Source organism: Lytechinus variegatus, chromosome 1 (assembly GCF_018143015.1).
Source record: "Lytechinus variegatus isolate NC3 chromosome 1, Lvar_3.0, whole genome shotgun sequence".
Classification (NCBI taxonomy): domain Eukaryota; kingdom Metazoa; phylum Echinodermata; class Echinoidea; order Temnopleuroida; family Toxopneustidae; genus Lytechinus; species Lytechinus variegatus.
In genome coordinates this window covers 76,235,037-76,307,125 of record NC_054740.1, presented here as the reverse complement: position 1 = coordinate 76,307,125, position 72,089 = coordinate 76,235,037, and the positions used below count along the sequence as shown (strand labels likewise).

General features: G+C 36.7%; 1 protein-coding gene across 1 annotated transcript; it reads right to left on the bottom strand.

The window, feature by feature from the left end:
* Positions 1-45,296: 45,296 nt before the first annotated feature.
* Positions 45,297-71,740, bottom strand: LOC121423415 (mucin-22-like). The gene is made up of 6 exons (XM_041618749.1): positions 71,430-71,740; positions 63,405-63,593; positions 59,909-60,228; positions 58,143-59,127; positions 57,212-57,478; positions 45,297-47,665 (listed from the first exon to the last, which is right to left on the bottom strand). Exons 2-6 carry the CDS (start codon positions 63,478-63,480, stop codon positions 47,415-47,417), a joined length of 1,899 nt encoding a protein of 632 aa, XP_041474683.1. The 5' UTR covers positions 63,481-63,593; positions 71,430-71,740; the 3' UTR covers positions 45,297-47,414.
* Positions 71,741-72,089: the final 349 nt, after the last annotated feature.

Here is a 72,089-nt window from a genome sequence, read left to right as displayed (position 1 = left end):
GTAATGCAATTCAGGCCAGGTCACTATTTACACTATATTTAGAGTTTGCAAAAATAACTTCGTAAATAATAGAAACATACGTAAATTGAACGTAAGCAGTTGTATTCAAAACTGAAACAGAACTTAGTAAAACACTGTTGTACTTGATTTGATATTAGCTTCATTTAATCAAGATTTTCAGAAGCCCGGTTTCGTTATCTTTTGATCCGATCGTAATTTGAACTCGAAAAGAAAATCCTTGGACAGATTCAAAGGGGAGATGCATACAGGTACATCTCGGATGATTTGAATTAAAGACTACACGATACGAATAAGCCAATTTTATAACTCATGAGGAAAATAACTGTTCTTGTTCCCATTAAAATCTTGTCTATTCTCATGCGAAATAGAACAATTATGCGTGTTTCAAGAACAATCGCCCTTTTTAGATATCAATGAAGTTTCATCAATGTTCTGTTTGTTTCTTGAAACATTATTATATCAGATCGTTATTTTCTTATTTACACTCGCTTTCATTCTTGAGTATTAATTTGTACTCGTCGTTCTTAAATTTTATTTGACACTGGCTAAAGGGAGGTCACTTTCAAATAGGAGAAATGCATACCTATTTAATTTTTACAATACTTCTCCTTACTAGACATTTCTTGCAATCTTGTTACCGTCAAATTAATATTGCTTTTGTCGTAGTACTAGTATATGAAACGAATATCTGAATATCATTTATTAAACAATATATACATTTTAAGGCTAGGGAGTTCATCTGTCTTTGCTAAATGTGATCATTTATTGCTGCAAAATGCAGCATGCATGGCGATTTCGTGATATTGTATGGTATACCTACCCCCCCCCCCCCCCCCGTTCATGACTGAGAGACATATATTTTATTTTCACAATATCACAGAATAGACCTCTGTTTGGAAATTATTTCTCATTTGCATTTGCATGATTCATTAGGTCTATAGGATAATTGAAAAATAAATTATTGTCAATCAACATTTTTTTATTGTTGTTCGGGTAAACTCCTCTCTTAAGAATAATTGACTGGATTTGACTGCTTTGTGAGTGCTTATGAACCTCTTCTCCTTATCATCTATGGCATTTATTGACTCTTTTCATTATTATCTCAAAATATCCCTTCATTAAGAATCCATACCTTGTCAGTCTTGATTTCAAAATTTAATGTCTCAGTAAAAGATATCTGTTTCTTCGAATTTTAGAAAGGAACGGAGCCGCCGAAAATCGATTCTCGTGATTATTGAAGACGACATGAGCGGATAAAACAGTAACAGGTATTCGTTTTCTCACTGCAAATACTTTCTCTCTAACAATAGTCGTAAAGTTGATGATGACATATCAAAATCATGGCCATCGCGATGATGATAATACAATTCTTATGAATTATGATGAATTTTCATTTTCTGCATTCCTAGATTTTAACTAAGCTTGATATCAAGGCCAACTTTATTCCATTTTCGTCATTTTCATCTCTGAATATAATCATGTCTGTAGGCCAAATAAGCAGTGGTCAGAGCTATACGTATAGATAATGAATAAATACTGTAACCTTAGACGAACACAATTTTCAGCACGTGTGTTGGGCAGAAAAAAAAATGTATTGGGATTTCTACCGTCATTGAAGACCATAAGTCATGTAAGTCTATATTGGTAACATCTTCTTTTTTTAATAAACGTATTCTTGTATATAGCTAGCCCGGGGAATTTGTCCACATGATCTAACAGCCTCAAAAATTTGCATGAAACATTGGGATTCAACGAATGCTCATTCACAATAAAGGTGGCTTAACCAGTGAAAATAAATATAAAAATAAATACCCTACAAAGTAAAGTATCTAAAATGAGTAATTGGACAATCTAAAACCCCAAATAAGCTCACTAAAACACTCAAATATTCATCGCTTATTCCTAAACACAGCAAAAACTGTGGTGTTAACCGGTGTACATAGAGGACCACACCAGTTATTTTACACCGGTGTTAAATTGGTGGTGTTAGTTTTACACCTATAGGTGTTATTAAAACACCTATGGTTGTTACATTTACACTCTGTGTTATCTTACACCTAAGGGTGTGGTCCTCTATTAACAACAATTGGTGTCAGTTTTAACACCGCAATTTTTACAGTGAATGATTCATAATGAACAAACGTTACTGCAACCCGAAATGGCAGCATGAATGGGAAACGGACACCCTATTAGTGGCGTATTTTGGCGAATGATGCTGAAAAGTTTCCCGTTTCCAAAAAGACGTCGAAGACACCTTGGTGCGTGAAACGAGACTTTAAAAAAAATATATTATCGGATCGATACAAGTCTAAGAAAAGGATGAGCGCAAACATCTACATCAGAGTAAGATATTTTATTACGTCATGTGCACCATTTTGATAGAAATGTTTGCGCTTGCGCGTGCGTTTCCGTTATGTGGGCGGGCGGTTTTCGAATACTCGACTCGTGCAGATAGAGCATACATAGAAATATCCACTGGGAGTCAATGTTACAAACGTAATAATGGGGTTCACCCTTTATTCAGGCAGTGTTCCTGTATTTGTTTGGTGACTAGAATTATGGGTGGGCTCCTATTGCTAACTAAGCAAACAATAAATTTTCGTTTTGGAACTGACAAGGAAGTAGGGCAATTAAATTCCGAACCCATTACGCAAATTTGGCGTTTGCTCTCTAAGGACTCGAGACCACTTATAGGACAGAAAGACGACAACCCGTAACGAGTGGTGTTCACTTTCACTAGATTTAAAATCTTGAACGAATATCCATAATATTCACATCTCTCTCATTATCCACTTCTTCCCGATCCTCTCTTTCACTCTTTCTCCCTCAATCTTTGTCTCTATTTCTCTCTCACCCTCTCTCTTGCATACGATATTTGAACGTAATGCTGTTTCTGGTAACAGTCTAAGAAAAATGTATCTCTGAAGTCAAATGCAAACGCAACAGCGACTCTTTATTTTAAATTTTCAAGTATTTTAGTTTATCTTATAGAAAAATGTTATATATTATGAAAATTTGATCTCCAAATTTCTTGCCGCAATCTGGTCGTTAAACAATTCTTGCTATCTTTTCTCATATCTTGTCGTGTGAAGCATTGGTAAACACTAGAAACGCTCACAAATAATTCCGAAATATGTAAAATCTTTGCCGTCCTTGACAGGGCACACGTGATTTATTCATCCGCACGCAATGCATTCTAGACAGGCGTAAGTGAAGATCACATGACTTTATTGATTAAAATCATTCATCAAAAGTAGACAAAATTTTTGTATATCAAATTCATTGATAAAATCATTTTGTGTTCATACTCTTTTATGATTAGGGCTTTTAGAAAAAAAACTAGACTGCATGTTTGTATTTTATTTTGATTATTATTATTGGCAATGTAGTTTGGAATTTTCTTGCCGTGAACTAACCGAAATCTCTTGGTCTCATTTCAGACCATTTAAGTATTATTTGGGCTGGACAAGTACTCGAGTATATTTTCTTGTTGTACTATTCATTGTGATTAATGTCAGTGATTTGAAAATTAATCTATCGAGGGATTGATTTTGGATTTTTTGAGCTGGTGCGACCGATTGGCGAAGCTTCCGAACATACCCGTACTTTTGGAGAACCTTTGCAGCGCAGAGCGCAACTGCAGTCTGACTTCGCCATTTGTCTGTTGTTGTTATCTGTTTTTACGATCCTGGACAAGCCCCCAAAACTGTCTCCTGAACATCTCTCTTTAAACATTAAAGATGATACTAATAGCTCAACTCTGCGTAGCGGATTTACCAAGGACGTGAACTAACGTCCAAGGGCTAAGTTATTATAAACTGTATACGCCGATTCTAGTTGCTAGCTGCATGGTTTCAGAAATATTCTTGCGACCGCGTTGCTGCTTTTCGTGCACGATATATCTTCCCTGATGGGTGCTAGTATTGTTGCATGAACCCGGTTTATTTAGCAGGAGCTTTACTACCCAATCTATAGCCTGTCCCGCTCCGCTCAAATACGGTTCGCTTTGTATACGACCTATAAGACCTAGATACGAAGCATAATGCAGGGTAACATGCAAAGGTGTAAAACTGACAGTTTTCTCGCTCCTTTCTGACACCTTACTTTACCACTACTGGTTACCTCCCTCTCCATGTCGGCCCGTGATATGCTACTCTGTACAAGGACGAATCAGTTGCGCCACCATGCAAGACTATGGTGGTGATATAGCATGTCTACTGGGAAGGAAAATGCACCAGAGACGACACAATCAATCATGAATGAAATCATATTAGGATCACACTATGCATAACAGAGTGGAAACAAGAGACATTTCAAGCTCTTCTAGCCCTCTTGTAGGAAACATGCTTAATACTGCACTGTTTAAAAGTTGAAGTTTACTACTGCATACACACAATTGTAATCACACCAAATATTCGAATTTTCACAAAATTGACGCAACACACGTCTTGTATAGAATGTTACCTGGATGTCTCCTTGAGCTCTAAAATCATTGAGATAGCAAGACACGAAATAAGTAAAAGGCAACATGAAAAACACTTCGGGAATTTGAATAAAAGAATAAAGTAAATGTCATGAATAGATGAAATTGGTGAAGCAATCTACTGCCACCTGAAGACTACATTAAAACGGTCATTATGTAAACAAATAATGCACATGATTAAATTTCCAATTGTTCTACTGACTTAAAGACTTTGATGCTTACTTTTATTCACGATACAACTCATATCGCGTATTTAGAAAATATTATTATTATGCTGTGGCACAAATGAAATGACGGTTTCATTAAATGGCTTAGCCTACATTTCTTTTTAAAATATTTGTGGAGGACTATTGATAAGATCATTAATAAAAAGTTGTTGAATTAATATAATACATTCCTGACCTGAGTTATTACCATGAGATGATAGCGGACATCGAAAGCAACCTAAAAGAATCATATTCACATTCTGTTTCAATTCGCAACCCATGAGATGGGAGACCAGATGTTCCAGATGGAATGTTCAGAAACACTTCGCTCTTTCCAAGCACTACTTTTCATCTTGAAGGCGATTATTTTCATCGAGATCTTGAATATTTATAGCATAAAGTCTATCACTGTTTATATTATCTTCAAATAGTATTAGAACATCCATTCGGATGCCGTCACAAGGACGTCGGCAGAACTTGTTTTGCTTGCCAACATTCTACTTGTGGTCTTCTTTTAGGGGAATGAGAATCCTACATATGCCTGCCTAGCTACGTATATTTTGGCTACATCGCGGAATAAATAATGGAATAGTTTTGAGAAAGTTTATACTAGACTATAGAGTAGAGTTAGGAACACGACTCCCGCGTTCCCCATCATGCGAGCATGCAGTCTTCAATTCCTAAAATAGTATGCAATATCTAGCTGATAAACGCGATATGATGATATAAATATTCAGCTTAAAAAATGAAATATCGCAAATGGTCCAAAATCATATGACTTTGCATGTACCGTAGGGATATAAAAGATGTCCTCGTTGAAAGTCAAAGTGCATATGCTGCTCAGTTGGATACAACCCTGTTGACATACTGTTTCCAAAATGATCGCTGAAAAATTACGATTCCTATCAGTATCGTAGCCATGAGTGTGGGTGTTTGGGAGTGCGTGAGGGGGTGTATGTGTGGGTGTATGTTTTCTGCTTAATTGGGTTTGTGAATCAAATATGCGACTTGAAACATCCCTTAAGCATGGATATGTCACCTTCCGAAAGACTTGGTCCAAGGATCGAAGGACCTCTTAATAACTTAAAATGGAGGACCACGCCGAAGCGCCCAAAACGCCAATCTTGCACGCTGTTATTAAACATGACAATTCCCCTACTGTTTGAAAGAACTCTGAATTTGCCAGGACAAAGACTTTACCTCACACTCATGAATGAGTGCAAGTGATAACTGACTAGAAACCATCTCCATCCAAATAAAAAGACATGTGCGTAACAAAATGAAATATACACAACAAAAAAGTAAGTCCCCCCTTGAACAAAAATCAATAATTTCCGAACCAATGCGAGTTTTTGATATATTTTACATGAGCGTGTATAGGTAATTTTATAAGCTACCATCTGAGTAAATGTTATGGACGTATTTTACGTCATGCTTCAGTGAGCACCGTCGGAAGGCAAAAAAGTCACTTTTCAAAAGTCACAAGCCAAATATCATGACTTTGATTCCATTTTATAAGAACTGATTTCACATTCTCATTATGAAAAATAGTCAGTCAGAAGGCTTGTAAAAGGTACTTTCTAAAAGACGATACAACTTTTGGGGCTAAATTTCACGGTTGAATAAACACAAGTCTAAATTTGCTCTAATTTGATTTTTTACACATTTTTATCAATAAAAATGATCAAGTATGATGAAGATGATAATAATAATAATAATAATAATAATAATAAAAAGCTGTATAGTACAGATAATTCAAATTTTATAACTAACAATGTTGCATCTTAAAGATGCAAAACCTCCTCAGCTCTAACAACCCTTAGGAAGTGTCTGCAGTCATTTCTACTGATCCCAGCGATCTCCGACCTTAACGGAGGAAGGATACAAAATAGAGTTTGAGATCTTCCTGACAGGTATTTGAGTCAATTATAAATAAAACTTTTATAACAACATGCATAATCATTCAAAAGGGATAATCGGATTTCCCCTATTACCATTTTGAATCATTGCAAGAAACAAAGAACCCCACATCAAAATAAAATTCGTAAACAGGAAGAAACGGATATGACAATGGAATAAAATTAGGTATTTCTGTTCAATTTTTTCCAACATCTTTAAAAAGAGATTATGGATCATCCAATGTAAGATAGCAATAAAAGTGTTTGCGCCGTGAATTCTCAGATGGTGCTTGGTATCATGAAGACGCTGAAAATGAGGGACAACAAGTAGATCAAGGGCTGAAAACCAATAAGGAAGCATATTATATTGTCTCCATTTCGTTCAGAATTGTGTCACATCACATCATTCTGATGCTCAGGAACAATGAAAAGAGTGATAACATGCCAGAAGTAACCATTTTGTTATCGAACAGATAAGTACGAAATATACACGTAATATGATGAGATCGCCCAAGGCAAGAAAGTTAAAGTTACAGTCTGGACTTTCGAAACAATACAACGTTTTTCCAAAGGTGATTGCTTTATGCCTTTATTTTAATCCGCCCCCACCCCTTTTTTCTCTCTCTCCTTCTCCATATCTGTCTATCTCTCTCCCTCTCTTGAATTAAATGTTGTTTGAATAATGTGCATCATAAAAAAATGACCTTTTGGGGGACACCACTCTTATAATTGTTTTGTATTCAGGCTTAATGACTAAATTTAGGAGTTGACAAGTGACCAAGAGACTTGAGATCTTACAAAGTTCCTTTATGAGAAAATGTGCTTATTGGAGCAATCTAATAATGTATTCGTTTTGCTATGCTATGAATCAGTGTCGAGAATGGGAAATCTTCAATTGATAAAATGCACGAGAACATCTTGATCCCAATGATGCTATAGTCGAAGGAATACTCACCTGATCTCTTGAAGAGGGGGGTTGGTATGCAACTTGTAAGAACCCCTGTTAAATTGATTCTTCGACAGGAAACGGGGTGACGTGATGAAACGGAGCTCAAGAAAAGGATCATGAATGTATTTGATTTATTCTCGCGCTCCTCCGAGGCCATCGAAGATATCAACCTGTCATTGAGCGAGGGTAAATGCACTTAAGAGTCACTGAGCTGTTTCGTCGAGGGACAGTGAAAGTGGGTATCATTTGCATTGCATGACTCTTGTCCCTTTACATCTCTTTGGGGGTTAAAATGGCGCAAAGGACTTACTAAAATATTATGCGATTTTTCTGTGTTTGCATATATGTATGAATATAGCATCAAAATTGTAGAATGGCCGATTCTCACGAAGGTTGCTATTTCAATCATCTCGTCAATACTGTGAATACTTTTTTTTATATATCTTTGTCAACGAGGTTCTGAGACAAAAATGTCAAATTTTGCTTTCGTCTTGTTTTATGTTGTGCGTTGACCAAAGCATGGAAGGTGGCATTAGCTCTTTCTATTTGACAATTCATTTTTCGACAAATACACCTTCACCTCGTTGAAAAACTCTAATAACGTATTCTTCGGAGATGTTTTCTTTATATGGCATGGATAGTGAACGTCATTTAGCAAAAACGTGTACGGCATAACCTTTCAGGGTTGTTTTGATACTAGATAAGTAATGAAACGTATCAAGAGTAAAATCCCCGGTAAATATATTTTTGTTTATGAAGGTGCATGTATACTTTGTCACATAGGCTGTTTGTTTCTTTGATATCCATTTGTCACCTTTCTCTGGCCTACATAGCAGAGCGAGACTATATGCGCCACTTTTCATTGAAATATCAACCAAGGTTAAGTTTTTGAAATGGCATCATAAATTAGAAATATATAAACCTACTTCATGAAACTTGGAAATAAGGGTCATCAAGTATTAATAAAGATCCTGCCTGAGTTTCAGGTCACATACATGTAACTAAGTTCAAAGGTCATTTAGGTTCAATGAACTTAGAGCATGTTGGGGGACTCAATATCGAAATCTTAACCAAGCTTAAGTTTTTGAAATGTCAACATAGCTTAGAAATTATATAGACCTATTTCATAAAACGTAGACATAAGGGTAATAGTGTATCACTAAAGATCCTGCTCGAGTTTGAAGTCATATGATTAAGGGCAAATATCACTTACGGCCAACGAACTTTGGCCATGTTGGGGCTATTTGAAGAACAGTCATCATAACTTTAAAAGTTTATAGATATAGTTCATGAAACTTGGACATAAGAGTACCCATTTACCCCTGACTATCATGTGCGTGTTTCAGGTCACATGACTAAGGTCAAAGGTCACTTAGGGTCAACGAACTTTGGCCATATTGGGGGTGTTTGAGGAATTGTCATCATAACGTTGAAATTTTGTCGATCTAATTCATGAAACTTGGACATAAGAACATCCCTGAATACCCTATGCGCGTTCCAGGAACATGGCCAAGATCAAATGACATTTAAAAGTCAATGAACTCTGGCCGTATTGGGAGTATGTCATAACTTTTATGGAGTTTATGCATCTAGCTCATGAGACATCATCATAAGGGTAATCAAGTATGAATGATTGTTTTGCACATGTCTTAGGTCACATGATCACGGTCAAATGTATTTTGGGTGTCACGTGGGAAGAGACTTTTTTTAATTATTTATCTACTGCTGCTTGACACCAAATAAGGAATACGTAAAAACTGAGGATGACAGTTATGAAAGATTTAATCAAACCTTTTCAATATTTCTTTTGATTTCTTTGACAATGATTGTACAAGAAAATATACATAGATGTGGATTATGGATAACAAAATATAAACTTAAACGGTAATCGTTGATGTGAGCCCCCATCATCCTATCTGGTCTGACACGCCCCACTTGGCCCTGGTGGTCGGTCCAGTTCCTGGCCTCCGCAGGTTGCGATGTCTCCTTCACTCGGTCTCGGCCTCCGCAGAATGTGTTACCCCTCGATGAGTAGCTCCAGATAAGAGAGATGTGGCTTCAACGAATTAGTGGACGAGATCGAGCCCCCAATGATGACATGAACTTTGACCAGTCATGTCGGTGGAGAACCGGCGGCAGCTTGGGTCGTTATCTCGTCACCGACGTAGTCCCTCAGTTTTAACTTAGACTGCCTACACGAACATCTATAGTCTATTCTGGCTTAGGTGGTTCTCCCTGAATTACCGAAATTAACCTCCTAATATACCCTACCGTTACTAGGTCTGACTGTAAAATTTCTATAAAGTAATTCAAAGGATTTCAATAACAGATGAGTGCATAAAGCAACACATTCTTATTAATAAAAGACACTTCCTGTGTATCTATACATCTACACTCATCAATGCTAGATCACTTTTGGTTATTTACGACACCTGTATGAAAATGCTTCGCCTAATAAGAAATATTTCTAACACCTGTATAAAATATGACATAAACCTGGTACACTAGAGGGGGGGTATCAAGCGTTTCCAATGCTTGCTCTTAAAACATTCAAAACATATGTACATATACAATTGTCTATAGGCCCACCATAACCTGGATCAAGTAAATATTTTAAACACATGTTTGAACTCTACAAATGTATAATTAGATTTCTTTCCTGACATTGGGTCAATGAACATAACATTTTATTATCACGTTAGTGTTTTCTGCTGTGAGTAATTATTCATTAGCTGTTTTCAGCACTGATGCTATATAGAATTTCGTAATACAGGCGAGACTGTCAGAGGTGCTCCTTGTTTAAGAATAGTCATGGATGTCAATTTCCAAGGTTTCCTTTACGTGACATGCATATGATAGACTACTTATTTTTTGTCTTACTTGTACAGAGTTTTCTTTCATTAGCTTTAAAATGAAATGAATTAAAATAAACCTACCCAATAATCATCTAGCTCACATGTCACTTTGTGTAGTGCACATTGTTCTTAATGTATTAAAAAATATTTAAATACACATCTATATAAAGACATAAAGACAATTTATGTTTCTACCTTCTTCACATCAATCAATAAAAGATTAAATCTATATAACTTTTTTTTATTTGACCGAATGATTAATTTTTTTTTCAAATGGTATCGGAGTGCTAGCCGAGTCTCAATGAAAACAGGCTCACCAGACTCGGAAATAGCAGAACCTGCATCTAATATGAATATCTATGTACAAGAAGACTAGAAGACCTTAGACTATCAATGCCCATGTGCAATGCAGTAAGGTAATAGAATGGCCGGCTTCTGTTGAGAGTATTCATGCGCATGTTCTGGAGATGAGGTAGTAATCCATCAACTTACAATGAACATACAAAGTATTTAAATATTGATTCAACACGCCTTGCAGCATGATCTCCTTTGAAATAAGAATATTTTACTTACAGGAACCTCGTCTTTAATTATGTTTTACCTCACTCTCCTTTACCTTATGTCGTAGAATACTGAGAACGTCCGGAAGTCACGTATGTCGCCTTACTAAGGCCGGAGATTGAAAACATCCATCTTGTCAGCGGTAATCTATGTTAGATCCTATATAAACATGTTCACACGTTGGGAAATTAATTTGACAAAATAATGAAATAGATTAAAAGTGAGCGAATACAATACATATCACGTTGCAATGGTCAATCTCATTGGGAACCGTAATAGGGTATTGATAGTCTAAGGGTTCCCAGGTTCGTCCTGTTTGTAGTCTCAGAAAGCCATTTTCGTTCTCTACAAACTTTTCTTCCCGGCGGCAGAATAGGGTTTAGGGTCAAAGTCTACACACCCGTCTACACATCATGAATGTTCACATAAATCTTATAGATATAAAGTAATTGGCATTGATCGACTGAGTCAACGGTCGGGGTGGCGCCATTGGATAATCCATGCGCTTACTAAAGAAAAGTTGCGGGTTCGAATCCAAATATGGGCGAGAACTTTATATGAACAATATTTCCTTTTTTATATATAAAAAAAATAGGCGAGGCTTTGAACAAACTACATGTCAAAAATTCAAAAGATTTACCTGTGTTACGGATAGACAATAATGCAGAAAGTTCGAATATATATTTTTTAAGTTATTTTAAAATGGTCTTCAAGACAGTTAATGGAGGGAGTTTTTTAGTCTTTGGGTTTCCACCTTTTTTAATCACGAAGAGGATTGTGGTATGTCTCATACTGCATCAAATTACCGATGCCAGAGGAATGCGTTATGTTATTTTTAAGGACTCTTGACTTTTTCATAGAATAGCGCTGGAAAAAATGTCCTTCGATACCTTACCTATACTACATAATGCTGGCGGGTTATGTCAACAGCGGTTGAAATCCAAACCAGCCATAGACAATATCTCTGGGCTATTCTTTATAAGGGTAAGATAACAATTATTAACACATATTCTTCAAGCAGATTTGATATTCAAAGACAGCTATATATTAAGCGTAATTCATATAAACACGCTATTCATGCATCCCTTTTATTTGCCAATTCCAACATAAAAACGCCAAATGTGACATCTTTGAAGATATATGATGGAGAGACCGATGTCATCGTCAGGAAGTGGAGTACACAAGGGAAATTGTAAAGTTAGTCAGGATCCGTTTTGGATAGTTCTGATAAGATGAAGGAATCGTTATGGTATCCCCTGGGAAGCGTTTCATGAAAGGACTTGTCGGACGTTTTATCCGACAAGTCCCATTTTATCCGACAGTTACCATAGGAACAGTGCCTCTCAGCCAATCAAATTCATGGAAAGATGTCAGATCTTACAGCTTGTCGGATGAAAATATTGATGAAACGCTCCCCAGGACTATTCAACAACTTCTAACTATAATTTAAAGAGATACACACACAAATCAACCCAACCAGGACTCAATATTCAGCATGAACAAAGTTTGTGACTTCAAATACTTTTCGTCTTAATTATGGTGCCTGATAACAATAGAATATTTTTTGCCATGTCCTCTTATCTTCCACGAAGACAATGGACTGTGCTAGAAAGATATGTTTTATTTTTTTTTATTGAGCGTCAACTTCGTTGCGTTTCGTGCAGAGAAAGGATGTCTTCTAACCCTCACCCTTTTCTCCTGCTTTACAGATTGACATCTTTACTTCATGCGTCTAGAATCCCGCTACTTGATCAGATACTGTCATTTTGAATTGATATTCCTTTGTCTGTGTTATTGTTTTCGGTAATTGTGAGTATGTGTTGGTGTAATCTTGAATATGAATAAATAAAACATTTAATTTCGCATCGGGATAAATATATCTACAGTTGTATGTATACTGAAAAGTAAAAGGGGGAAGTTTTTAAATAATGCAGGAGATAACACGTAATAGATTCAGAAGTTTATCAGATGCACTACACAGCACTTGATAAATCAGTAAAACGTGACCACTCATTTAAAGCACATAACGAGATTCACTTTTATTTATTCTCTTAATAAACGTTTTTCGATAATTATAACTATATTCAGGCCAATTGAACATCGGAACGCTCCATGAGATTGACTGTACATGCTAGACTCTCATCCCATTCTATGATTTGGTTTCACCCAAAGAGAAGAATCTATAAAATGTAAGGACCATACCTATGTATCATCAGCTTCTCATTGCGTAAATTTTACCATCAAATTTTCTTTGAATTTGGGATGCATTTTTCATACTTCTTGAGATCTTTTATTTCATCTAACAATGAATTAAGAATTTTGAAAATAAACGTCTCTTACTGCGGCGTATTCTCTAAGATTACTCTTCCTTGCCGCATAATGGAGAAAAGGCCGGCGAATATAGAGGTAAATGTAAAATACCAAGCCTATAATAACTACTGACGAATTATTGTTTCCTTCCAATCACGCATTTGGTACAAGACTATATTCATACTTTATTTATGACGACAAATTACTCCCCAGACGGACGATGATCGCATCGTATATGTCAGCTGATGTAAGTGGTGAAATGTTTCAGTCTGTTTTCCAGGGAAGTGGGGAAGGATTGGAAGCGTTGATAATGAAACCGATGCAGTTGCTGTTTTTTTACTTTTCAGAATTAAGCTGCCTTATATGTCTTGCTGGATTCAAAGAACGAAAGGATTCTTTCTGAGTTTTCCAAGGCACACCCTATCCTGCCCATGGCAAGGTGCCTTATTTCACTGCAAACGTGTGGAACTGGTTTAATGAAACACAGTTCTGAGTGGGAATGTCGACAAGTCTGATAAGTCAAAGATTAGGTTTCGTAGAAGGGAACACCTGACATGAATTTACCACATTTTTGTTGGCCTGTTTTCTTTGCATGCACAATCATCATAATGTAACTATGCATCACGCTTGCGATGGAATGTTAACCTATTCTGCATGTAACTATTATTCCAGAATGAAAATTAATACAAATGTTTCTAAGCGCTGCACATTACTACCCCGGCTTTAGCACGGCTACCCTGATCGGGCGCATCGAGTATCAAGGAATTCCTTCCTACCGGGTACCCATTTACTACACCTGGGTTTATTGAATTAAAATAAAAACACGAAATACTTGATATCGTAGTTTCATATTACAAGTGGTTCATTTTCTTCATTTCAGCTATCATTGGGTTAAAAAAAGTATTTGAACTAAAGTGCACTTTCCCCTCACGTGTTACCAAATTTTACTCTTCTCATGAACTTAGAGAGTGAAAGGTGTCATTCCGTACACGGCGCTCACACACATCACCTTCATCTTTACACACGGAAATACACACAAGCACACGCATGCACACCCCCTCACACACCAACACACACGCACACATACACAGTACTTAACACCAATTCCCATGTAATGATGTACAGAAGAAAAAAGAAATTAAGGTAGGAAAAAAGATGAAAAATGGGCAACAAATTAAACATGTAGAATAAATCGTAATATATGAGCGTGAATTGAAACAGACATTGAAAAGATCTCACTTCCTTAGTTGACAAACATTGGAGTTGTGTTCAGGGCCTTGGTTTTTGCCCACCTGATGGGTGTTTCATAAAGCTGTTCGTAGGTTAAGAACGACTGGTGATCCTTTCTTGTGGTAAATGTTATATTCATTGGCGATGGTGAAGCGCATAAGAAAGGATCACAAGTCGTTCTTAACTTACGAACAGCTTTATGAAACGGCCCCCTGTTAATGTTATAACGACTTCTCAGGAAGTCAGGTTCCGACTGACTATTATCTGCCTGCATACTTAAAAATATTAAGAAATGGTGTTTGCATGCTTACATTTGTATGAAATAGGCAGCAAAATAACTTTTTCCGGAAACAGTGCATAACTTAAAATGAAATTAAAAGAAAAAAAGATTCAAAGGATATCTCCTTGCGAGGGCAATTATCAAAAAGCCCATGCAATACGTATCTCTATCTCCGTTTACCTGTAAGAAATGCTATCATAATACTTGTTTGGTAGCAAATGCATGCATCCATCTGGTTTTGGGCCTTTAAAAGGGCATGTACGGACTGGGTTACTGATTTCTTTGAATGCCCTAGGACCAATACCCTGTGAAATTGTGTGCTCTTAACCGAAAGGTGTGAATTCATTTAGACCTGTATCTATAAGGTCATATTACATCCTATGTTGATTGGGACGGGATATGCTGTCATGACAGTTGATAAAACACGACAACCACGAGAGGTGCAGTTTGTGACTAGACAGACGTCTGAACTGATATTCCTGGTTGCCTTTTAACGCTTCATATGAAATCGTATGACCAGTTGTCTTCTTACACACCTACTCCTCTCTACTCCCCGAACAAAAAGTGTGAAGACCATCACCACACAGGTTTACACAACACGCTTTGACAGAGAGGCGGAAAGCAGTTCGGTGAACACAAGGCAAGAACATGAATCATGACAAAGCAATAGTGCGCCACTCGTCAGGTTAAGGTGGATATTAAGCCGCACTATAATTTCACTTCGCGTCATCAAAATCTAATCAAGGATCATATCCTCAGAATTACCGTAATGCCCTCCAGCTTATCCGTTGATGAAGTTTGATTTAGCTAACCTTTTCAGCTACACGATCCCCCAAAGATCATGATACCAACCATCGTCGAGAACAATAGGGCTCGTTTCTATCACGAGACTCCATCAACAAAGGTGTTTGTTTAATTCATATTTTACGTGTTGCCTCATATTAAGACGTCATATTAGATCCATACATTCCCTGAGATGAGGTCGGAAAGATATTACGACCTTGGCCAATGTAATGCAAGGATATTTTTTCACCCTCGCTGAAGATACCATCGCTTTGGTGTGCCATTGTACACGAATCGCGATTTGCAATACAGGAATACACTGTGCATTCACTCTGAAAAGGCATTGCACGCATCTTAACTTATTTATTTCATATTGTTTTGTTACAATTTATTTTTGCAATAGAAAGGGGGAAAGACTGCACAATTTCTTGAGCATTTACTAGGCAATTTTCACTTTAAGAATCAATTTTTTCATTCATCTGATTATCAGACAGGCGAAAAGTAAACAATAGACCTAAGAGCCTATCTTCATTCTTTATTATATTTTGACCGGTCCAGTGAAATTTCAAAGAAAAAATCAAAAAATGATACAGTATAAAGGAGCCAAACAAAATTTACTTTGTAAGTGATTCACAGTTTGACCACCATTTGTCATTTATTTGATTATTTCATTTATTCCCTAATAAGATTAATCAATTTATTCCTACACAATATCCACTAATCCTCATACAAGAAGAATCAACCGTCGTATATATAATGATTATTGATTACTTTATTACGTGCTCTTAGTTGACAAAATATAAGCCATCAGTATTGACACAAGAAATCAAATACAAGCACACACACGCAGGGAGAAAGAAAAAAAGAAAGAAAGAAAGAGAAAAAGAAAGAAAGAAAGAAAGAAAGAAAGGAAAAAAGACAAAAAAGAAAGACAAAAAAGAAAGACAAAAAAGAAAGAAAGAAAAAAAGAAAGAAAGAAGGAAAGAAAGAAAGAAAGAAAGAAAGAAAGAAAGAAAAAGAAGGAAAGGAAGAAATAGGAAAGGAAGAAAGTAGGAAAATAAAGGGAGAGAGGGGTGGAGTAGACATTATTAAGGAAAATCAATGAAAATGAGCTGTTTTGAAAGTAGTTGAACTTATTACTCTATTCATATCTACCTTAGATGTACTTTGATTTCGTCTTTATAAGAGACACACATACACCCTCTCTAGCACACACAAACACACCCCAATTAATCATGAACTAGTGCAGTTTATGACCCGCACCATGTCGAACTATATTTGTTTAACTTTTTACGTCAATCTTTCGCTATATATTAGTTTGAAATGTTGTCGAGAATCTCTTGATTCTAATCGATATCTACTGCATCACCACAGTTTGGTTAACCTTTTCCTGATCATGTCAGACAGATGGAAAGGGATAAAATCAAACTCCCAACGACGAAAATAGTCTTATGAAAATGTAGTTTCAACTAATTGCTTTAAAAGTCTCCTTAAAGATAAAAAGCCTACTCGAGACAATATACATCTATGAGATGATTTCTGTGAATTCGTTATTTTACACACAACCCATACCTTCAATTCAATTATCTAAATATTCTCCATTAGCCTTTTAAACTCCATCTATTCCTGGTATCGTACTTTTTGTCTATAGCCTACAATAATCAATCAAAAGTTTAATTACACGTACCTTTACACATACGTATTACATATTTCCTTTACCAAATATTAAACCTTTAAGGAGCTGTGAGAAAAAACTCAAAGATTTTCAATAAAAAGAACTTTGTGACCCGTTTAATATCAGTACTTCTAAAATATGAATAAACCAGTACAAAAGCTAATCATTACCATTTCCTATTTGGCAAGGTCACCATTGGCCTAAACTGGATCTAAAGAGCCTGTAACCACATCCTCTATTTCATATCGTACTTTTTTCCTAGGGAGACAAGCTCTTATTCTACGATAATTGCAAGATTTCATGGGCTAACCAATATTCCAGAATCTTATCTTATTCGTAGCCCGGATTAATCGGAAGTGTGAATTTGAGAGTTTGCGTAAACGTCTTATATTTATTTTTTATTTATTTATTTATTTATCTATTCATTCATTCGTCTGCCTATCTATTTACTCTGATGTTAGTCTTGTTTTTTCTCTAAAGATGGAGTATCCCCTCTGTCCTAATTTTTAAATGAGACACAAGCGTCTCTGGTATGAAACTGATTTAATATGCATTTTAATTTGGTCTACGCTGTGGATCAGAACATATATGAAATACACGGTGGTATATTGTTGCGCTTCTGCAAGCGCTTTAGGATTAAAATACTGCTATAACGTCCTTGATACAAGGGTGTTTAACCTAACATAGTTGTTCCCCATGAACGAAGGAAATCATGTGCCTACTTATTCTAAAAACCTACAAAGCAATAATTCACCTTCCCAGTAAATAAAAAGCAAAATGGCACTCAACATCAAATTGGATTTACTTGATAGAAAATTATTATTTATTTAAATTATGTATAAATTTCTTATTTCAAAATTTCAAGATTTTTAGTGTTACGGTATTCCCTCATTTTGCATTGACTGATATCGTTTAAGTAATTAATTCTTTGGCGTGCCTCTAAAATCATATTGGATATAAATCGAGATGAGAATATGCAAAAAATATACATAAGACACGATAGGCTTACATGTTAAGAGACTACTAAGGTCATAAAGGACAACTAATAAAATCTAATCAATTTGAACATTCCGTAATTATGAAGGAATTGTCCTCACGTTTTCCAGATTCGTGATGGGTACACGTGTAATTACGTTTCAAGAGCTCTTATATATCTCTTTCATTAATAATGAATATCAATTTCACAGTATGATGAGACTCGTATAAAGTGAAAGGTATATTTATATATGCGTGCGGGCACGTGTGTGAGGATTGTGTTATGTGTGAGGTATGTGGGGGTGCTTTTAAAGTAATCATATTTCGGTATTCGTTCTGGGAAGAATTTAACGAAATTAACTGGTGTTCATTGTCGTTCATTTGTTATTTAGTTTATACTAGTCCAAATGGTTCCATGCCATTTGCTCCGGCGACAATTGCTTCTATGGAAGCCAAACATAAACCCTAAACCTTTTCTTTACATTATGTTAACTCAAAAACTCTGTTACAATCTTAAATCAAACCATCTGAGATATGAAGACCAGAGCAAATGTCGCAGGAGCATGTGTCGTGTCACCTTGGTAATATCACTAAGACGAACAAAAACAAGTTACCATCCAAATCTGTTTGTCAAGATTTATTCTTTTCTCATCACCTCTCTTCACACTGAGGAGACAATTGAAATACGACGATATGGTGAAAGGGGAGAGAGAGAGAGAGGGGGAAGGATAGGAGGAAAGGGGGGACACGGAGACAGAGCGAAAGGTGGAAATATGATAAAGATTGAGGAAGCATTGCCTTGCACCAAGAAGAAACATGAAACTTGAACATTCTACATTAAGAACCGTTTGGAGCAAGACAGATTGTTGTGGTCCCAGTGGCACTGACAGATGCAATTGGTGTCGAATCGGTGAAAATTTTCCCACTAAAGGCATTCCGTCGCCCTTGAGTTGGTGTCGTGTTTGATACTAATCCAACGAATGATTGGCGGCAGCGATCATTTAGAAATCGGGCGCCTTCGAAAATATTCCTATACGTGAAAGGTGAATATCATATTGCTATCCAAATAAATTATTCCAGCTGCTTTAGATTTGTACAGGTGAGTACCGGGGTTTACATTCTACTCATTTAAGTTCTTGTTCACCTTTACTTTGTTTCCTCCCCCTCATCACCTTGACTATCTACAGCTCAACTTTTCCCAACCTTATCTGACATTTACATTTTCGAAAAATATCTTATTTCATTTCCCACTTCTACTCCCATAGAATTACTCTGACTTTGATATAAATCCAACTTTCTCTCCAATCGTGTTGTAATAAAGACGATAAGTGATTAAAAGTGCTCAGTTAATGTTACTTAGCTTCCATTTACGCCGTCAATTTATTTCGTCAACATTGTATCCTCATTACACATTGTTATCATCAGTTAAAGTATTATTGTATTATTGTTAGCCCCCCCCCCCCTCAGGTACTTAATAATTCATACCAAGGTGATTATAGAAAATGAACCTTCCTTTACATTTCGTAAGCAAATTGTTCAAGGATATAAAAGAGGAGTTTATAACAAAAGTTTGACTTTACGTTCAGAGCAAAAGAATATTTGTTAAATAGAAGGGGACCTAAATCAGCTCCTTGGGACAAAAATTTGATGAATCAATGTGTTGAGGAATAATCTAGAGCGTATTTTGATTAATATTAGATTAGGCAGTCGGGGCTTTACTTTGATTTCCTAGTTTAAAGGATAATCTTTTTAGAAGAGTATGGTCATGTTCGATTAATTGGAGTGCCGAAGAAAATTCAACTCATATATCAGTCAAATTCCAGTCCAGTATGCATCGATGTATGGTCAATGTGATTGAAATCGGCTGGACATCTGCCAAACATCGATTGGTGATCACAGATGCATCATGGTCCCTTATTATCCGCATCATTTACTGTATAGAGTGACAGTACACAGCACAAGATGATAACAAGAGAGATATTACATCGGCCGACAATCGTAAGATGTCCGTAGGATACTCTATCAATAATCGTTCGATGTCTGGATCATCGTCCGGCTATTGCACAAACACCTTATAATAGTATCAGATGTGCGGTCGATTTCCGGCCGTGAATCGCTGCCTCCCCGGCTCAACAAGTTTTCGTTTGTATAGACGAACTCTGCACGATGGCATTTGTGCCAGTGATGTGTTGAGGATTATTTGGCCGATGGGGATTGTTTTTTTTTCGCTCAACCCACTGGCTACCCTTCGATTTCCACCATCTCCTGCCACCGACTGGGAATATGATAAATACCTTCGGCATAACGGTCAACGTATCATCAGAAACACGCTTTCTGGGAAGTTCTCGCGGCCCATTACAAAAATTGTCATCAATGGAATTTATACTGTATGATGTGAGGAATTAAAAAGCTGCTCTGATTTGACGTCACAAAAAAAATATTCATTACTATTTCTCAAATTGTTCTGTATTTCTTTGTCAAACCACCATTATTAGGCCTACACATTATTTTTCTTCTCTTATTTGTATAACCACCTCCACCTCAAGACTTCCATTCAACTTGTTTTTTGGCCCAGAATAACAAAAAATTCATTCTGCTCTCAAAGAATATGAAGTATGTTAAGGCTTGTAGTACGTTTCAAGGCTTTCACTATTGTTTTCCAAAGTTTGAGTAAGCCTGTGTCGACAGCTTTCGAACGGACTTAATTACGAAAACAGGGAAAACATACATGGAATTTATTCATTGCAAGTATTAATTTATCCCACATGGGTGGAGTAAGGAAAAAAATAGAGTATGGAGCTGGGAAATGGAAGTTTGACTGAAGTACCTTGAAGAAACTCAATCGGAAAACTAATTCAGATGACCATTATCATCTCTGGTGATATGTCATATATCTCGTGCCCTCCAGCTATTTAATAAATACACTCTGAAACGTTCCTGTCTTTTGTCTAAATCACACTTGTTTGTCAAGTGTCTTTTTCAGTAAGCCTCGGATAACAATGTACTTGGGGACTCCTTTAGCCACTGTCAGCACGCGATAACCGCATCCAATTAAAAAACAGAAAATGGGGTAGTTGAATATGGTAAAACGATCTTTTCATCGATCTGATGAGATTTTCTTCCAATATGAGAAAGATGAAGAGCAGACAATCCCTCATGAAGGGAACATACGTCACAGAACATACACTAGTCTTTCATTACAAGTAATGAAATATCCTGACCAATTATTTGATATGATATATTGATGTGCAAAGGTATATCCGCAGCTCGCCTTCCTGAAATTCTAAATCGACAGTGACAAGCATAATGAAGAATAATGCATCATTTGAAATGCACTGTTCAGCCCACATGAACAATTTTTAACATGTGATATAAATTCCGTATGATGAACACGTACCAGATATTAAAATCAACTTTAAACTAAAGAAGTTTACCCACATTGCCTGGAACTAGGATAAACTAGGTGACAAAATTTTCATAAAGTCATCTTGATAATGAATGAATTACGATAGAAGAGTATACAACATGAATGTATCGAAGTATCAAAATGTAACGTTTCAGTATAAATGAATAATACAATTCTCTCTCTCTAATAATGTTTCTTCCATTAATCTGTAAATCAATCCCCCTTTCTCTAAACAAATATGTGTGTCTCCTCGCTTATTTAGGTGATCAGATGATAATGATAGTTATTAGATTACTATCAATGTAATATCGTTATGATAATGATAATCGAGAAAAAAATCGAACAAATGTTTTAAAGGTAAAAAGGTGGTGCACATGGGATAAAAACAAGCTGAACTATCTTTTCATGAATGTTCATTACTGAAGTGTTTGTTTTTCTTGTTAAAAACCTTAACATATACAGGGATCCAACAAAAAGTAAATTACTTCGGTACTACCACGATGTTATATAATTCATGATTGATTGATTGACGTAGAAAACGTAACTCTTTAAATTCAATTAGATTAAGCCATCATAGTTTTACCTTTTTGGCTATTCATCCTTAATCAATTTGTTATCTGCAACTTTTGATATAGGGTGAAGAGATATTAATATCGCATAGACACCTAGACCCCGGAATTTGATAGATTGCCATGGAAAATTAAATCTATCGCTGGAGTTACTGCAATCTCGTCTCTAACAACAATGGAATGATAATATTCTTTTACCGATGTCACCCGTAATATCCTTCCCGTATTTCGTATTTGGTTTGTCCCATCTATATGAATTATCAGCGGTCTTAAAAATTTTGGTATTTTAACCATATGATATGACAAATATGCTTTTTTTTAGTTTGGATAAATTGAAAATTCCGGATGCAAAGGAAAACGACCGCAGAGTCCATTAGATGATAAATGGTCAGTATTACCGCTTTGGTATTATAGCAGAATAGCCAATAAACTTACTTAAAAACATTTGTTATTAAACGTCCTACAGCTTTCAATCATCTTATAAATACAAATTTTACAACACATGCGTAATTCTGTTGAGAGGTAAAAACACAGAATTCTAACATAATCTGATCATTATCAAATTGTTGATGGCTTACCTTCAGTCAGTTGATAACTTCAGGCTGAAAACTTCGAAGTAGAATCTGGCAAGATATCAACGTAACATTCGATTCATGTTAACTAAGAAATAGGCCAGGAACCTGACCCAACTGAAACAAGCAGCGAAGATAAGCACACTCGGTTCATTTGATAGCATTAACTGTAGTGTTGGGGGTTTTGTATATTCCGATATCCTAATCGCATCGCAGAAGAGTAAACCCGCTAACGATTGCAAAACCACGCTATCGCAATCGCGATCGATTTTTTTTTTTTCGTTTTGTGAAGGTTATCTATATACTTTTTAAAATAGAATGAATTTACTAGGTCGTAGGATTGGAGATGTTTGTCAACAAAATCAGTATGTCTTGGAATTAGGGGCTTGAACTAAATTTTAATTGCGAATACCAAACGACTAAACAAGACAATTGCAAATTGTTTGATAAACATCGTGTTCGGAAATTAGATGCATTTAGAAGGCCAATACACCATCTGTGGATTTAGGGTGCTGGATTGATATTTTACAAAAATAAAGATTTAAATAAAATTATGTATATGATATCATGTATCGGTAATTCTCATCTTATTTTCTTTTGCATTTTGTATGTTTATGAATAGCGCTTTGAAACTTTGGTCGAAAACGCTTAATAGATTATTATGTTATCATTTAAAATAACGATTAAAATATAAAGCTGGGAACGAAAAATTAAGATCGTACAAGAATTCATGGCATATTGATTTATTATTGTTTCCTGGCCTATTCTAAACTTTAAACCTGCAGGAATAGGGAAGGTCATAATAATGTCAGCCAAGAATTTCTTCGGAAATACAGGAAATAACCAGTAAAAGGCACTTTCAGTCCGACAATCGAACTATAAAACATCGCTTGGATATTTAGAAATAGAATAATGATGTATCACAATATGCACAAATATTTCCTCCAAATATTTCCAAATCATACTGAACTGAAATACAAAACGTATTAAATGGTTGCCACACTCTAAATTACAGGGATTTAAAATAAGTCCAGATGGACTGTAGTTAGGGACCAATCGACTTCTGGATTTAGTTTTAATCCTAAAGACTTAAATCTAAATCTCAAATGATTTAAAGTTAAATCTTTCGAGATTTAAAAATGAATCTCAAGGATTCAGACTAAATCCGAAATTCGATTGGTCCCTAACTACAGTCCATGTGTAGGCTACTTATTTTAAATCCCTGTAATTTATAGTGCATAATTAAACTCAGCAAGCGTTGAGTCATGATTTAGTAGTGTGAACGAGCCTTCATCGATGAGCTAAATCAACCCGAGCCTTGTCAAGGGCAACTCCAATTGGATTATCCAGCTATAATCATTACTACCGCGCCTACGCCACGCCAAAAATTGACATTAATTTCGCGACGCAATTTGGGCTGGCAAGACGGTATTTTTTCCTCGGTTGCCGTTATATACAGTGATCTCATATTAGTTTGTAGAATAACGTAGAAGATAATGAAAGGTTAGTTTTTAACCTGCTGATCGATAGATTATACCAACAACATAGAATGGCCCATGAATCAGCCAATGTCAAAGATAATGTCTAAAAAATTGAAACACATGAAAATGATTAAAAACCATTTATGTATAATGAGGGCTTTACATATAGTACAGCATGAAAAATCTTCTGATATTATTAGCATTGTGCAGCTTTCATATTTGTAAGTATTGCACTTTTCTGGTGGAGTGACTGGCTATATTTCTATAAGAACATAGATAGACGATATGTTTAGGGAAAATGTTAAGTTTTGTGAATAGATAAACACTGTAGCGCTTGAAAATACCACTGAGTCTTTGTGGTTTACGAAACAAATGAATCGTTAAGGAACGAGATAGGACGTACTCTAAAGACAAATTGAGCGCGTAAACTTAATTTTCCTTTTTTGAGCATTGTAACATTTTGACACAAAGAAAATGAAAAAAAATGTACAGCAATATCCGATGTTTTTTAAACACGATTGTAGCGGTTATTTGAAAGTAAGAGGGTTGAAAGTTAAAACTTTCTTTAATTTTGCGATCAACAAATCGTAAGGGTCAGAAAAGGTGAAACGATGTTATTGAGTATGATAAACAATTGCAGTACTTGACTGTGCAGTTGAAAGTAATTCACCTAAATAGATCCATAAAAGAAACATATTGCTTTAAAGGGGTGGTCCAGGCTGAAAATATTTATGTCTGAATACACAAAGTAGAATTCACTGAGAAAAACGCTGAAAATTTCATCAAAATAGGATAACAAATAATAAAATTATTGAAGTTTAAAGTTTAGCAATATTTTGTGAAAACAGTCGTAATGAATATTCATTAGGCGAGCTGATGATGTCACATCTCCACTTTCCGTTTTCTTATGTTATTACATAATTTTTTTTCATTATTTCATACTTGTGTGAATAATATGTCTCCCTTATAATGAAATAAGTTGCAGCGATAAATATCTAATGCACTAAATCAGTTGTCAATCCAATTTTTCTAATACTTGGAGGAAAAAAATTGGATAAACCTAATTTCATATAATAAAATACAAAAGAACAAGTGGAGATGTGACATCATCATGACGACTGTTTTTACAAAATATTACTTAAGTTTAAAATTCATTAACTTTGCTATTTGTTGTCCGATTTTGAAGAAATTTTCGGCATTTTGCTCTGTGAATTCTACTCTATTTATTAAGCTATAAATGCTTTCAGCCTGGACCACCCCTTTAAGAAAAGTACACATTGTTCCTTTAACGTGCGCTCATCATTTATATCTGAAAGGATCCACATTATTTTGACCATAAATCAAATATCAAAACACTATGGCGTGTTTATTTTGTTGCATTTTTTTGTCAAATCGTTACGTAATTTCATTTATGCGGAATTTATTATAATTAGAAACTTTTACTCATTTGAAAGACTCATATCGCCTGCCATCAGGCTACATTATTTACTAATTGGACGACAAAATATTTACAAGATAAATTGCTAAAGATATAAATCAATGTCTCATATAATATTTCAAATCATGAACACACAAATGCCACGATCATTCAAAACTTGATTAGAAGTAATGAGATGAGTTGTTATTTCAATCAATTTTAAAACATTGGAACGAATCAATGAAGTAAATAAATGAAAAATATTCTAACTTGCCATATATTTTGTCTCATTTACCCAATGAATTATACATTGCACAATCCATGACTTACAGTAAGTAAAGAGGTGATATTATTGACTTTATGGTTAATGTTTTAAGATCATTTCATCATGTACATTTTATTAATATATCAAAACATTTTTATACCGAAAGTTTGGCCACATTTGATTCAAAATAGAACGTCTCAAAACAAAGAATGTTAATTTACCAAAAATCAGTGATACGTGTACATTTTGATTTAGAATACTATTCGTGCGTCCGACAAAGTGTTGAAAAATAAGGTTTTAATCGACGAATGTCTCTGCCAAGGACCCATACTCGAAGAATATCATGAATGAAAGTATATTGGCCTTCTTCGTGAAAGAGACAAGCACTGATTTCACATCTTCTTTAGATATCTACCAATATCCTTCGAAAGTGATACAACTTCTTCCCCCTCATTCATCTTTTCTCATTCATCCATTCACCTTTGCAGACACCTATTTTTTTCAATTGAAAAGGCATCGCGAACTTAACACGGTAAACAGTCAATAATAGCATAGACAGCAAAAATTAACCTCTTTTTTAAATGAAGACTTATCTGCTTCTCGTCTGTTGGCGTTAGATTGATCATATTCCAAATACAACCTCTTTATCTAATACTATTGTTTAGTATAAATCGTGTACGAATACTATACTATTATACTATATATTTGACTGCCACCCCCCCCCCCCTTCTCCTTTACGATGCAAGAACATGAGATGGCTCATATTTATCAGCATTCTTTCATTTAGTGTAGTCCTATTTGGTACTGAGAGTAAAAAAAAGACATCAAATCACTCTCGAGAAGGAGAAAAGGACAGGTTTACCAATGGCAAACATATCGCACAAGCTGTATCCAATTTCGTGAGGACAACCACGGGAAGCATTGATCATATTTGAATAATAATTGATTTTTGGAGACATTACATATCGAAGCTTATTTTCTTTCAACACCAAAAGCGAGAACTACAATGTTTGAAGAATGGTGTAAATGGATTTAAATCGATATGGAATGGCGTAAAGGACCACCTTCTTGAAGACAAAAGGTCTGTGACGTATCCTTCAGACCAAGGGGCAATTAATGTTAAAAATGTCTAGGAAAAGATTACTACTTGTCGGATTCGTAGAAACGGCCACTCGTGGTTTACTCTTCGCAGCCACCAAACCCAAATCTTCTCAGTCGACAAGCTTATTGTCGTTACTGGAAATCTGGCATTGCTTTCTATTCTTTGGACTTTGATCATCTCAGAACTTTGTAGAGTAGATTGTGCGTTGACATCTAGTTTTCAAAATATATTCAAATTTCCGTATTTCATTAGTCAAGCATTTGTGTTGTTATTTTGATGCTGAAATACCCCGAGGATTGTGCATCGTATATTTTAATAATGCATTGAAAAATAAGCAGAATTACGAAATTGAACATTAATTATTCAGAAAACTAATCAATTGCTACAATAGTCTTTTATCCTTGAAAATAATGGAAGGTATAATTGATAGGATATGAAAGATATGAGTCTGCGTTATTCTTTTCTCAGTACGGCAGGCCAAGTTAAGTTGGCAGAAACATTTTTAAACATTTATCATCATATAAGGAGACCTAACCAAAGTGTATATTTTGCGTTTTCGGAATTGTCTTTGGCTATTGCACATTGCACAGTATTAGTATTAAATAAAAAAAACATTTCTAGTATAAGGAAAGGTAAATATTGTGCCACGATTCACGTATCATTTCATAAAATTGCGGCTGTTTAACAAAAAAAAAGCATTTATTATATTCAATTTTCCTAAGTCTGTTTAATCGATTAAACAAACTTTATTCTTTGCAATCATTTACTGTTTAATGAAGTCTAGTTTAGAAAGTGTAAATTTTATTTTATACATACATGTATATTGTCGTTTCATCTTTTTTTTCCTTTTCATGGACCAATTAATATTCCATATAGATTTCTTATTTCCTTTATTTTTATTCAAAATTGTGTTTGTTTCTGTTTTTGTTTTGATAGATTTTTGTGGCGTTTCTGTAACTTTTAATTGTTACTTGTCTCCGTTTTCTTATATGAACTCACCGTGAATTTAGTCAATGGCATTTGTCCAACATCACTCGTGAGATCAACTTAAAAACTTGTTTTTGTTTCTTCAATATTCTTGTATTGAATAGGGTATTTGATATTTTGTAACATGTATGTTTTTTACGGTGTCCTGAAGGTGCCAAAAATTCGGATATCACATGCATTGATGTCAAATGCCAATTTATCACTCTGAGTGTAGTGAAATGGGTTTTTCATAATGCAAATTTTAATGAAAAGCCGACTAGCAACTGAAACAGGTCAACGACAAAACAAAAAAATAGAAACAGGTGGATTTCAAACTTGTTGTCACCAATCGATGATATAAAAAGTGTTACGTGTAGTTTCATTTTCATGCTTTCCGAATAAATAAGTTCGTTGGACAAGGGTGGCAGCTTTGCCAGTCACATCAATCGCAATTACAGGTCGGATTATTCATTTATTGCTCGTTTTGGAGCGCTCGAATTTGACGGAGATTAAGGAACTATTTCATTTCCGCATTGTAAATAAGGTTAAATTAGCACACAAATTACTAGCAGGTCACGAGTGGGCAATATATAGGATGTCATCGACGTTTCTGTACAATCCTTCATTTACATTGGAGAATATGATTGATAACTGACTTGAAACTTTAACTATAATGTCGTTAACTTGTTTGCCGTATTCGGTTAAGTTCCCATAAATAACGATAGAAATGACTAATGATTCCACTGAGTGCTGGGCCCTGTTGTACAAAAGAGTTACGATTGAACCGATTAATCGCAACTATGGACGGCCAGCAACGTCAAAATCTATTATGCATGTTTGTTCAAAATATAGCTGTGATGTATATTCATGCATTCATTGTTTTCTTGAAAATTCACTGCGCTTCTCTGCATAAATAGGACATTGTGCAAATTTTTCGTAGAAAAAATTATGACACTGATGGATTTCCATAGAGTTACGACTGATCGGATCAATCGTAACTCTTTGTACAACAGGGCCCAGGTGATATAGTGACTGAATTGTTTGGCAAGTACAAGAGGGATACCAGGGGGATTAACATTACATCTAAAGCTACGTTAATAAGACAGTTGCATCTTTAAAGTGACATGATGCAATTCCATAAAGTATTGTTTGTGGCAGCGTTGTATAGGGTAGGTAGAGATCGCTATTTAACTCCAAAAATTCAATTTATTATTTTGTCACAACAAAACCTTAATCGAGCCACATGGTTCATCATAGGCCTTAATTGTCATCACTAAGAGTGAAAGTCCCAAAAATTTTCAATTTAATTTTATTTTATTATTTTCAATTACTGTTCGGAGCGGAAAAACGCCACTTTTACTAAAGTAATTGAAGTTTTTCTCAGTTTGGCGCAAATAAAAAAATCCAAAGAACAACAGCCATAAACATGATTATCCCCTCCAAGTCAAAATATCTCATCGTTTTTATTTTCATGACAGGTTTCCAAAATTCAACTTCAAACCCCTTCATTCGCATCGTTATTAAAGCACCCAATACAATCTGATTCCATGTTAAACTCATATTGCCCTTTTGCATTTAATTTTCTAAGTAGATCATAAAATTCGGTAGCTATATTCTTCTGACAGACTACATGTACATGTATAACGATATTTACAAATTAGTTCTCAAAAGCTAGTACAGCCCTCATTACATGCTGAATTTCTGCTGATCTCAGCAAAATTACTTCTGATCCATTGGATCAAGGCTATCATATTTCTCTCTAAGTATTGGTTGCCATATAGAATTATTCCACGTTGAAGTTGGTACAGATTCCCCCATCAAATTATAATTTTCAATATTGTAAGCTAGATCCGTTAATCTGGTAATTTCCATATAAAGATGGTTGTCATATAATCGATTTCAGACTAGTCTAAATGTTCGAGTGCTAGTTTCTATCAAAAACAGTGAAAATATACGAGATACTGTACATGGTAATGGCGGTGTTGGTGCACTTTAACTGCATCTCTTGCTGCCGATCGGATGCAAAGGGAATTTATTTATTTACTCATTTATTTATTTATTTATTTATTCATTCATTCATTTCTGTTTTTTAGACAGGGCGGTCCCTTCAGTACATAAAAACTCCTTTTTGAGAGAGAGAGCCATATAAAAATACATATAACAATCAAAATACAATGGTGAACAATTACAGATTTAATCAAAAAGAAAAAACTACATACAATATAAAAGAAATTGAATTCAAAGAATACATATCAAATTAACAATATAGTGATCAATATGTAACAATAAAATGGCAAACTACATGAACATTAGAATAAAATGAAATAGGCGATAGTGATTATGAATCTGGCATGAAAAAAGTATGAAAACTGAGAAACAAACAATAAAAATAATACTACAATTTATTAGTACAGATAAAATAACAATTAGATGGAAACGTCGACACAATTTTTTAATTGCATAGCCCCCCCCCCCCTTCCATCGTGGAAATGTTGGCTGTTTCTGTATTTTAAAAACTACTTGTTCAAAAGGGTCTTAAAATGCGTTGCGAAGTTGTTTGCACTGTCTTGCACTTTTACAAATCAATGTGCCTTGATAAGAAAATGATAATTTCATATATTCAGTACGTGGAGTTGGGATAAAAAGAGGGGTATTTGCAGCATTTATATACGTAATAACAAATTGGCTTGTTCGATATTAGCTTCTTTACATAATTTGGGGTAGGGTTGTAAATTATTTTGAAGATAACAATAAAGTGAATAACCTTGATCAGTTGGAGAACTGTTTGTCAATTAAGCTTCTGCAGTAACTATGTAGTAGATGTATGTCGGTCGGCATTTAAAATCAGTCTGGCATGTAGACTCTGGGCACGTTGTAGTATCGTTATGTTCGTTTTTATTATGTTACCCCAGATAATGGAACATTAATCAAGATGAGGGACAAACATGACTAAATACAGGTCAATTAGCGTCTTTGGGTTAAGTAGGGCTTAATCCTCCGAATACAAGCAGTGACCCGATCAAATTTGCTTAACACAATGTTAACATGTTTTGTCATTTTCATAACTAGGTCGAGAGTAACTCCAAGATACTTGATGCTATTAACATTTTCCAGTTTTAGATTCTTACATAATACATAAATTTTACAACTTTTTTTCCCATTGGAACCAAAGATCATGACTTTAGTCTTGTTGACGTTAATGTACATTTCGTTTCTGTCCATCCAATCAGTTATCATATCAAACTGTTATTGTAAAAATGCTTCACCTTTTTTCTTGTTTTTATTGACTTTTGTTACAATAACTCTGATGTTTTAATAAGTTGTAAATATTGTAATTTCACCTTCATTATGATTTTATGAAATATTAAAACATACATACATAAAAAATATGCTTCAAGTTGTCTTCAGATTTTGCTTTACAAGCGTATAACATCATTGATATACTAAACTAAAAATCAAAGGCCCAAGTATTGAAACCTGAAGAATTCCTGTTTTTACTATTAAGGAATCACTTGTATTCCACCTGTTATATACGACTTAAATCAATTACATTCATTTTCTTTTATACCGTAGCAGGTTAGTTTATTTAACCGTTTCTCATGAGGTATAACGTCGAATGCTTTCCGGAGGTCTAAAAACACACCGCCTGTTATAAATCAACAGTTCATATTATTTAAGATTGCCCTATTGATAATGAAAAAAAAAGAATATGAATGAAAACTACACCTTTGATTAGGGTCTGTCACTAGATTGAAAATACTTGTGTATATTATTTTCCATTTTCACTTTATTGTCGGTATCTTGTCTGATTTAGTGGAGTGGGGAGAGTAAAACAGCATGAAAGTTTAATAATAAACTTTAGGATGGGCTTTTTGCTCTTTTTACGATGCGGCTTCATGTTCAAACAGTATGCCGGATACTGCCCATGCGTGAGAGAGAAAGCAAGAAGAATAGAAAAGAGTGTGTGAGAGTCGGATATGTGTGGGCGCGAATTCGCAGTTGGCGTGCGCTTGCGTATATAAGATGTGTGCGCGAAAAAGAGAGAGGGAAGAGGCAAAGAATAAAGGTTGGAAAAATTGCAAGTTTGGTTTGTGTGAGTTTTGAAGTGTATGTCTTGGTTTCTATGAGAGTGTGGGTGTATGGTTGTATCTCGTATTGTTGACTATAGCAGGAGATATGGTGTCAGGTTAATCCATCTGTAGGAATGGTAAAATTGCGTCAGTCAAGCATTGGTCAATTAAAATAATTGATATGAATTATTTAAAAGAAGAATGGGGATAATAACAAATTGGCGTGATTGGTGGTGATTATGATAAAGATCATAACAGCTCCCATTAATGGTGGAGATGATCTTTATAATAAAAATTATTTTAAATGTGATGGTAGAAGTTTTATGAAAGTAGGGATTATCATTTTAAGAAGTTAATATAATAATTTGAATGTAATGTTGATTTGTTTTTACTCCCAAGTATCGAATCATCATGGAACAGAATAAGTATTGTATTTGAAAATTTCCATCTACATATTTTAATTTATATCTTAATAACAGCTTGTTGGTCAGCAAACACAAGATGGAAGCCAATAGATATCAGGATTCGCTCCCGCGTTTTATTAATTGGTGACGCCATCGTGTTATACATTGGAGGAACATAAAATGGAGTCTTACTTACTTAACTTCAGATTAGTAGTCTATGTCGTAAAACATGTTATATTGAGATCCCTTTCTCACTTAGTCCTGTGCCGTAGGCGGTCGTTGCTTTCGTAATTAAGAGATTGCATTTTCTTTTACGACTGCTACAGGCATATGCGTTTTTTATACAAGAGAGCAGCAAATTACGGTTTATTTAATCACCAGTGGTCATGAAAAGCAGATAACAGGTTACTCTGTATAAAAGTTAGGAGGGTAATTCTTCATGATTTCCCACTATGCTGACAAAGCTTTCAAGTCATCACGGTCTGACAAATCCTCATCTTTTCCTTAGAGAAAGTAATATTATTAGCCAGAGCCGACCTGTCTATTTGCTAATTAAGCAGGTTTATAAGTGATTTATCAAGGCGCAAGCGGATTTGAAATATCGTAAATAGTCCATTGAGTATCGAAGAACTGGCAGTAAAGCATGACCATAATCATCTTACATACATGTTAATAAATCTATCCCATGTCCATTTTTATCATTACTGTATGCATTGGACTGTTTGGGGTCAATGAAATTTCTTTGTCCTTTGCCATAAAGTCGATGAGTAAAACATGTTATTTATGGCTGAAATTGATTACTCCATGTTCATCCCATATTCATCGAATTTCATTTCCGATAACAAATTGATGGATTGACAAAAATGCTCTCCTTTTCATACAATACAGGTAAAACATGCCATGATGTATCTAAAGTTATCTGTCAGTTATATAGCAGCAATGAAAGGTAAGGCGTTTCTTTAGCATTAGAGAAAGTAGGACTTTATCCTTTTTTATGTTTTGTAAGTTTTTATCCGTTACTGTTCTCAAACTTGCGAAATATTGCCACCATACCATGTCACTAGTTTCATTTATAATGATGTAGAGAAAACGATTGATATATTGTCTTTATTCGCTCAATATTCGGATAATTGGAGACATTGATTGAAACAAATTGTCTATTCTATTACAGTATAATAATATTCTTGATTCTACTACTACTACTACTACTACTACTGCTGCTGCTGCTATACTACTAATAGTAGTAGCCCTAAGTAGTAGGAGTACTAGTAGTATAGTAGTAGTAGTAGTAGTAGTAGTAGTAGTAGTAGTAGTAGTAGTAGTAGTAGTAGTAGTAGTAGCAGCAGCAGCAGTAGTAGTAGTAGAAGTAGTAGTAGTGCCACGCCGTCATCCCAGACTGAGTTCGTTTATAACCTGCCACGAAATTGCGTCACAATCAAATCGAGCACAATGCTGCACTTTTACTATTTCAAATCATCAGATACACAGAAACCCTAAAATAATGCGTATCAATTACTTAGAAGGGATATGGTTTTGATGTGTTTTAATGGTTCAGCAAACCGCGCCATGATGGCATATATCGATAATGTGGGGGCGGAAGACTGACCCATTTCATGACCAAAGCAGACTATATCCTCGTCAATCCAAGCTTTTATCGACACCAACTTAGAGCACGCCAGTTAGCCGATGTAGACAGCTAATGTGGGTATTATGTTTCAGATGTACGGTGATGGGCCGGATCAAAAAGGAGTGTATTTACACGAACGACAGCCTTGCTCATCAAACATCACTCACTATCTTCGCTGATGCCATGGCAACGATGGCAAATCGATAGCGCCGAGGCTCAATTGTCTGCGCCTGATCCTGGTATTCCGGGATTGATATTCAAGCGCAGTTGTTTGATTTGAAATCTCGTAAGCAATAGGTGGTCTTCCTAACTCACTAATTGATAATATTCTTTTACAATGCTTGAAGACTGCAAGGGAAACTTTATGCCTTCTAAATTGTTGGTCTTTACCGAGACAGGAATTACATCGATTCGTAAAACAAAATGATAGTTAACGTATTCTTAAAATCAAAAGTTAATCTCATTTACCAATCTGGTTTATTCACTAGTTGTAACCTAAGTAGATAAAATTTGGCTATTAATTTTTGTTTATTTTGGATTAATGTAAAGTCAGTCACTCCGCTTACCTTTTTCTGTTTCTTAGCCTTTTCTGCTGTATCTCAATTCTTGGTGTTCTAACAAGACAAAAAGACATTTGGAGACCCTTCCCAATCCCTACTCAATGTTCATCATGTTTGGCGGTTTACAACTTTATACAAATTTAGTTTCATAGCCATATCAGCTGATTGTTGTTATTATGGCGCTTGTCCCATTGGCCCAAAAGCGCTTATAATAAATGTTTAAGAAAATGAATAACATGTGTGGAATTATAACTTTGGAATCGTAAAACTATACAAATTGTTGCTCATAAAATACGTGAAAAATTGAGCGATTCTTGCTAATGAAAAAAAAAACGTTTTAGACATTTTATTAACATGCATTTCGATATTAAATTCTTTTTAAAGAAAATCAAGGGTGGAAATAGATTTAAGTTCATTTAAAACATGACAACAATGCCTGTGATATACAATGTAATGTGTATTAATCTAATTCAACTTCTTTGTTTGGATTCATGAGTGACTTTGTTTGGATTCATGAGTGACTACCCTTAAAGTGCTGAGTCACGTGTTCATGATTATAACTTTTTTTAAATTTGGTTGGAAGTAACAAAGACTAATGAAGCTACTAGGCTGGAGCTTAATAAAAAGAGTTTAATAAACAATTTACACGAACAAGCTGGTATATACCTTACAGTATGTAGTGAAGAAACATATCCTGTCAATATTATACGCGTCTATAGGCCAATTTTTTTTTTTTTTGGGGGGGGCTTAATTACAATATCAAATCATGTATAATTGTTTTTGCATGGGATCACAATAATTTGATAAACTACAAAATGAAAAATATATTGTAGAGGTGGAGAGTAAATTCATAATTCAATATAAATTCTTCATACCGCCAGCAGTTTGCGACGCAGTAGGGTGTCTGGATAGATCTAAAAGACAAATTACATCCCACCTGTCTCATTTAGATGATTACACCTAGAAGCGATTTTAAATCCAATAATCGTTCATGATGACGATTTCTTAATCCTTACTCTACACCTGTACCTTTGTCATCTATGCCAGTATATTAAGAACGATTCCTCGTAGGTCTTGCCTTTCCGTGGTTATATCGTTTTGGTCGCAATCGATTGGTAAAACAGACATGTTAACTTTGCAAGCGTATGTTGCCTGGGTCGAAGGCGAGTGCAATTGTCCTACAGACATGGCAAAATCATTATCATACAACCCCGGGAAAATATTTGTCACAGTATACTAATTTACTGCACTCGCGTGAATGTTTTATCCAACCTAACCAACCTTTTAACTAACAGTTAGGAGGTTCATTTTTAAACCAACCTAATATTTTTTTTCTTAGAGTGTGCATGCTCGATCATATTTCTTTTTTTTTTGTAACTGATTGTACTGAATCACAATTGTGTATTGGAATGATAATGAAATTCAATTTTGTAAATGAAGGCAACAAAAAAATGTAAAAGCAAATTACAAGGTATTGTTCATTGCAGAGATTCTCTTCAAAATTATATTCCCTTCGTTATCATTATTATTGCTTTTGTTTTTATTATTATTATCAATATTACAGTCATGAACATCATCAGCATTGGCATCATTTTTATTATCTTTACGTTTTTATTGTTATCATTATTATTTTCATCAGTGATCATAATCTTATCATTATCATTGATATCATTGTAAAACAAATAATATCATATCATGATTTGTATCATATTTATTTCTATTTGTATTACTGTTTTGGTTGCATATATAACTAATTTCATTCTTATTATCATCATCCATATCGTTTTCTCCGTCATCATTTCATTCCACCCATAGGAAGGTATGAAGGTTACAAATTGTTCTTACGAGGTAATTATGGAAGATTGTCATAAGTATGCTCAATAAACAGAGAAAAAGTCAAGGAAACAATAAGCAAAGTGTGGATATTCTCTGCTGATGAGTTTCAATTTCAGGAGTATTTCATCAATATTGCCTTAAGCAGAATTTGTCGCAGTAATGTTCCTTTTACAATTCGGTGTCTACTAATTTCCCTTGCAACCATTAAAGTACACACTTCGAAGATGATGATTTTTTTCTCCAAAGTACAGCATCATCATTCATTTTATTATTCCTCATTCATTTCATAACATATTTCGTGTAAATTCTTGCCAAACTATTTAATCTAATGATCTTTCCTTATTAGTAACATGATATATCATATCACTTTTGTTATTTTGTTTGATTTACCGTATATGTTATGCTTCTTTCATATGGGTTTACTTTTTCTTGTATATGGACCCCATGGAAGAATAGTATAGTCATGTCGATAAACTGAATATGGGATATCCATCCGTTTGGCATTTTTGTGTGTTTTTATATACGGAAAATAATCACAATACTATCATGACCATGATAAACCCGAAAACATTAGAAATATGCGATAAATTAAAACATCATTAAGCTTTTAAAAACCTAAAATATGATATTACATTATTGGAAAACTACTTTAAAGACTTCGTAGGGGAGGGAAAAACATCCCAACTATGCAAATCACATTCAAACTTAACCCCAGTAAATCGTTAATTGCTAATTTGATGTTTATTACCAATTTTCACGCTTAGAAAAGTGAAAAAACAACAACAAATCACAAATTCGGATAAACCCAGCAAATTCTTGCTATACCTACAACACACCATTTCCTCTGAATTTAAATTCAAACATATTTCTTACCAATCGAATACGTACCTTAAGGCTATTTTCGCAAAGTCAAATCTATCCAAGAGAAGAACTTGTAGAGAAAAACGCAAAAGGCAATTACATCAGCAGAATGTAGCAAAGCCAGAAAGTTTTTTTTTCCTAGACTTCATCTTATGAGAATGAAATAATTGGATTTTGGATTCCACTTGGGACGATTTCTCCTGAGAAAGTATCATTTCACTCCCAAGCAAAACTACAATTAAGATGCTTGGTTGTAGGTAAATGTACATTACATAGGTGCCGCAAATGCAGATATAGTTCATCCTCTTATATATATCTTCTCTATAATTAGTATAAGTCATTACTTGGTGAATCTCTTAAAGCCTACTCAGGAGGGCAGATTTGCATTTACACGTAAACATGATTTTGGCGTGTATAATTAAACCAGATTTTTAGGCCTAAACAAGACATATTGTTGTTTCTTCATTTTTAATGATAGTTGCTCTTGAAGTGATTGAAAGAGCATGAAAGAAAGGGTTTCTAATTGTTGTTCCTGGCCTATCCTGGCAAAGAATTGAAAATCTGATTGAATCTCTTTGAGGGCTGATTGTTATTGTTAAAAGTAAGTTGATATACTGGGAATTCAAATAGTCATATTACTTAGTAATCATTTCATTTAAAACTATTTTCAGTGAAAGTTAATAAATAAGTAATGACGTTCATGAAAGACTGCATATATAATAGCGTAGTGATGGGAAGGATGTCCTATATATCCTTCTTTCGTATGATATAATACAAATACAATACAATGAAAATATTTTTTAATAAAGAAAGTGTGCAACATTTAGCGCATGCCTACCTTGTGATAAAGAAACCATTAAATTCACTATTCTCTGTCAGGTTAAGATCACGTTCAGCTAGTTTGCAACCCAAGTTAAGCTGGTGAGATACAAAGACACAAAATAAATTGCACCTTCTCACAATCTAAGACCATCTCAAAGTGTCCTGTCGATCAGACAAAGATCCATGGGGGAGATGTCACTTTATTTAATATGCTGCCCCTAAATTGTGGGACACGATCCCATATTCCAGTGAGGAGGTATCCATGTCTATTAAGCTGGAATATACTATTAAAATGTTTCTATCTTTGTTCCACAATCTTTATCAGCGAGTTTTCCCGCGCTGAAGAAAAAGGAAAACCTACCTCTTTCAACGTGCCTTTTAGTTTTTACTATACCTAGAAAATGCTGGATCCATGCCAAAATATATTCGCTTTATTTTCTTTAAGAAATTGGCATTTGAGGAATTTATATCCCACTACATACAGTATGGAGGAGCTGCTTGTCTGTGACGTCACATTATTTTTTTTTCTGTTTTTATTAAACATGTTAAAATCAAGTAACCGTCAGGGTGTCGAGAGTAAACTTCCCTTTTAAGGATTGCCTTGGATGGCGACCATACTAATATTTGATACCAAGTATTCTTCATTAGCAGTGAGTGCTCTTTTAAATGTTCTTAAACTTATTTACATTCAAGTATAAAATAATATAATTCAGTTGTATTTCGAAAATTGATGAGATGTGCATTTAAAGAATACTTATCTGATTTGTATTCGCTGGATGTTTCCCAATCCAAGATGCACCCCCCCCCAAAAAAAAAAGATAAATTAACAGATAAATAAATAATAAGGATGAGCAGAAAATTTTGGGATGCATTTTGGATATTTAGAATGCATTTCTAATGTTTATAAATAGCCAACCAAAAATCAATTACATCGAATCTTTCGACATCTTGTGTCGAAACTAGAATTGATACGGTACTAAGAATAATGCATTTTGTGATATAGAATCTCTCCTGTTAGAAGTCTTGGCTGAATCTCAAGATGTTCTTCAAAAGATGGAGAAGAAAAGGGAGATACCCCTTTTCATGGTTAGTTTTGTAATTTGTTTATAAGATATGAAAAGATCTAATTTGTGGCTGAAACGCGAGAGTATGGCTCTCACACGATTCATGCGGTCAGTGCGTTTATGCATGGAGCGAACAAATCATTTCAAATCTTGTAAAATGAAGGTGAAGTCGATCAATACATTGTCGCCTATGCCTTGACCATCAGTTCATTCCATTTTAGAATTAACAAGACTTTGTCATATTCACTTTAGGTTCCCACTTCCATCTCTTTCACTTGATTGCAAATGAGAAGTAGTTTTCAGCCAACGGTAATAAGATCTGGGGCCTGGTGAAAATGACTTTCAAACGGAATCAGTTTGTATTTTTTTTCACATAATCGAAATCACCTAAGCATGGTAATTCAAAGAAGGATATTAGCAGGCGTGGATCAAAGATGGGGACATTTTTTTCATCAGTGAAGTAGAATTGGGTTATCAGTTATTTTCTGTTAAAATATTGATGCTATACTTTAATTGTTTCTTTCAGTACGTAAAAATTGGATAATGAACAATTCATCCACGATTTGTTTTATGTAAAAAAATAAAAAAAAACATATTATACCTCTCTAAATGCCCGACTTTGATCATATCTTATCAACTCCTAATCACGTTGTAAACTGAAGATTGCAATACAAACGTAAATAATCATATAATAGTACACCAAGATATTTCATTTATTTCCGAAGATTATAAAATCAGTTAGAATCGGATTACCTACTAAAGGCCTCATAATTTTGTCAAGATGCTCAAACTTAATCTACATTGAAAACAACTATTTGGATGGCATGCATCCTAATCAAGGTCGTGGTCATACAAGGATGGTGCGCATTTGGAATGTATGGAATTATTTTGGGTGTGTGAACGGTGGTGCCCTTACTCATACTAGCAATGGAGGACACTTAAAAAAAATAGAGGTGCCGTGGCTGAGTGGTCTCAGGCGCCTGGCTATACATACCTATGCCCGTGAGCGAGGCATTTAATCTACAATGCTCTTTTATCCTGCTTTGAAATAAATGGAAATGCTATATGCATTATTGGTAACTTGGTGTGCACTTGTTAAGAAAAAAAATATTATTATTATTATTTAAAAAATATCAATGAAAAAAAATCAAATTTAAACCGAACACACACATACAGCGAACCTCATCTTCGCTTGGCGGACCATTGCAAATTGTCCCAATCGTTATTGGGTACAGTAATGTTGGAAGTCATCTGTTTATAATAACGTAGGTGTCTTCGGTCGTATGGTTGACCTACTGACACAAAAGTCTTCGATAATGTAGTAAATACTGACAAGAAAAACATGTCCTCTTTTTCCACCCTGAACATTTTGTGTGTATAATTAACGTGGATTGTTCGGAGTCAATATGTGAGTTTTGGGGAACGTAAGTGGATTTACGGTTCCATTTATTGGTGGCGCTCTTCACTTTCCATTTACTCCGCTTGTGACACAATTGGTTAATGTTCGAATTGGAGGTAAATGTTAGTTATCATAAAAAAAGAAGCACACACATATATCTATCTATCTATATATATATACATTTATGTGTACACATATATATATATATATATATTTATATGTATGTATATATACTGTATATATGTATGTACAAATACTGTATGTATATATATATATATATATATATATATATATATATATATATATATATATATATATAAAGAGTTGCCAAAGCTGTTGTACATGTATAATTTCACACACACACACTCTCACACACACACACACACGCACACGCACCATATATATTTAAAATATATATATATATATATATATATATATATATATATATATATATTATATATATATATATATACACGTATGTAAGTTAAAACCTTAAATGAATAAGAACATGTGGTCCGGATGCTACAACAGACTAAAGTAAAAATCATATTCATTCCAATCACTTATTCTTATTTAATGTGTGCCCATTGCTACACCTCACTTTCTCTATTATACATGTACTAACGTTAAATTTTGAATAATATTAACTTTATTCTTAATCCCCTGCTATCCTAATATAGCTGTGAAGAAAACGGGTAGTAGTGGCAAGAATGCTGCCATGATTTAAGCCTAAATACAGTATCAAAATTTTGTAAGACGAGATGTACTCTTGGTAAACCTTACATAATGTGTAATTATTATATGTAGGTCTTCAAATAAATGAAACTAACATTTCTGCATCAATATTAATTTACTACGCATAGTTTGTGTTGATAATTTCTAAATGAAATTCTCATTTTTAGCACCATATCACCTTAATTATATTTCCTATGAAACTTGTCAACACGCTTCTATAATCATGAAAAATGATAATTTATTGATTTTTAGAAAAGTAAAATGGAAGATTGTCATAATATGAGTTCTTACTAAAAACAGAATATATCTTTAGAATTTCCGCATTATGATTATTAACGTTTGAACATATAAGTAGCTTCAAAACCACGTATGTCGGATGTCGATGCGTTGGTTTTTAAACGATAATTTAAAAAAAGATAAGATTCGAAAGAAATCTCTTCACAAACTTACACGATGCTTTCAAGGGCTTTCCCTTTCAAACAATTGACGGAAATCATTATTGGGTATGTAAGTAAAGTTATAGATTATTACTCAAATTTCAGAATTTCAATTATCTTTATGTTTCACTCCAGTAGTATTTACATTAGTTCAGGAACCCGTTTCAAGTAGTTTTTTACAATGTGGTCTTCTGCAGAGGTGCTGTGGCTCGGTTGATAAGTCTCCGGACTTTGAACCACAATGTCTAGGGTTCAAGCCCCACTGCAACACTCACGTCCTTTGGCAAGGCGTTTATCTACATTTGCCACTCTCCACCCAGGTGTAGTAAATAGGTACGATGTGTGTAGGCTACTTAGCTTGCTGTCATCTGATGGTTCTCCCTACCTGAAACACTGGGGCAGTTGTGAATGGAATAAGAAGTGGTGGTGTAAGGTTCATTGGGTGAATGCATCTCTATGACGAGATATTTAGCAACCCTACCTCGTATCCTACCATCAGCAGGTAGTTGTTTCATAAAGCTGTTTGTAAGAAACGAATGACTTTGCCCACGACAGGTATCCTTTCTTGTGCTATGTGATATCTCAATGTAATTGATTTATGACCCAAGAACATGTTCCAGTCATACGTAAAGTTGTGCGTAACTTTACGAACAGCTTTATGAAACACCCACCAGGAATCTTGACATGTTTGACTGCTGGCCAGTAAATACAACTCGTCCCCTTTACTTGATGGTAGTGAAAATTATTATAAAGCGTGGGAAGGCGGGGTAAGTTGTGACAGTTATTGCTTTTTGCATGTTAGAATTGATATGATTAACAGTCTTGTAGAAATAAGTAACTTGCCTTAAAATTTAATACTTCTGAAATGTTTTTCACCTGTATATAATTTTCTACCCCCACACTGAAAGTCATTGTCACCTTCGAAAAAAGAGATGTCAAATGGCTCAACTTGCCCCATCTGTGGGGTAAGTTGAGCCACAAAAAGTATGTACAAAATGTATAGGGAAGACAGCAAGTCATTTTTTTAGTCTTCCAGTGCTAATTCTCTATAAATAGTAACATCCTCTAAAAGGAAGAGAACAGTCATTTGAATTTGCTTTTTTTCTGCCTGTAGATCGATGGCTTTTAAAGGTTTATATATATATATTACCATAAGAATTACCATGACTCAACTTGCCCCTCGTGCCTGGCACAACTTACCCCAGTCCGAATTTAATGCGATTATTTCGCATCCACACATTTCTTATGCATCCATTATGTAAAAGACTATGACAAGAATGAAGATCCATACCTGGGCTAACAACGTTGTTCCAATGTCTTTGAAAACGCTTTGGTTCAAGGCTAGGGGTAATGCAATGGGTCATCAATACATGACACCACCACAATGTCTGACTCATTCATATTGGCCTGGGGGGTGGTGGCTCAACTTGCCCCTATGCTCAACTTACCCCGCCTTTCCCTACGTTTCGAATGAAGAGCGCGGGGTGTTATATAACAACGCAAAAATTACACAATTCGAAATTCGCTATAATATCTTGTTGAAGGATTCTCATGTTATCCTTTGAAATATTTCTTTGCATTTTACTCACAATTTTTAATACCAATACAGTATATCGATCTCATTTTCTACTGACAAGTTTAATGATAAGTGTCAAACTAGAATTGTATTTTCATCTTACCCAAAACATTATTTGCTATTAAGTTACACCATGATGACAATATACTCGTTCTTGTACTTATACATACAGTTTGGTTATAAAAACTTTAAAAACCTGTTAGTCATGATATATTATTATATGATTTAATTCTGCCAAAAACGAAGTATCTGTGATAATGCGACATATTACAACCAAGTCGGCCAAACGCCACAAGAATATGTGTTCTGACAAATAACACCAAGTTGTAGCTCGTCGAATTATCAATTCAATATTGTAATGTTTAATATTCAATAAAAATATACCATTTACCAAAATAATGTGTTTTCGTCTTCACATATACATTTATATATATAAATCCTTTTTTCTAAAAAAATTGATACTAGATGCATAATTTTGCAGATTAAATATGTTGCTAATCTTATGAAATAACTGTTTTGTGTGACAATTATGTTTATCAGTCACATCATGAATGAGCAATCACACATTAAATGCAAAAAATACTTTTCAAAACTCAACAGGTTAATTTGACATGTTTAGGGATTTGTGATCCATAATTTCAACATGTTAGATGAATTATACTTGTGGTTTATGATATTAATTGATATTAATCATGTATCCTACTACCCTTAATTTACTCCTGACAATAAAAACAGAGGTCAGCAAGCCTAATAAGGATTTTTAATCTTTTCATAATTTTGAAAGTTTAAAGCCCCTTTTACACCTTCACGGATGCAACACGGATCATCACGGATCTCAGTCCGTGATGATCCGGGGTGCCAAATTTGTATTTTCCTAGCATTCCCGGAGTGAGTACGGAGTTAACTGGTTATTAACACGGATATGTACGGAAAAGTACGGAGTCTTCAAGGATAGGCAAGGTAGCAATAGGGATCCTGTTTGATATGCTCCCGGAGCCAACACGGAATACCCGGATGATCACGGATGGTACTGGGTCTTTACACGGACCTTACCACTTCTTGTCGCCGGCATCTTGCTAGAATGAAGTTTCGTCCCTTTTTGCAGCATCTGGAACATGCTCGTGCTTGGTTATGAATACGGACTATTGTTCATGTACGCAAACAATACAAACATTTGTCCCCGGATAAAGCCGGTATCAACAAGGATCACCCGGTTCTTACAAGGAGCCTCCCGGATGCATTCGGTAGCTACACGGATGTACAAGGAGGCTACAAGGATGAACACGGATGATTATCAGTCCGTGTACTCCGGGATGAAAAATTGAACATGTTCAATTTTTCTCCCGGACATGCCGGTACATCAAGGATGGCGCCGGATGAGTAGCCGGAGTGTACACGGTAGTCCCGGAGTGTACACGGATGACCCCGGATTGACAATCCGGGATGATCCGTGTTGCTTCCGTGAAGGTGTAAAAGGGGCTTAAAGAAAATCCAATAAGTTTTTTTGGGAAAATAAAACGATACATTCTGAGCAAGTAACTTCACTAGGTGTACGAACATGACATTTTGTAATAACTACGCGGTTAAGAGAGAGAATTTTAAAAGACAGGTGTAACTTTTAAATCGAACCATTAACTGTTATTTGGGCAGAAGAAGTAAATTCTTTTTTTCTTTTTTTTCTTTTTTTTTTACTATTGAAAAGTGGCCATTGGTTTTTGATACGTATCCCTCACAGGCGCCTTGAATGATCAATGAAAAGTTGGTAAATGAGTTTAGTACACTGCGGTAGTTTTGTTTTTATCAAAATCATTTAACAAATAAGGCATTCGTTAAACAAATCAGGTATTCGTTAAACAAATCAGGTATTAAGGAAATGATGGTGTGACTTTTTCGTGTGTATATCCTATATGCATGTATCCACAATAAAGGAACAGCGTAATAAATATGTGTCCATAGCTACAGATGGCGCTCTGTAAAGATGATAGATTTTGGATTTGACAAGTCCGAGATAGAGATTGCATATTAAGTTAAGTCGGTATACGCTTGATATTATCACAATATTCTTTCCGAATATTCATATTGTTACCTCATGTGCAATGGATGGAACGTTTCACATTAGCTAAAATTCATATATTTACATTTTGATTTTATTTACATTTATATGTAAGAGAAAATATGCAGCATTCCTATTAAGACTTAATATTCATCATAAAAGTAGTCTTTTTACAGTCTGGTACTAGTTAGTGGCACAACAAATTCAAAACTAAAATGCTGATAAGTATTTTGCTAATCTGGACAGTAAACAGCAATTAGAGTAAATTGTTTATACCGTGCTAAGCGCTTCAGCGATGTACACAGGTAATGTTCGGCGTCAGTTGTTCTAGCGGTGTCAAAAGAATTAAAACATCCTAAAACTGTTTCTAAAACATAACTTATGATCTCTTTTGCTCATTAATGAACTTAATAATAAAACATATATAAATCTGAATATAGCGAATATGCTTGTATGGAATGAATGTTGACATTGTTTACTCTCTACACAACTATTTTAGGTTTCTCTATTGTTGAGCGTCATTATTTTAAGAGCAGAAATGTGAAAAATCATAGCCCTGGCCATGCTCTTGGAGGGGGATACACGCCATCGATTCAAAACATAGTATTCTATTGACACATTAAGACGTCGTAAACATGGACCAAAATAAACCACCAGAAAACGATTTGATTTGCTCTAACTGCCAGAGAATGGGAAAACAAGAAACGGGGCTTAACGATTGTGCCACTAAATTCTGCACCATTTTAAAAAGATCGAATAAATATATCTTTGAAGACTTCACTTTCGCTAATTATCACGTAATTTCACTTGTTCCCCTCGGTGACAGGGCAGAGGGTGCCTAGCGACCCCCCCCAAAAAAAAAAATGAAATAAGTTATACACCCTTATTGCCAGACTCTTAATAAACGTTTTGGTTCAAGTCTCCTTTTTCGTTTCTTCTTCTTCTTCCTTTTCTTTTTATTCTTCCTCTTTTTCTTTATAATCTACTACTTTCTCATTTGCTCTTATTGGTATTATAGGAGAGGTAAAACTGCTAGACTACTAGATGTCCCATAATGCCACCCACTCCTAAAAGTTCAAAGGTGGAGTACCCATCATCATCGAGATGACGTACGTTGACTTCAATGCAAATTCATAATTGATTTTAACTAAGACAATTTGTCGTCTTCGATATCAAATTAATAAAAGAAAGCAATATTTCAAATGTAATATTGATAGCTTGGTTAATAGGAAGAAGATTTTTTGTCAGAAAACCAACTGTTATGACACGCAAAACACTAGTTAAGCGTAATAACAAACAAGGAATCACTGTCGTGTCAACGATATGAGTAAAAGAGTGGTTGGGTCAATTGAAGTCTGGGATAAATAGTCGAATATCACTCATATGGTATTGGAGTGTAATGTTGTTGAGGTCTGGGATAAATAGTCGAATATCACTCATTTGGTATTGGAGTGTAATGTTGTTGAGGTCTGGGATAAATAGTCGAATATCACTCATTTGGTATTGGAGTGTAATGTTGTTGAGGTCTGGGATGAATAGTCGAATATCACTCATTTGGTATTGGAGTGTAATGTTGTTGAGGTCTGGGATAAATAGTCGAATATCACTCATTTGGTATTGGAGTGTAATGTTGTTGAGGTCTGGGATAAACAATAATAATAATCCGCATTTATATAGCGCTTAATACATCGGAACGACGTCTCTAAGCGCTTTACAGACATATTATTACCCATGAATATCACTCATTTGGTATTGGAGTGTAATGTTGTTGAGGTCTGGGATAAATAGTCGAATATCACTCATTTGGTAATGGAGTGTAATGTTGTTGAGGTCTAGGATAAATAGTCGAATATCACTCATTTTGTATTGGAGTGTAATGTTGTTGAGGATATAGTCGCCGTAGCATTATCTTGTACACGTTCTTTTGTATGAGGGGTGTACCTGTTCATGGGCTAAACTGCCCCTATCATGAGCGAACAAATATATCAATCCCATCATCTTGCACAATATCTGACTGTGAATCAATAGAACCACCGAGTATGCAATGCTGAGTCGATGTCCCCCAGCTAAATGACTGGCAGTGAATTTTATCTAGGCAATGTTGTGCACATCGGATCTGAGTTGTACCTTCAACAGTTTCAATTTGCTTGCTCGATGAAACAGACTTGTCCTGGAAACGACGTAAGAAGTAGCCTGAAACCTTTCTTGAATCAGCAACTGGATTATTAAAAGAGATATAAAATACAATGGTTCTGTTCTTTAATAATTATTACTTACTTCAATAACTCCATACATCTACTTGATTTGCTAGTTCAGCCCTCTGGACTGCCATACCCGAAAAGAACTCCCAAGAATTTAAAAAGCGCGAGCGCGCCCTCTCCCGTTCAGGCTTACTACCCATGATCACCGCGCAATTAGCGTCCATCTTCCTCTTTTGCTTTCGGCAAGCCACCTGTCAAGACGTGCTCAGATAAGTCTCCTAAGAGCTCAAATCTTTTTTGAGCTTTGGTATATTATTTTCGCTTATCTGTGGTGCATTCTCCCTTTTAATTTCAATCTTTCCATTTGTGTGTAAGATTGTGTTCAGAATTTACACCTGGCGTGACTTTTTAGACGTGTTTTTGGTGACACTTAAATTGTTTTTCTAACGTTTGAGTTCTCGTCGCGCCGCATCGCTAGCGCGTTCGCGAGGCACCGGGCTTGGCCTGCCTACGTGGCAGCAAGCCTTCACCACCTGTCATGGTTATTGTTCTTCACGTTCAAAGCGTGGTGGCTTTTGGTGCCGTTTTTGAATTAAATTCTAGACAGCCTCTACACTTTGTTGTCGAGGGTGTTATTGTTATTTCTTTTTGCAGGTTGGGATCTTCAACTCTGTTCCTTCCTTGCTTTCTGGAATTGATTTATTAAGATTTTCGATTGATTATTGATTGATTAATTCTTCAATTCTCTTTCCTTTCTGTTCTGAATAAATTTCTTGATTGATATTTTATTCACAGGCGGATCTTAAAGCTCAATTCCTTTTTCCTTCTGTTCTGAATAATTTTCTTGATTAATATTTTATTCACAGACGCTTCGGGGATTGTTTAATTATACCTTGATTGATTGGTTATTCAATCCCCCCCCCAAAAAAAAAAAAAAAAATTGTTTTCTTCGTTCAATTCCCTCTTCCCTCCTAGTCTTATATTTTTTTACTTCGACAGGCGGGCTCTACGATTTCCCTTTGAGGATTTACTGTGTCGTTCTTCCTCTTGGAATCGTTACTAGAGACGTTCCTCCTTCCTCCTGTTCTGAATTTCTTTACCTTTCCACAGGAGGTTACTTTTTTCCTCTTGGAAATTATCGTAAAATTTCTCTTATCTGGAATTATTTGTCTCTCAATCCCTTTTCTTCCTGCTCTGAAATGCTTGTTTTTGTGTTTCTTCGCAGGTGGAAACTTCGTTCTCTTCTGAACTTGCATTCATTTTTGAATTTTTGTTTCGAATTTTTCCTTCGGGCACAAAAAAAAAAAAAAGAGAATATAGTAGGGGAACCTTGTAGGAGTTTCTTTTTTCAAAGTCTCCGACCTCCTTTTTATTTTCTTACAGGCAGATACCTAAACTATTCTTAGGTTCTTCTTCCTCCCTACCCCTCCCCTCTTGTTTTGTTCTGTTTGCTCAAACAAACTCCTTTTAGGAGGAGGGAAAGACCACTCCGGTCTCCACTTTTAATCTAAGCGAGATCTTTGTAAAAAAAAAAAAAAAAAAAAAAATTCTTGTTTTTCCTTTTTCAGGGTAGAGAGAGGTACCTTTGAATGGGACTAACACAGCCCCAGAGGACCTGGTGCCCTCCACGGGGACCGTCCCGATTGCAAGTTACAGAAGTCGGCCGCCTCCAGGCGAGTAGGAGGGACGCCGCGGTGAGCGCCCGGCGGCGGTGAGTATGAGGGTGCGTCGATCAGCATTCCGAATTTGCGGTCGGATGCTAAGAGAAGGAAGGCCGAGACTGTGGTGCCACGGTCTCGGACAAAGGAAAAAGTGGTAGCCAAGGCTTCCAAGCCTAAACTAGGTCCTGCCGCCGCAGCACCCATAGGGCTATGCGACCCACCGGCTACCGGGTCACCAGAAGTCCGGAGGGAGAGTGCGGTTCTCTCCCCCCGGCACAGGTCAGGATCTCTGCCGTATAAGTCGTCCTCCGTTGACAGCATCGGGAGAGATCGCCCAGCCCCTGACCGCGAGAGGCGTCACACAGACTGTAACCACAATCTGATCGTGACCACAATCTGACCCCGTCAGATTCGGGTGAAGTTTCGTTGTTGGCGGCCGCCCTGCCAGGGGCGGCAAATCGTAAGAGATCACCCGTGCCTCTTGTGCCTTCTTCTGCTCCGGCCACGCCGGCGGAGCCCGCAAAATAAGAAGAAGAGGTCGAAGGAGAGGTCGGCCAGCCCTGTTGCCATGGGCGTTCCTCCTTCAGACCCTTGTATCGGTGGTCAGATGTTACAGTCATACATGTTATGCTGCTATATTCTGCTACCGCGAGAGGCGTCACACATCAGGCTGTGACCACAATCTGACCCCGTCAGATTCGGGTGAAGTTTCGTTGCCGGCGGCCGCCCTGCCAGGGGCGGCAAATCGTAAGAAATCACCCGTGCCTCTCATGCCTTCTTCTGCCCCGGCCACGCCGGCGGAGCCCGCAGAAAGAGAAGAAGAAGAAGAGGTCGAAGGAGAGGTTGGCCAGCCCTGCTGCCATGGGCGTTCCTCCTTCAGACCCTTGTGTCGGTGGTCAGATGTTACAGCTATTCATGCTGCTACATCCCGCTACCGCGAGAGGCGTCACACATCAGACTGTGACCACAATCTGACCCCGTCAGATTCGGGTGAAGTTTCGTTGTTGGCGGCCGCCCTGCCAGGGGCGGCAAATCGTAAGAAATCACCCGTGCCTCTTGTGCCTTCTTCTGCCCCGGCCACGCCGGCGGAGGCCGCGAAGAAGAAGAGGTCGAAGGTGAGGTCGGCCAGCCCTGTTGCCATGGGCGTCCCTCCTTCAGACCCTTGTGTCGGTGGTCAGATGTCACAGCTATTCATGCTGCTACATTCTGCTTTCGAGCAGTGCGGGTTCACCCCACCCTCGACGTCTACTCACCCCGCTGATGCCCCTGAGCATCAAGCGAGACAAGTGGGCAATAACCACCAGACACCCGGGAAATCCTCGAGCGATTCTGTTAAATCGCCAGCCAGTGCACCGACTAACCGGGTGCCCCAAGATCGCGTGTGCTTTCCAGCATTTTCGTCGATCTCAGAGCACGTGTCCCAGCCGACACGCGGGGCCACCCCGGCGCTTACTGGACAACCCCCCGGTTCAGTCCATAGAGCGAGACTCCCTTTACGAGGAGTCTCTCGAAGGCGGACAGTGCGAGGACAACCCCTATCCCGCGGTCGACTTTTCAGTAAGCGCTCAGGCGCTGCTTGACAAGTATCTACCTCACATCTACCCTCCGAGCGGGGGTATTGATGAAGCAAGGGAGTCCATATTTTCTCGCCCCGCCTCTTCAGGCGCCCCGAGCTCAATCGGCCGAATTGGGGGTCTCGGAGAGTGACGGGGTCGCTCTAGACGAGGCGGCTCCTACGACGAGGAAGCCGCCAGCTCCGAGGGTGTAAATCCACCCCCGCTCTGCTGCTGCCCGGAAGCGCCAGGCTCCGGCGCCGCCGTCTCGAAATTTTCAAGCCTCTCGAGGCTAGCGAGAAGGCAGAGGCAGGGGGGGGGCGATTATTATGCAGGTACTCCCGAATTCGCCCTCTACGTCAAGCTCACATACGACGACGACTCCTTCAGCGGTAACTCTCTCCATTCTTCCCCCTAAGCGGGCCCGTAGATTGGAGGTATGAATCTCTTACATACCGCATGCCGCACTTCTCTCGTGAGAATGTTTGACTGCTTTGAGAGGGCAACCTATCACGTCCGCGGACCGTCCGCCCAGGCGACGAGACCGTCGCTTTTCTGGTCTGAACCTCACTTTCTATTCGAAAGTAAGGGTGCCCTGTCTTACTTAGCTCCTACCCTTGCAACGCCAGAGTCAGGGCTAGTACAGACACCCGTTCTCCAGCGATCGCCGCTGAAGAGAGGGCGACTCTGATATGAGCACCATCACCGCTCAGCGGTATGTCTCACTATCTCATAGCTCTCCGAGCTTATGAGTATGTATATCGGATCTGAATGTCACGGCGATTAAAAGTTCTCCTGTGCTTAATAATCGCTATGCCTTCACCACCCGGTGCATTATGGTTATGTTAACCTATTTGTCTCGTATTCGGGCGGCTCGTACGAACCCTGCCCGAGCTGCCATCACCGGTCGTCCCCCCGGACACCGCCGGCAGCACCCGCACCGAATACGTGGAAGGAATCAGCTTTTCATATGCTAGATATCCCTCCTGTTGACATTCACAGCTGTTCCCCGAGTCTTTCCCGGTTGGGTAAACATCATCTCGGAGGAAAGTAACCGCCGTACATCTCATGAGATTGTTGGCTATGTACGTGCGTTCAAACTTGTTTAAAGCCCCAGGATTCTCTGTCGGCATTCTATGCCTACTTTCTGGGCACACCCACCGTACCGGGTCGGCGAGTTCACACCAAACTGTACACCGCCAGACCATCGGTCGAGCTCTGTCTATCTTATAGACTGCCCTCTATGTGGGTCAATCTTGCGGGCGTCTCCGCCGTTCCCTCCTTGTGCGGAGTGGTCTACGGTGGATGTCTTTACCGTGCCCGTTTGTCGAATCGGCTTCTTTCTTAGAAATTTTTTCACGGCACACTCGAGTCGCCCCGCATGCTGCTTTCATCCTCCTTCCATGCAATGCATGTGGCCAGGGTCACCGCACACGACCGAGGATGATGTAACCGTGGATGGATGTATGCTTATGCCTTCCTAACCACGATCACTACGACCCGCCTTCTCTCGGGCCGACTGTGGATGAGTCTCTCCATGTAAGTGATTTACTTCACTGGAGTTCTTCTTTTAGAAATTTAGATTCTCATCCCCCGCTGCTTAGGGCGTCATTTTTGCCGCCCCCCGCAGCTTTTTGGAGCTCCTTATCTTACCGATATCGGACTGTTCCACGCTGCCGCAACCGGCGCCGGCGGTGCTTGCTCTTACGATCACCTGAGAAACAGGCCTTGTGACTGTTTTCATAAACAACTGGTTCTCACCGCAGACTGATGGAAATTTTGTGATTACTTCCTCAAGTCTCCTTCGCTTGTTTCTTCAAGCGAGGACTTCGACACTCTTAGCCAGTTTCCGTCCCTAACTTGATAGGACAGGGCCGTTGCTACCTCATTCGATTCCGTTGGGAATGTAACGGTTGAGGTATCATATCTGGCGATGTCTGTTCGTTTAGAGCATCTCTTGATGGTCGTTTACACGTAATATCGTGACAGATTTTTTTTCGCCAGCTCCCTCTGGCGTACGCTTGCTGCTGCTAGGGATTCCCCCGCCCAGCGGACAGCCATCGCAGCCTAGCCTCACGGGCTCTCTCGGCGATGGTGGCTTGAGCCAAGCCACCTCTTCCACCGCGGGCACTGCACCCTCAGATGGGTGCTTCAATCAGTATGGGAGAAAGGGGATCCTGAGTTCTCTCTCGATCACTCGGTCTAACACACTTTTGTCGTGATGTGTACCGCGCTGTTTCCCTGACACGCCCGGTTGAGCTGTTTTGACCAGACTGCTCTATTCTACATAGGCAACATGTCCGCGGCATTCCTTATTAACAGGATGGCACTCAGTCGCTTTCTCGACCCTTGTCTGCCTTACGAGTGGTTTTCTTCCTAAATCCCTACTCTCCGTCGTTCCTGGTCCCCTTCGGACCGCTAGTAACTTTTTACCACAGCTCTCTATCAGAATTCTGCAGATTTTCTGTCCTCACGCATTTGAGACAGATATCGAATTCTGGGCGCTTTCTCCCACGCGGAGGCTTAATTCTGAGATATCTCGCCTTCTCAGATTGGTCGATTGATCACTTACTGAGCCTTAAAAGCTTCAGTTTTCCGATCACGATTCTTGTTGAAACTTTCAACAAATTCCGATTCTTACGCTCTAGTCAGCAGGTGATGTTGTTCTCCTGACACTAGGCCGAGGGCCCATGATACTTAGTATTCCTGAGTATACAGGGCTTTCCTCTCGAGGACATTTTTGAGGGCCGCCTTTTGGCGCTCAACTAACTCCTTCACTTCTTTCTACTTGAAGGACATTCCGTCCAGCGAGGCGAGATTTGCTGCTTCGGCGCTTAAAGCAGCTGCGGCTTTTTCCCCCTCTCCCTAAATTTCGTTGTTTTTGTTTTTTCAAATTTTCTTAGGCTTACAATTGAAAACATGCCTCCCTACGGTTTGAGTCCGTGCTGGTCTAGCAAATCAAGTAGATGTATGGAGTTATTGAAGTAAATTATGAAAATACTTACCTGATTTTCTTATTTACGAGATAACTCATACATCTACTTGATACCCTCCCACCGACCCTCCGCCTTGCGCAGCAACATGTTTCAACGTATGGGCTTGCGAAAGGTGAGGAAGATGGACGCTAATTGCGCGGTGATCATGGGTAGTAAGCCTGAACGGGAGAGGGCGCGCTCGCGCTTTTTAAATTCTTGGGAGTTCTTTTCGGGTATGGCAGTCCAGAGGGCTGAACTAGCAAATCAAGTAGATGTATGAGTTATCTCGTAAATAAGAAAATCAGGTAAGTATTTTCATAACTTATTTGACAAAAGTAAAATATAGAGAGATTTTATTCATACAGCTGTTCGTAAAGTCACGAAAATTCTCTGTCTTAATGTGATGTGTCATGGGCATGATATACAGTTGAGGCCAAAAGTTTACATACACCCATGGAATTCAGTGAAATTTGTTAGCTTGCGAAACATCAATAAAAATTTACTATATCTTCAAAAATATGAATACTATTATGACAAATTTGTTATCAAATGAAAGAGCGTATAGGGCTCTTTCACATGATTTGGATGGCGTTGGGATTAAAGCATATTCCAGGTGGAATTTTCTTTGAAGAAAAAAGTATTCGTGCCAAATGTATTATACTGTTTGATATTATATTTTCAAACATCGTTTCATATAAATATATAAATGTCAAATCTATATTACATTTTCTATCATGATATGTCACCACTGAACAATAAAGTGTAATCTGAAGGTTTGTGTTGAGAAGTATCTAGCACAAAATTAATGTGAAATGTTTTTGTCGTATTTTTTTATTTGTCTAAGATATGAATATTTGGGGGGATGACAACTGAATATTTTTCAGCTTCTGATGACAAAGCAATGCGATGAAGAGGCATGACATACATGTACTATTTTTTTAAATCAAATTCGTAAATACAGTAAATTTTATGACGTTTGGCTAGTGTCAAGTTTTTCTTGAATTTCCTGGGTGTATGTAAACTTCTCGCATTAACTGTATATGTGTATGTATGTATGTATATATATATATATGTATATGTATATATATATATATATATATATATATATATATATATATATATATATATATATATATATACATACATATATATATATTGACCGTACCTTCGTTCCGATACCCTATATTTCACGCGTTAAGCGATCTTCAGGCGGTATGTTGTCAAAGTGATGACTTTTTGGAGTGCTGCGGTTCGTTTTCCACGGTCGAATTGTCCTGAGTGCCTGCAGGTCGTCAGGTAGCAGAGCAGGTAGGGCCAGAAAGACTTGACTATAGTCTTCAAGCATATGGGGCTAAAATCACTGTCTAAGCGAACCTCAAATGTGTGGACTAACACTAAACTTAAACAATGAGACCTATCAGCCGTACAGAAACCAAATGACAACCCCCTCTACGTGAACCGCTTGTCTAACCATCTCCTGCCATTATCAGTAAGGGTATAACAGGCCTAATTCGTTTCCCATAGACTCATGTGTTAAAGTGGCACTTAAAAAGAATTAATAAACAATAATTCGAGGGTTGAATGTTTACTACCAGTGGATTGGATGAATGTCTAAAATTCCATATCTGACCAGAAAAGGGTACCTCAACCGGCTCATTTAAAAAATAAATCAGCATTTTTGAAAACTACACCTGACGGGATCAAATCACTTGAGAAAGTAAAATGGCTCTAATTCTTCCACCAGTAAAAAAAATGGTTCCAGAGTAGTGATATATCTTTCCAATTTGTAAAAAAGGAAGTTCAGTAGGTATCCTCTCTAGAATCATTTTTGTCAATCAGCAATATAAAAGTAAAAAATTGAGCTATGGGTTGGCTCGAGTGAATATTTTTTGCCTGCCAGTTGTATTTAGGCCCGTGTGACCTACGCCGGCGGAAAAATCTAACTGCAAACGCGACAGAGGGCGGTAAGCCCACTTCAGTCCAACTGCCTCCTCAAAGCGGTAGTTTACAAAGCATCTGTGACGTCAGAGCGAGGGCAAAAAGAATACTGCATATTAACCGGTTGGGCTTTCAAAGACAGATACGCCAATCATAAGAAATCATTCAACCATGAGAGATGTAAAAATGAAATGCAACTCTCTAAGTACATTTGGAAATTAAAAAGTGAGAAAACAGAATACGAACTCAAATGGGAGAAAGTGAATAAAATAAAACGTAGCTAGAAAGAATGGCATCTGTAACCTTTGCCTTGAGGAAAATACTTAATCTTCACGAACAAACACACACTCAACAAAATATTGCAGCCTATTACTAAATGCAGGCACTCAGGACCATTCGACCGTGGAAAATAGCCGTTTTATTAAGAGTATTTCAAACCACCTATCTGTAGCTAGTACAAAAATGTTAAAACGGCTGTTCTCTACTCGCCGTATGGCCGCCGTAGAGCAAATGTGACCGAGGTATTAGACAACAGGGACCCGTTGCATAAACACTTTGCCATGACAAAAACTCTGGCAAATAAACAAAAACTCTTACAATTAAAATTATGCCATTGAATATTACGCATTAAAAACTCTGGCAAAAAAAACTTGCCAGATTTTTTAATAGAAAAAGTTTTATGCAACGGGCCCAAGACCGCCTGAAGATCACTTTGCGCGTGAAACCCTGGGTAGCACGTTTAACATTCGACTTGCTCTACCCCATGGTATTGAGCACTTCTAAAGCTCCAATGAACCGACTGTAAAGTGAGCCTATATAATGACGTTAATAAACCTGTAATTTACTGTATTTTACTACGTACTTTTACAAATTACACTTTTATGCGTAGATTTGTGTTCAGGAGGGTGTATGCGGGTAAGTGATGGTATGTTCGGATGTTTATGTCCTTTGTGTTTTAGTGCGTTTATGTAACCTTATGACGTATTCGCGTAAAAATTTGGTATAAGAATAAACATTTTCGTTACAGCTCATTTGCATTGCTTTGTATCAGCACCAACGCGCGGAATTTATGTATCGTTGAAGGAAAACGTTACAACAAGCTTTTATATGAAAACAGCTTGCTATCATTCAATCCACTAGTTCATATATTAAGTTAATCTGTACCCTTCTGAGGGGTCAGTGCAATAGCAAATCAGTGTTTTTAGAGTTGTATACACGTAAAAGGGATTTTTCCCCCCATAATTAAAGAGTCGCCAAACTAGTGTTCAGGCTTGTGAAGAGAGTTACAAGGCATGGTCGACAGGATAAAGACACAGACACATCAATCCACATGTAATTACAATTGTTCTGTATTATACTGGTTCATATCCTTTAGCTCTAATTAACTTGCACTAAGAAACATTTTTTTAAAAAGAACCCATTATTTTTAATGTACCTGAGGTTGTTGAAGCTGATGTTGTTGGAATTTCGGTACTTGTTGCGGTGGTAATTGTCTGTGTTGTGGTTGTCACTGTTGTCGTCGGAGGTTCGGTACTTCTTGTGGTGGTAATTGTCTGTGTTGTGGTTGTCACTGTTGTCGTCGGGGGTTCGGTACTCAGTGTTGTAGTAGGTGCATCTGTTGTAGTTGTTATTGTTGTTGTCATCTGCGGTGTTGTTGTAGTAGGCGACGTAGTTGCTGTTTGGACTGTGGTTGTTGGAGGATCTGTGTTTGGAGTATATGATCAAAGTAATTCATTCACTTTCACCTAATTTCATTTGGATTTGCATGTCCTTAAAAATGAAAACCATTAACATCTAAATGTATTTGAATTATTGTAACAATGAATGATTAACTAAAATAAAGATTTGCGTTGTTGATCTTGCTTCGCAGATACTGTTTAATCAACTCAAGGCAATTGCATTGCTTTGTGTTGTGAGCGTACATCACGCACTTGATACTCTAACAATGGGCTTGAAACTATAGTCCGTTAAATCGCAGAAATAATAAATCTGTAGTAGATGTACATGAGAGAGGGTGATTGTCTTGCACAGTAATCGGTAGAGAAGCCACAGTTTGGTATGTCCTTGAATTCTGTTTTGATCTTACTGAAATCTTCAGAGCATGTTCAATAGTAGCAAGTAGTTTTTGTCGGATTTCAGACCGCTAGACCGCGGTGGGATTCGAACATACGACCCTCTGTTTACAAGGTGAGAGTCAGAACCACTACACCACGGCTCTTCCACGGCTCTTAAATGAATAACAGTTGTCAAGTTAGATGTAGCATATTGTGCCGCGTGATGTTAGTAAAATTTTACATCACAACGGCGGGGTGAATTCTCTTTCTTTAATACATTTAGTGCGTAACAATAAGAATATTCATACTCACTACAAGTTATAGTCTGATAGTCTGTGCATCTTTGTGTTTCGTACTTTTGAGCACCCACATAAGCATATCCTGCACTGCCGTATCTTCCATAATTAACAACAAAGAAGGCCCCATCGGGATCGGATTGCGAGACCGTATAGGTAGCTAATTCGATTCCTTGGTGATAATAGGCACACATCGTGCCCCCATTAATCGTTGAAGACGGTGCCAAATCAGCGAAACCGGAAACTGAAGAAGTAACGGTGATACCTGAACTGGACGAGCACGGAGCCACGATTGTAAAAAAGTGGTTGAAAAAGAAATCGAGGGATGAAGCACCCGATAAACGAAAGTAAGAAGTCTGGAGGGTGTATTGCTCTTCGGGTGGAATGACAACCATTGATGTGGCTCCATCGAGTACCTGCACTACTTGGATGGGCTTATCACTGGTGATCCGTAGAATGGCGTTTATGCTGTTGACATCTCGGCTCTCGGTCTGTCCTTGATCAAGACCGATTACAGTACCATCGACGTTGATAGTCGTATCGTCTCTCCCAGCGGTAATCTGGACATAGAAACCCGTAGAAACCCCATCTATAAATGGCGGTACATTAAAGATGGTTCCCCATTTATCGTAAGGCATCAGATGTTCCATGGCATAGTCACATGAATCGCTTCCTTGCCTTGGACTGACAGCACAAGCCGACCCACTAACGACAGAAACGGTCGTATTTGCCAGTATTCTTGACCCTGTAAAGTCGTTCGATGAGCTTGTGATTACCATTTGATACCAGGCCGGAATCTCAAATTGGACACTCGATAAGGGAGCAGAATAACTGATGCCATTGTATGTAAAAGGACCATTGGGTGTCAGGCAAATCAAAGTTGCTTCACCGGTTGAAGAGATTACCACTTCTCCAGGGCTTGGGCCAGCTCGAACTGATACAAAATATTCCTGACCTAGATATTCAAGGGGAATTACGGCGGTGGCACCATATGCCTCGTCCTGTACAGAAGAAAGGTAAACAAAAAGAACCCCTCGGATAGTTACGATGATTGTATGATGATTGTAGACAGTGTAAGCAGATAATGGTGACTAAAAATCGTCAAATTTCGTCAAAACACAATAGATTAACGTGATTTATCATGCATAATTTACTGCGGTGAGCCTGTTCCATCAATACAGTCATTCCAAACAGAGGTAGACCTACATAATATGACGCCATACAAACGCTTTTACCCCTTTATCATCTAGAATGAACGCATGTGTGCGTGTTTAAAAGTCCAGGGGCCGTTTCATAAAGCTGTTCATAAGATAAGAGCGACTTTAAGATCGACTGGTGAACCTTTCTTACACGCATGGGCGGAAATCCCAGGGGGGACGTGTCCCCCCTACTAAAAATAGTTTAGGGGACACAATATCAAATCCCCTACTATTTTGGGCCTTTGGTGATGCTAAGAAATATATCACTAAAAATTGGAATAAAATGTGCGTTTTGGGACGATGACCTTTTTTTTGCTCGTCAAATATATTTTCGTCGAAATGACCTTAAGTTTTAGGTAGTAGCCTTTTTTTTTGCTTGTCAAATTTTCCAGAACTTTGCCCCCCCCCCCCTACCTTTTGGAAGAGATTTCCGCCCCTGCTTACGCTTAACCATCGCCAATGAATATACCGTTTACCACAAGAAAGGATCACCAGTCGTTCTTAAAGTCGCTCTTATCTCACGAACAGCTTTATGAAACACCCACCAGCTTCCTAACTTAAGTAATTCCATGTTTAGACTTACATCTGTATTGGCTCCGAATAAGTACATGACAAGAGTGTTTTCAAGAAAGACCCTCAAGGTTCCATTGTGCAATCCCGTGTCTCTGGTAACTGATGGCCCTGCTGTAAATGTCAGCTTCATATGTTGAGGCAGCTCAGCAGATATGGTGTAGACACCAACTTCATCCCTGGCTGGTCGAGCTGCGTTGAAGTCAGTACCAAATGGTTGGGTAGTCTGAACAAAACACCCGTAGTCTCCAATGTATGAGCTACTCTGTCCACTTGCAGGCAGACCGAAAATAAAGTCAGAAGCGAACCGAGTGGAATCTGCATGATCTCCGACTGTGGGCATGAATGTAATGAAAATTAAAATAAAAACATTTTAAACTAGAATAAAAATACATTTTAAATTATCTCATTATTTAATTCATCTGGTGGGTATTTCTAAAAGATGTTCATAAGTTGAGAGCGACTTTAAGAACGACTGTTGATCCTTTGTGGTAAATGGTATATACATTGGCGATGGTTAAGCGCGTAAGAAAGGTTCACCAGTCGTTCTTAAAGTCGTTCTTATCTTACGAACAGCTTTATGAGATGGCCCCCAGGATAATTATCTTTCTTTTCTTTTAATCACAAATCACGTTTACACGGTGCTCATGATTTTTTTTGCAAGGACGCAATGTCAAACAGTGTCAGGGTCCAACATTTGTATTTTATTGGGACAAAAGTTTGTGGGCTTGAATGTTCGGAATCTTCGGCAATTGTTCGCCGGGTTCACTTCGTGTCGTTTTTTATTGTATCCAATTCTTTTAACTTTTTCCTCACGGAAAGCCAACCCTGGAACAAGCTGAACATGCTGGAAGCATCCAAAATTTAAGCGCACAATTTGCGCGCTTACGTCGCATAAAACCATGCATAAAACATGAATGTTGGACTTTGCCATTTTTTTTTAATTCGCAAAACGTTCCCGCGAAAACGGCGTTTGGCACGCGAAAGATATAAGAACGTGCTGAAACAAGTGAACAGTCATGCGACAAAGGATTGCCAAACGTATTAAGTTATCGTCGCAAATCGCTTCCATCAGGCATCGGTATTACAAGGAATTTTTTTTTACATCTTGGTTCGTGTAACATTTACGAAATATCCTTAGACAATGATGAGCGAGATTTATCCCAAAAGGAGTGCCATATTGCGAAAGTCGTCGTGAATCTGGCTTAGGCCTATTTCTACCAGAGATCACAACAGTGTGCCGGATTATTTGCCAGGTTTAGGGCCATGATCATAGAAGATTTTGGATATTAGTCACGTGCTGCGGGCGTATAGCCCAACAGTGGTTCAGCTGCAATATACACAGCTTTTGCACATAGGCCTACATTGTACATCATCAAAATTAAAAAATGCTAGATGATCGCCAGAGTTCGTCACTTTGCCATTGTTTCATACATGCAGAGTACTTAACGGGGCTGTCAAAACTCCACGTCTTATATGAGTTTTTTTTTAGGTTGGCATGGTGTGGGTAGCCTTTTTTTCTTTTTCTCCTATTCTTGATGAAAGAAAGTGTTTTTGAAAAAAATGGTTTTCCATATAGAAAACGTATGTCGGCATACACTGGTGTAACGTTCTACAGCCCCTAACCTCTTGATTTGAACTCAAACATTGTCTTCACATTCCATGTTGCGTTTAGTTGGCCTACCTACTCAAAAGTTATTTGCAGTCTTTATCAGTTACCAACCATGCCGCTAGATGCAGCGTGAAGTCTGTTCCGTATTTGTGACTGTGTCGTGGTGGCGAAAATTAAAAGATGAACAGTTTTATGTGTTTGATTGTACACCTATAAGGGACGTGTGTCTCCCGAGACTGTAAATGATCAAACATATGTGTGTTCGATTGATTTTTCATTATTATTGTTAACTACAAAATTTATGCAACATGATGTCTATATAAGCATTTTCATCGTGGCAATGACAATCTGATACATTACAATGATTTGGGATTGATGGGTTTACCAACTGCTCTATTCCGATTCTATTTTAATGAGCGATCACGCGATAAGCATGAGAGAATAGATATATTTCCTGTTGGCGTGAAAATGAATACTAAAAAATAAAATCACCACATAACAACCAGTCACTTCGACCCATCGCATATTTTCTAGGATGTGTCCATCCAAGTTGCTGTATACCAAAGGTTTTCAGGCAAGCTCAAATTTTGGGTTCTTATGGACAAAATAATGTTATCTTTCTCTACTCCGTTGCTTTGCTCGCCCCTTCCTATGAAAATATACATCGGAGATCATGGAAGCATTCCTTGAATTATATTTTTTATGGACAAAATATGTTGGAAAAGGCTTCTTGGTCAATCAGAATTAAGGAAAGTTTTCAGATCAAACATGTCAGACAATATTACATACAGTAACTTTGAAATTACAACATAAAATAAACCGGATGTTTCTCTAGGCGCTTTCCAATATGATCAAAATACACATTGGGCAATATATCAAAGGAAAATGTCTTATTATTAGTAGTATATTATTGACTAACTCATCAAGCAAATCAAGACAACAATGAACCAAGAAATACGAAAAAATGCTATTTCAAGCAAAAATTTTACAGTTGAATAAGTGGATATCTATGATGTTGAGAGATCATTTGTTGATATTTTGTTCTATAGGGTTTTTCCTGGTTCAGCAGATGGTCTGCCACCATAGAAGCATGTGTGGCTTCGAGGATTTGGAAGACGTTCTTTTTGCTCGAACGAAGATTCCCGGGATGGGTTATATAGGAACTTATATAATTAAATAGGATGCTCAGATGCCGTGCTGTGCTTTAAAACCTAAACAAAGAAGCTTGTGATTCCCTTTTCAACGAGCCAATGTAATTAAGCGATAATGCTTTTATGTCTAGGAGCATGAGTTTCATGTTATGCAGCTTCTGATCTTTATCCGGTATATGTCTTTTGGGGAAGACCAAATAACAAGCTATTACACCAGTCAATTCGAAAGGTGACAAAATGCATGGACCAAGTTTAGTGTTGCCTCTAAAACCACCTGATTAGACTGATACACCTGACAACAAACAGGTGATGAACTTTTCTACTCAAGGCAGAGTCTATAACAGCAGCAGAGAAATAGATTACAAGCCTATGACCTCTAAAAAGCTAAGCGATTCCCTTTCTCATCAGGTAAGATTAGACCCCTCAAATGTATTCGAAATTGAATGTAAGTAAGAAAATGGGTTTAGCTGGCACGCTTCTGTCGGGGTCGGCCACAGGGCCCCTCCAAAATGGTCCAATTCTTTTGAAGATTATCCCAATTTGGGCTGCCATTCGATTTTTCTGTATGCATGGTATTGTGGTGTAAGTGTCATATATTTTAATGATATGCATGTAGTAGACTGCTTTATTGGGTCAATCTCATTCGATTCCAAAGAAATATTAATAGCCAGTAGATTGTGTAACTAGCTATCTTACAATGTACATAACATTTATTTTACAAAAAAAAAAGTTTGCGGAGTTCCTACCTGTACAAGTCTGTGCTCTTGCAGCAGAACTGATGCAGAAAAAAACCAGCAAACGAGAGAGAACATCATAGAACATCGTTCATTCCTTATATTGAACGCTGAGAGAAGATACACAACAGGTCTCTGATAATGTCAAAATTAAACCAAATTGATTATGGTTTCGGCATCAATGATTTCCGTGACACCAATCTGCGAATGTGGAGACAAAGATAAAAAATAATTTCAATAATACAGTATAAGTAGGTCAATGAAATATATAATCAGTATCTATAGGACAAGCGGGGCCGGGGCAAGTGCTAAATTTAGACAGTATCCTCATCCGCAGTCAAATTTTGTATGATTTTATTTTTTGAGGAATTTTACTGTTACCCATTTTGATCATTGTATTCCTTAGATGCCGAACTTCACCTTTTATTTTTTAGAGTTATGCTCCGGCTTTCTATCACAAAGGTGGCTTTGTAAAAGGTAGGTTGAACCCATGGTTTATGCAGATTTCATATATCAATTACGCGTAATTTACCGCGTATAATTAAATAAAAATGTCTAATGCTGATGGGCGCTTTTGTCACATTTCGCCAAATCAACGCCTGCTGCCATTGTTGAGTACACTGTTTTATTCATCAGACCTTGTTACGGCACATTCTGTATCGACCGCACATTTCACTAACACTGCGCTAAAAAAGGGCCTCTGTTACAACCGGTAATTTAGCCGCAATGGCTATAATGCATTATTTACATCTGAGATCAATGCTTGACATCGCAGTCGGTATAGTATTATCCATTAATAAATCAGCTCTTAACAACATGGGTATAATTAAGGCATAAAAGACAGAGAAAGCTATTGTTACGGGGATTAGAGTTAGGCAAAATCTATTTTGTTCGTACTAATTTAATTAAAAAAACATTGAATCAGCTTTAAAAAGATTTTTTTTAAATTGCCTACTATGATATTGCGATGAAGTTTCTGTACAAAAAAATGCAATCCCGCTTTTCATCAGTTTCTTTTGTTTGAAAATGCTCTACACAGACTTCACTCATCATGCTCATGATAGAGTATTTGCTAATGATGGTTATCATGCGATGAAATTCATCAGCTATTCTTTTCTTCCTAATTTAGGGTCTATTCATAAAAATGTCGTCAACCAACTAAATAAATGATGTATCTTGGAAGAAAAAATCTTTGAAAAGGATCATATATCTTGGCACTAATAAACACCCCCCGCTTTATATCTATTCCTAAAGGGGTACTCCAGGCTGAAGAAAATAATACGGTTCGAACAGTAAAGTGAGACAAAAAAAACACTGACAAATTCATAAAAATTGGAATGAGTAGAAGAAAATATGTTTCTTAAAATTTTGCATTAGGCCCTATTTCGGTGAAATTTATATTCATGTCTCCAGGAATATGCAATGAGGGTCTGTTGTATCATACAAAATTAGGTTTATTTAAATTTTGTCCACACACAATACTGCTTTAAAGATCATATTTTGTTACTCAATCGATATACATACACTTGAGACAATTACGAGTTCATTTCAAATTTTCAATAAAATCAGAAAAAGGGGAAAGAGCTACAGGATATGGCATTATCGTTCCATTTATTGCATATTCATGGCCACAGGCTGCTCAGTAATGTCAGTTGCAAATACAGCGTTTAATTTTTTATATTCAAGAATTTTATTATTTTTTATCAGATTTTGAACAATTTGCTCATCTAATTTTACTCAATTTATAAATTGTTGGACCCGGAATACCCCTTTGATTCGGTCGAGGTGTATTATAAATTACTTGGTATAAGAAACGGAGACATGTTTTAAAGAGAGAAACTATTCAATAACATCATCACTATTGGTGCCTTTGGCACTGTTAGTGATTTGTATTAACGTAAGTGCTACTGTTAGCTTCTGCTAAGCCTTTTATTGTGAGATTATTAGGAATTCGACTAAGCTTCTGTGAGTTTATCGATACCGAAAGGCCTACTTTTAGTGCTCTATTAGTGAAAACAATGCGTCTAGCGGTGGTCGCCAGTGAAATGTGTGACTGGCCCTAATGTTAGCGTTCTGGTACGCCTCTGTGCGTCGGTATATCTGCACATGTTGGTAAATGTTTTACGATCATTGCTAAGCTAATTGTGTTGCGGGCCACAGATCTCTTAATTGAAAAATTTGATTGCTTTCATAAATTTTTTTTGGTTTGCCATTTATTTGAAATGCATAAACAAAAAAAATAAGAACAAAAAAGGTTGCAATTCCAGGGATTGCAAACACATAAATACTAATAATTCCATGTCTAAAAAAAATGATGCCTCGCGCAAGAAAGAGAGAGAGGGAGAGAAGTAAAGAGGAGAGAGCGCAATAAAAAAATGCTGCAAAACACTGCAATATTCAAAACGAACGAGACCAAAAAGTATAGCTTTCCAAAATCATTAAACATTTAATTAACATTGCTCTGCCCATTTTCTTTGGCTTTCATTCTAATATGAAAATAAAATGCACCGAGTAGTAAAAAATAATCAAACGATGCTAAACAAATAATAGAATCTCCAATATTTAATTACATTAATTGGATGACTCTGAGGAGAAAACAAATAAAACATAAAAGAAGGGTATTAAAAAAAATCTGAAAAATTACAAGGGTAAGAAGATATGACTCAAATTTAAGTCTCACAAGATTTGATTTTCATGAGGAGAATAAATTGCAACACCAAAAGTGGTTAAATTTGAGAAAAACTGGGCATAAGGTGAATGCGTTGCAGAGACGATTATCAAAATCAGGGTAATAAATCGCTGTTTGTGTCTTAAAGTGATTGGTTAACATTGGTTTGACTTTTAAAAAATCTGAGCTAGAAGGTCACACTTGTCACCTGTCTCTGTGATATGTTACAAAAATGAAGCCCAGAAAAAAATCGCGTTCGAAAATAATTATTTAGTGCTTCAAAAATTGAAATATAAAGTGACCGGAAACACCATCTTAATTTCAAAAAATGTCCAAAATGTGCACGTTATAACTGCAAATTTTACATGTTTCTGTTACAAAAAAAAATCCTGTCAGGCATATCATTATCGGCACATTTTGATAACAAATGTATTTTATCAAAATGTATAGTAATACCATAATATGCCACAACAGTCCACCGCTATGAATTAATGATTCCATGTTCAAAGTCTGCAAAGTTTTATATGTATATCTCAAATACATTTTTGGGTTGTCGCCCCGTATGTTATTGTCATTTCACATTTATCAGCTATGTTTATGGGAGAAACGAACACCCATAAAACAACACCTAAGACCCTATTCTAGAAAGTCATAACTAAAACTGTAGCCATTTCAAATGTACGATTTGCACTGCTTCAATGTATTCGAAAAACTGAAATCATATTTCTTTAATCTCCAATTGCCTAAAATAATTATGATCCAATTAACAATACTCATGCTCCCATAAACTCGAGCTGCTCTATATCAAGGTAGCGTATATTATGAGCACTTACTCTGTAAAAGATCGTGGTGGTGGATTTTTAATATAAAATCGATTATGTATCTATCCACTTCGACTCGTAAATCAAACGCAGAAAAAAATAGAATTGCCCGTAATTGGATTACTTTGCATTTTCTGATAATAATGTGCAATGGCAATAAACTAAAGCTGAAAGATAGCATGAGATCCATTTTCTTTATGCCCCCCCCCCTCACTCACTCTCTTTCTCACAGTTTATTTTTTGATATCTGCTATTTTGGCTTCCACACAATCCCCACAATAAATGAAATTAAATCTGCATTTTGTACAAGATTTATCAATCATGCTTTCACATCTGGACTTATCTAATATCAAAGTGAAATTTCATTTCAATAATTTATGAGACGTATGATTCCATCAATAGTGCTCATACTGAAGAAGATTGATAGGCAGATTCCATCTTGTATTCATTGGCGGACTCTCCTCGAACCTTTAACCTTCGGTTTATTCATTTCTTTTATTTCAATTCATTAATAATTTCCAGTGAGATACAGCATCCCTTCGTTTATCTGTTTCTTCTTTTACATTTATTTTTCTAAATTGGAACATATATTCGAGAATACCCACTCTAAACAATCATTTTCGTTTACATCTTTACTCTTGGAAAATTCTACTGATTATGTGTCATTTAACGTGATATAATTTGGTAACAAAACATAATCGTAACGATAAGCTACCGGTGATTGTAATAATGCTTTCTCTAGAGTCAAAACGCTCACTGTTCTTCTGTTAAAAAAACAATCGGAATTTATAATAAAAAAAAGGATGATCATGAAGTAAAAAGATATACGGTGTGTCAAAATACATAATGATAGTAGAAATATTGCACAAAACATTATTTGTATAGTATGTTGGCTTACCATTATTAGTCATATGTTTATGATTGCCATTTGTTCTTAAAAGATATGAAAGAAAACAACTTCAACTTGAACTCTATAAAAAACGAAAAGCTCAATAACGTCAAAAAATTGAGAAAGTGAAGTGTGTAGAAATGTATTTTGATGTTGCAATTGTTGATGAGGCATTCTCAACGCTTGAAGTTTTCAGCTTGTTAGAGGATTGCGTGACAAAGTTACAAGTATACTGGATTGTAAATTTATGATGTTTTTGTGTTATCATTTACAACCGTACTAGCAGCAGCTGTGTTCCAGGCAAAGAAACCCCCATAAATGAATGACTTAATAAACTCTCATACATTATGCAGTAGAACGGTGGAGCACAGTCCGTCCTGGAACCGTATTGACTATTGCCTTTCATATTGAACTCGTTCTCTGTCTAATTCTTTCCAACCCAACCCTTGTATTCCAATTTTCGCCCTTCTACCATCCCCCTTTGCTTTTCCTTGCCCCCGTTTCATTCATCCATGCGAGTTGATGACATTTATTGCCCATATACACGTAGTACTTCCACCTTGGCCTTTTTTTAACCACTTGGTATCGAGACACTGGATTCATATCGGCTCCTTGCGAACTCTTCTAAAATCAATTGAAAGGAACATCGGTGTGTAATAATTATATCGACCTAACTGACAAGGGCGAGGATATATTTCGTATAAAAGCTGCACATATGCGAAATCATTCAGGCCTATTTTTATGCTTATATTACGTTTTACTGACGTACGAATAAGAAGTAAAGCAAAATACGATGGTCGTGTTACTTACGTAAGCGTAATAACTATATTCGTCATTCCATATTTTTTATAATTTTTCTGGCGGAAATGTGAAAGTACATTTAAAGTTTATAATTGAGTAATCAGAAAAAAATGAATTTGTGCAATAAAACAAGTAACTTTATCTCTTTCAAAAGAACGTAAACTCACTTCGCTATTTTATTCATTTATTTATTTTTTCCGTCTTGTAGAAATACATCTAACAGCACGCAAAGTTACTCAACTGAATCAATTTGGGAAGACCATTTGGATAGAAAACATTATATGATTTCCATCTCTCAATTCATATTCTGCTGATTAAATTAAACTTTTAACATAAAAAGGTGCATGTTTTCCTCGCTCGCTGCGTTTGCTCACATATCTAGTTCCATGAGGGATATGGAAGTAAACATATCAAGGAAACAACGTTCCCAAAGTGTGCTGTGCATATCTAATAGGCAAAACAGTGGACAAACTATGCACTTTAGTACAGGTCCATTACAGCAGAGAGGGCCTACTTGAGGCTTAGATATTAGGTAAATCATGTATATTAAATATATCAAAGTTGAAATATAGGACATTTACACAGTATCTGATATGTGGAATAATCAGGTGTATTTGTTTAAGAGTGTAACATGCTCGATTCGATGACGACACCTTACATTCACTTTTCTTATGATTTATGGAATGAAATATCAACATTGTAATTTTATGATAGTTGATGATTTGTTTGGATTATTTATAGTTAAACATGTCCGGAATAGAGTTAAACTATGTTTTACATTTAAGGAGGAAATTCAAATAGAATAAAGGAAAACAGGCTTAGTGAACTTGTAACTTTATTGATTTTATTTGTGCAGACTTTCTTATGTTTTTATGCTTTTTACTGTATCACGACGGAAATGTGCATAATTAAACAAATTTCACTTAAGTGTCTATTCAGGGGTAAACACAACATTGTGCATGAGGGGTCCAATCAACTGCTCAAAGAGCTAAAAAAAATAAAGCTTTCTTTTTCATAGGAATAAATTAATATCTTGAGCGTGAAGTGCGAGCTGATCTTTTAGATATTTCATGTATCCAGGTATGAAAACAGTACATTCCAAGAACTATTCTAAAATCCTGAACACAAATTCTCACTTAACAATTTATTTTCAAATAAAAATCTGCGTTATTCGGACTAGAAAAGAGTTATTTGTATCTCCCTAAATAATGATAATGAGCGCAAAGCGCAAGCTGAAATATTCTTCTTTTTTTACTTCATGCCCAAGAAAAGCGTTTTAAGCATTTCGATATGTAGGAGTATCATGAAAAAGATATAGATAAAACATAAAATAAATAATGCAAGCGCGAAGCGCTAGCTTAAATTTGGGGGGTTATGACTGAGTTCTTGCAAGAAACTTGCAAATTTTGATTGCAAATCAATTTTAGGTCCCAAATCCAGTTAAGTCTCATGCATTTCATTGCAAACTAACAGTGATAGATAGTCTGCTTCTCGCATTTACAAGTACAGATTCATTTATTTGCTTGAGTTAAAAACTGACCTCTTGTGAATTTGCACCTAAAATTTGTGATTGCCAATATATAAACGAAACATTCTTTGTGATGAATGTTTGTGTTAGCTGATATCCAACTTCGGCACGCGGCTGTTCATTGTTCATTAACTCATCTGCACCAAAAAGACAAAAAATCGATAAAAAGTTTGGAAGTTTGCCTGCCAGTTAATTGAACTCTGTCTCGTCTTACTGCTGGCCCGCCACCGTGGTCTAATGGTTAAGGCATTGGCGTTCTGAGCCACGGACACGGGTTCGACTCCCGGCGGAGGCATTTTCAACCTTTGATTCAGAATGGACAGATCTGAGGAACCTTGAGTGAAGCTACGCATCTATATTCTCTCATTTCCATTTGTTTACTATATACTGATCTGAGAAGGGGGACGTCTTAATGCTTTTTGGTAGCAATTAAGAATATGATGTTTCACTCATCATATAAAGCAAGGGAGAAGCGCAAGTTTAAAAATGTTGATTTAAATCTGGAACGGCAGATTTTGAGCTGTTTTTGCAATAATTAAAAGAATCTGTTTCTAACCGAGCAAAATGTGCGAGCAAGAACTGACTTTGATATTTAACGACCCGAAAAGGAACATTTAAAGCGATGTTTGACAAAATAATGAAGAAGATTCAAATGGTAGAGCTGAAAATTCACGAGATAAAATCCTAAGACTTCTAAGTGCTTTGTGTAATCATGAGCACGACTTTGATGATGCATATCTTACTAAACAAATTAATGAAAGATAAAAAAAAAGAACTAAGATATTTGTTGTATATTAATTTGAGTTATTATAAGCACCATTGAATCCTCTTGAACCGAATATGTGTCTCGTTAAACAGGGAATGCAAACACGAGAAGAATTTCATTTTATATTTGGTAAACTGAAGATATTTTTTCTAATTACAATACTGCTTATTTTTGTTCACTTCTTCCTGTTTTTTTTCTTCTTTTTTCCTCTTTTTCCTCATCTCCTCCCGTTTCCCCCTTTCTGTTTTTTTTTTCTCCTCTCCTCCCACTTCTTTTTGGAGGCGCCGCCAATTGGGGCTATTTGAGGCTGATTTGGTCCCCCTGGATTCACCTATGTCATTCTTGAAACCTTTCAACTCTATAAATAAGGAGTGTGCGATTCAGGAGAGGACTGGATGCTTTCTTAAAATGATCTTTTTAAGTGGGCACCCATAAACAAATAATGCATAAAAATATATAACGCCGAGACCAAAGCACCTACCAGATAACAAAATAAAATTGCTAGTATAACACACCAATATTAAAGATAAAAAAATGAATGATAATACAAAACAAGATCTTTACCTGGACCCCAAGAACCTGTGAAACCTTTTCCTGAAATTGTGTGGCGCAAATTTGAAAGTCGGAGCAGCGCTGTTCATTCAAGTCGATGTAAACGTGTGTGCCTTTCACAATTTACACAATGAATGTGTTTGCGAAGGGAATGATGAAGATCAAGAGTGATGAAGTGCACATGCGCAGCCGGTTTGCTTACAAATCAATTTTGCCTCACTACCGCCCATGAACACCCCACCCCTTCTCCCCACACACACACACGGCATCATTCTCTTAAAAACAATGTCATGATTTTGTTATCAAAAATTACGTACATTTACGTACATACGTACATTTAGCTTGGAAACACAATAGAACCAGTATTGATTTGATTCTAAAGCATTGTTAAGAATAATCTCCGTGCTGATGATAGAATCAGCGGTGGCACAACCATACGGGGAAATCCCTTTATATCACTCACATACGACAGTATGTAGTAGTATAGTAGTAGTAGAAGTATAGTAGTAGTAGTAGTAGTAGTAGTAGTATTAGAAGTGTAGTAGTAGGAGTAGTAGCAGTATATATACACCACTAATTGATAAATACCGTCATAGCATCCCATGTGTGACGTCATGTTTCATAAATCCATTTATACCTTCCACCCCCCCTCCCCCATCATATACCTAAGAT

What these genes read in the sequence shown, in the direction of transcription:
- LOC121423415 (XM_041618749.1), bottom strand. Translation starts at nt 63,480, where the DNA reads ATGTTCTATGATGTTCTCTCTCGTTTGCTGGTTTTTTTCTGCATCAGT. An exon ending in CTATCAGACTATAACTTGTA is followed by an intron (nt 57,479 to 58,142) that starts GTGAGTATGAAT and finishes CTCCAAACACAG; the next exon opens with ATCCTCCAACAACCACAGTC. An exon ending in ATCAGCTTCAACAACCTCAG is followed by an intron (nt 47,666 to 57,211) that starts GTACATTAAAAA and finishes TTAATAATCCAG; the next exon opens with TTGCTGATTCAAGAAAGGTT.